The sequence below is a fragment of the Gossypium hirsutum genome, chromosome D12 (assembly GCF_007990345.1).
Source record: "Gossypium hirsutum isolate 1008001.06 chromosome D12, Gossypium_hirsutum_v2.1, whole genome shotgun sequence".
In the NCBI taxonomy this organism is placed as follows: Eukaryota; Viridiplantae; Streptophyta; class Magnoliopsida; order Malvales; family Malvaceae; genus Gossypium; species Gossypium hirsutum.
In genome coordinates, this window is record NC_053448.1 from 511,748 (window position 1) to 565,457 (window position 53,710).

Here is a 53,710-nt window from a genome sequence, read left to right on the forward strand (position 1 = left end):
ATGTACATTTTAAATAAATATATTTATTACATAATTTTTTTCACTTTTATTGTGGGCATGACATAAATCTAATATTATTAGTAGGTTTAAATTAATAAATATTGACATGAATTTCTTTTTTTGTTGCCAATAATTTTCTTAAAATAAAGATTCTAAAATAGCTATTTTTTAATATAAATCAACATTGTTACCAATTTAGATATACTAATAATACTATAAAAATACCAATAAATATTGAGTGTAATGGTAGAGCATATTACAGTATTAAAGAGATAACGGAAGTTCAAACATTGGAGACAATGTTGTCGGGAAACTCTGAATTTGGATTCTAAAAAAAACATGGAGAATGTCTCAAAAAACACTATAAAAAACCCAAACATAGACCATAGAAAGGATATGAAAAATACAAAAAATAATATCACTATAAAAATAAAGATGAAATCAGGTCAAATTAAGGTAAAGGCATTAACTCCTAAATTTCAGCAACATAACGGGGACTAAAACCACAAATAAACCTATATTAAATATTCGGTGGGCGCGCGTAAGCCAAACTCAATGTAGTGTAACGTAACGCGCCAATCAAACAGTCAAGCGTTACATCAATTCAAAGGACCCTACAAAAAGGACAACGGTAAAGCACGGCACGGTATTTTACCAATTTTCCATCCGCTTTAATTAAATTATATAAAAAGTCAACTATGCTCGACTTTTATTCGCTTTTTTTTAGTAAATAAAGAAAGGGTAAACCACAAAAATAGTCACTTTTATTTACCTTAAATTACATTTTAGTCATTTATGTTATCGTTTTGTTACGAAGCGGTCACACTACTGTTAAAGTCCGTTACCTCTCTAACGGAAGTCCTACGTGGCAGTCCAAATGGATTTTAAATGCCAAATTAGATGTCTAGTTGTTGGGATGAAAATAGATTTTTAATTAAATAAAATTCAATTTGGACTATCACGTAGGACACCCAAGCTGACAATTAAAACTCATTTGGACTGCCACGTAGGACCGCCGTTAGGAAGGTAACGGAGTTTAACGACAGAGTGATCACGCCGTAACAAAACGATAACGTAAGTGACTAAAACGTAATATTTCAAACATAAGTGACTAAAATATAATCTGAGATAAATAAAAGTGACTATTTTTACAGTTTATCCATAAAGAAAAGAAGAAGAGTAGTACAAATAATTATTATGGTTTTGACGTCAGTCGTGGTGGTGGAAGCTGTTTTGTGGAAAAAAGGGCGTTTCGTTGTTGATTTGTAATGGGAAAATGAAGATCCAGGTGTGAGGCTGGCTGTGGTCGTATTTAAATAAAATTCTAATCATTTTTTTCTTCCTAATCTTTAATGCTGGAATATGCTATAACGATGGAATTTCAATATTGAATCCATCATGTATGACCACACAAATTAAAATGCAATTAAGGTTTCTTAAATTCAATTACCACATTCACGAATATTTACTTTTTTCTAATTACAGTTAAATTTCAAATAAAAAATTTTAATTTATAAAATAATAATTGAGAGATTAAAGTAGAAAGAATAATTTAATGAGGTATGTATGGTTGAAAATCACTAACTTTGAATAAAATTCCTGTTCTTCTCCTTCTCTTTCATCTGATTACCTTTATACTTTATAATATATATACAGCCTTTATTTTTTCCAGCTTCGAAAGGAATGTTTTTTGATCAATTTTCGTTGATTTAGGTAGTTTTCCTTTGTTTTTTTTTTGGTACTTTGTGGGGTTTTTTTTTCTTTGTTTATCGTTATGGCGACAAACAAGGGTGAAGGGGCTAAAGCTGTAGCGAAAACAGAGACAAAACCTATAGAGGAAATGGCTTTGGGGTGTTCCATTGGGAACCTCAGCGACAAGAAGGACGTGTTTACAAGAGCTGATAAGATAGATTTTAAGAGCTGGGATTTGCAACTGGATAAGCACTTGAGCAAGGCTTGGTCTAGGGACAAAGATGTTTCGCTTGTGACTAAGAAGGAAGAGTGGGAAATCGATTTGGCTAAGCTTGATATAAGACATGTTATAGCTCATGGAACTTATGGCATAGTCTACCGAGGTGTTTATGATAACCAGGATGTTGCAGGTAACCTGTTTTATGTGTTTATATGTTGCTAAAATCCAGAATCCATCTTGGGTTTCTTGTTCATCATCGACTGCTATGCAGATGTTATTAGTTACTGTTTTTGATTTGTTGTGTTGGATTCAATTACAGTTTCTATGTTGTTCAAACATGACCCTGGGATGTGAATTCTTTAGGAGTAGAATATTTAGGGTTGGATTTTAGCCTAGGATCATATGCCTAATAAAGAATAGTTTGTGGAATAGTGGCGCTTGCAACTTGAGGTGAGTCACAGGATGTCTAGTGAATTATAGCATCAATTCTAGGTAAAAGCAACAGGGTGGATCGCATTTTGCCCTTTATTGATAAATTAGTTCCTATATATTAGATTAAAGCGCAAAATGATCATTCTAAAATTTCAATCCATTTTTACTATTACAAATTGGGTCTTTATAAGTCAGCATGAGGTACAAGTGGCTGGTTATTTTATCAACTACACCAATTTTTAATAGTAGAAAGGGATGAAAATTTTAACAAAAAAGACTAGTTTGCTCTTTGATCAACAAGGATTAATTTACCCATTTTTTGATTAAAAGGGGCAAAATGCAATTTGACTTTCAGTTCAGAGGCCTCCATGGTACTTTTATCTCAATTCTACTTGACCTTAAGTCAGTATCAATTTGTCTAGATGCTGCATACGAATGATGCATGCTTACTAGAACTGTCAATGAAGCTGCGTGATTTTACAAAAATGAGACTGCCTTGGCACCTCTTTTTCTTTTCACTTTGAAATTACAAAATTTTGATCTTGATTTCAATGAATACTTGCTTTGGTTATGGAACTTCCAATAAAAGGACAACTGCCTCATGCCCATTTCTGTTTTCTTGGTTTAAAGGGCTTAATTGGAGTTGCCATGGGGCTCCAAATCGCCTTGCTCTTGACCGAGTTCTTTAGATGGCTTTACTTAAATTTCTGAATAAACTTGGTCAATTTGAATTCCAGTTGTTTTGAATGCAAATATTTGTTTTCAAAGGTGCCCTTAATTTTTCTGATGCTTGATTCTAACATCTGTATAGGGGCAGTAATCGGTAATGTCAAGTCATGGACTCTATATGACTTGCTGCCCATATTCTGTCCCTATTTGATCCGAAAACATCTGTTTCGCTGCAATGATGAAGTTCTTAAGCAAACATTTGGCTTGCTGATATCTCTAATTACAAAGACTTCTTAATTTTGCAGTGAAAGTATTGGATTGGGGGGAAGATGGGATTGCTACAGCTGCTGAAGCTGCAGCTCTTCGGGCATCTTTCCGGCAAGAGGTTGCTGTTTGGCATAAGCTTGACCACCCAAATGTTACAAAGGTAATATTGATGATATTGTTTCTTTTATGTGGGCGAGACAGTTCATTATACATCTTATTTTGGTTGCAGTTAGCATGGGAGGATGGCACTGCCTTTTCTTTTCTTCCGGTTTTCATGAGTTCCTTCTAATGTCACAAGTTATGACTGTTGTTTTTCAGTTTATTGGAGCTTCAATGGGAACTTCCAACCTTAAGATTCCGTCCAAAGATTCAACAAGCGAGAGTAATAATTCTCTTCCATCGAGAGCATGTTGTGTTGTTGTAGAGTACCTGCCTGGCGGGACATTAAAGAATTTTTTGATCAGAAACAGGAGGAAGAAACTTGCCTTTAAGGTTGTGATTCAACTTGCTTTGGACCTCTCTAGAGGGTGAGCAACTTTTCTTGTTATGCATGCTAGGATTTCCAGTGTTCATTCTACGGAAAAGTAATGGATATTTTTTGTTCAACTTCTGCAGTTTGAGCTATCTTCACTCCAAAAAGATTGTACACCGCGATGTGAAGACAGAAAATATGTTGCTAGATACTCGTAGAAATTTGAAAATTGCTGATTTTGGTGTTGCTCGAGTCGAAGCTCAGAATCCAAAAGATATGACCGGGGAAACAGGCACTCTTGGTTACATGGCTCCAGAGGTATCCACTCCCTTGACATCCATTAATTGTATCATTTATTTATCCAGTAATTATTGTAACGATGCAAACTTTTTTCTGATCAACCGCAACAACAATTGGATCACTTAAATGCTTGAAGTTCCCTCCTTTTCCTTTTCTCTAAAGAGCGAGAATATAATGCAACCATTTGTGTAGGTCCTTGATGGGAAGCCTTACAATAGGAGATGCGATGTCTACAGTTTCGGTATATGCTTATGGGAAATATACTGCTGCGATATGCCTTACGCTGATCTTACTTTTGCTGAAGTTTCATCAGCAGTAGTACGACAGGTACGAGTTAAAATTGCCTCCGATACTTTTGGTCTTACTGTATGACGGTATACATGTTAACTGACAGAGGAGATTGTTGGTTGCAGAATTTACGACCTGAAATTCCAAGATGTTGCCCAGGTTCGTTGGCAAGCATCATGCGGAAATGTTGGGATGCACACCCCGACAGACGTCCAGACATGGATGAGGTGGTGAGGTTGCTAGAAGCAGTAGATACAAGCAAGGGAGGTGGCATGATACCTGATGACCAATCCCCTGGTTGTTTCTGTTTCACCCGGCGTGGCCCTTGATAAGACTTTATCTCGTTCATTTATTTTGTCGTACATATATATATATACATGTTTAGTTGACAGAGAACATGAAACAGATCATTGTTTGGCTCTAGCTGGTTTTTCAATAAGGTCATTGATTTCTATACTACACATGAATGTAACCATATAGTAGTATGTAAAGGTTAAAATTATTTATATATATACCCCTTTTGGTCGGTAAAGATGGGTGAAATGGAATATTGGGAAATATAATGTTCAGACTTCAGATATGCAGATACAAATGTTCCACTAGACCCGAGTGGCAAGAACAAATTATGTGTGTGTGTGTGTTTTTTTAAATATCTCATAAAATGTCCTCAACCAGCACCAATAATGTCGTTCAAGATCAGATTATGTCTATATCAAACAATAAAGATTATCCCTCTCAAAGCTCATACTAGCAAAGTCTAATTATGTGTTGTTTGAGCTGCACTTGGAGGGGTAAAAATGATAATTATTCCAATTCCAAAGCCAAGTTCTTACCTTTTTTGAACTTTTATACCTATTTCTTGTTCTTTTACACCAGTGGCACTCTCCCGCTCCTGCAATGATTCCAGTTTATGTTGGAATTTCTTTAAGAGTGATGAGCTCGAGTTAGGGGTGTGTGTTTTCTTTTTTTTTTTGAATAATTGAGGGAGAGGAATAGCATTGCTCGGGATAGAACTTAAGCTATCCCAAACTCTCATGCTTAACTCTCATGCTTATAACATGCTTTTACCACTAGGCCAAGAGATTGTTAACGGTGTGGTCTAATTTTCATTTAGATATTTGTACCATTTTTTTTATATATAATTCTTTGGTTTTTATTTTCAATTTATTGGAGCTTTTGTGCTCCTTCGCTAAAAGTTTTATTTATTTATTTATCTTGTTTACATGTAAAATTTAGTTTCTATATTTTTTGTAAATTTGAAATTTAATCTTTCTATTTTTATTTTTAGGAATTTATTCCCTTTACCTTTTAGATTGTAAAATTCAGGTTCAATTGTTACTTTGAATAAATTCTTTTGCTAAATTTGTTAGCGTGATATTTTGAAATAAAAAAATCGATAGTCATGTAACAAAATAAAGAATATTATAATAAACTTAAATTTAATAATTTCTTAAAAAATGTTAACAATTGAATTTATATTTTTAAATCCTAAAAGTTAAAGAATTGACTTTTAAAAAAAAATAAATTTAGAAGCACTATGTTCCGAATGTACAAATAGTACAAGAACTTTAAGGGAAAGGCTTGGACCTACCTATCCCGATAGGACCTCATCAAAGAACAGGAGCTGTTGAGAGGTTCCATAGGCAGCACTTTTGAATGTGATCGTAGTATGTCACGTCGTCTCGTCCCCGCTGCATTGAAGAGTACCTATGCACTATGTTCCGGTTCACTGATAAGGAAGATAGAGTTGGGGTGGGGGTCTACGATGTGATACTCAAGTATGACCCGGGGAGATACATGCTAACTATGGGTAGGAAGCAGGAACCATTATGTAAATAACTTCGGGGGGGTTAAAGATCTCTTATACTACCATCGATCGACAGAGCGTAACGACCAGAAAAAGAAGTGAAGTTAGGAGAAAATTTTAAATTTTTTAAAATTATCAAATTATTCTTTTGGGTTTTGAGGGCGGACCCATATTAATTTGTTATCCATTTTAGGGCCCAAAAAACTTAAACCCTAATAATAATTAAAAAACGTCAAATTCCTCAATCCCTCGCTACAGCCGCCTGGTAGTGCTCCAACTTATCAGGTAACTGAAGAATCTGTTGTTGTGTTTGATATCATAAACCTCTCCAATGGAGATTGACCCTAAACCTGATTCTGAAAATGACGCCCTCGTTCTCGTTAAGCAAGGAGCTGAAGCTGTAAGTAAAGAAAAAAAAAAACTCTCCCTTTTTCTTTCTAAGAAACCTAAAAAAGGAAAAAATGTTGCAAATTCTGTTTAATTCCATTGTTATTGTTGCCCTTTACAGAGAGTTTTCGAGTCCGTATTCGCTGGAAAAAGGTCCATCATCAAAGAACGCTTCTCCAAGAAATACAGGCACCCTGCTCTTGATTCTAAGCTCACTCTCAAGCGTTTAAACGCGGTTCGTGTTCCCCCCCCCCCTCTTGTTTTCTTTTCGTAGAAACCAATTGAATTAATTAGTGTTTTTTTTTGGTTCGGAGAAGGAAGCTAGGTGCATGACCAAGGCTCGACGGCTTGGCGTTTTAACTCCGGTTCTTTACGCCGTCGACCCTGTGATCCATACCCTGACTTTCGAGTACGTCGAAGGCCCTTCCGTTAAAGATGTTTTTCTCGGAATTGGGTCAACAGGCGTCTTTCAAGAGCGTTTAACTGATATCGCCACCCAAATTGGCGACGCGATTGGCAAATTACACGACGGTGGACTCGTCCATGGTGACCTCACCACTTCAAATATGTTGATCAGAAACGGAACTAATAAGCTCGTCAGTGGTTATTCTTTACTTCTATAATTAGCTTTGAGTATGCATTTAGTTAACGCTACTTACTTTTTGCATAATCTTTAAATAGCCTTTTCCTTGTTTAGGTCCTTATCGATTTTGGTCTTAGCTTTACATCAACCCTTCCAGAAGACAAAGCTGTTGACTTGTATGTACTGGAACGAGCCTTGATTTCAATGCATTCTTCCTGTGGGAATGTGGTAAGAAACACATCATGTTCTTGTGTTTGCTAATGAACATTATGTATGCAAAAACACAGTAGTGTTTTGGAAGATTAGCCTTCTTTTTGTTTATAATAGGTTCATTAAAATACCAACAAAATCTGGGTTTTACATATCAGTTTAACTAAGCAACTTTGGAATTGAATGAAGATCCTAAAATGGTCATTTTGAGTGAATTTTTATCATCATCTTACGGATGTGCTTAACTTGATGCGTAGATGGAGCTTATACTTGCTGCATACAAGAAATCATCAAAGCAGTGGTCTTCCACATTGAACAAGCTAGCTCAAGGTACTGCAGTCTCTGTTGTTTTAAGTTTAGCTCTCAAGTTTACCGCTTCATATGTTTGTACCGCCCTAATCTCATTTATTGTGTTCTTGTTGGTTGGCGATGAACTGCAGTGCGACAAAGGGGCCGCAAGCGAACAATGGTTGGATGAGCCTCCTTTTGAGAAATCTGTTAAAGATTTTGATTTAATGCAATGGAAGAAGGTGGTTAAGGATTTAGGGTCTTTATGTTGTGATGGTTTCTGTATATTGCAATTGTAATGCTCTCGTTTTGAACATTGGACTTGATCATGGTGTACAATTACAGGATTTATTTCAACTTGGGTGTATTCTGAATCCTGTATTCCAATTAGCTCTTACTTCATTCAAGTGATTAAAAGTAGTCGTTCTAATCATTTTGCCATTTCTGATGGTCAGCCGAGTTGTAAGGCTTAAACCTGAAATTGTAAAGCGTGGATCTTCCTGGTTCAGTTTCAACCTGGCCGCCATTGGAATATATGTGTGTGTATCAGCAAATAACAGTGAAAATGTTCTTGGAAGGAAACTTTTCTGGACCAGGTTTTAGTACATTTTGGACCATTCCTTCCCTCTCAAGTGTAGGTCTTGGGCTTGAATTGTTTACCTCATAGGCTAAGCAATAATGACTCATTTGGTTATTTATGTAATTACATAAATAAATTAAAAGTGTGGTATGTGTCTTATAATATATATGGTTAGTGATCCATTTATATTAGTGTAAAATTTAATGGTTTTACATTATCCCGTAATTTTTTAAAAAATTAATATTTTAATAATTCAACCGTTATATTTCATGCTCTATTAATGTAGATCATATATGTCAAGTTTGATATAAATTAAAAATTTCTAACTATTTGTTTTATGGAAAAAAATTTTATCCGTTAAACATATATTAATATAAAGGCTTAAGGGTGTAAAAACTCCTCAAAATTTTTCAAAAAATCAATTAAGACTATGCTCTTATTAAAAATTGGAAAAAATATATAAAAAATAAATTTTAAAAAATTATTAAATTTTAATAAAAATTTTCAAATTTATTAAAAAATAGAATATTTTTTATAAAAATCATAAGTAAAAATTGTAAAATTTTATAAAAATCATAAAAAATTAACGAGGGGCTTTTTGATATAAAATGATAAAAGAAATAAAAATTAATAAAAGTTATAGAAAAATTATAAAATGTTTCTTTTGGCACAATAATTTTTATAAATTATTTTATGAAATTTATATTTCTTTACATTGTATAATTTTCTTACGACTTTATAAAATTTTATATTTCTATATATTTTATAATTTTATACTATTTTAATAAAAGTTTACAAATTTTATATTTTTATGATTTTTATATTTTTTTAACTGTTAATAATTTTTTAATATTTGAGTTTTTTTATTAAGATTTAATAATATTTATAGATTTTAATTTTTTATAATTTTTTTTCTAATTTTTAATAAAAGCAAAGACTTAATTTCTTTTTCTTTTTTTTTGAAAAAGTTTGAAGGTCTTTTTTTATGCATTTTGAAAGTTCAAGTACCTAAATGAGTGCAAAAAAAGAGAGTAGGGGTTTAATTGCTTTTTTTTAAAAAGTTTGAGTGCTTTTTTTATGCATTTTGAAAGTTTAAGTACCAAAATGAGTGAAAAAAAAAAGCAGAGGCTTAAATACATTTTTTGAAAAAATTTGAGGGCTTCTTACATCCTTAAGACTAATATAAATAATATTTTAGATTGATACGATAGAGATATCGAGTCAATTAAAAAATTTACATACATGACAAGTACAAATATATTCATAAATCTAACGATTAGATTATTAAAATATAAATCGTATAAAAATTTACGAAATAGTCTAAACTAGGTTGAGTTGATTTAAAAAAAAAAAAAACAAACTCATATATTAGACTGAATAATGACAAATGAACTTATTCGTGACACTCTCAAAGTTTGGAAAACCTTAACCATAAGCTTCGATCTCTGCTTTATTGAAATCTGCCGAAAGCAACATCTTAACATCCATTGTATCTGCATATTTTGGCCTGTATCATTGCAAAGACATAAACTAGTCAAATTCTCTTTAACCAACCATTTGTTGTCAGCTATGGATTTTAGTGCCTATTGTGAAACCCACCCGAAAATTCCTTTCACAGAAATGGGTTTCATTTCTTGAGCTCTAAAAGGGATTTAGATTTCGCAGTAGCCATAAAAACCAATACCAACATGGTACTGCTATGTTAGTTAAATGATGTTGACTGCAACAAATGAAACTGTACATGTGGGGTGAACCCTTGATATAGGTACAAGGAAAAATTCCAGACCTAGACTATTAGGAGCCGAAAGTCTTTTTTAACATGTACAGGCAAGCATTGATTTCCATTTTTGTCTCTCTAAGCACTTACAATGGCAAGCATTTGGTCGAAGTTGAAATCAGACATTTCAATGTCAAAATAGCTTCTTGGAGTGTTGTTAGCAGGGCCAATGTGAGGATCAATTAAACCATGAAAGCTATGTGATACCAATACTCATTTATGCTCTTGTCTTCTTTTATTTATTTTAAAGTCCCATTAATCTTTTGCTTAAGCATACTGCTTTTGGGGATTTTGGTAGGACCAGTTTGCTTTAAGTTTCATTTTTAAAGTCTTGAACACCACTATTTTCTGTAAGTAGTTTATGCTTCATAAGTCAAAGAGGTTACCAGATGATCATTTTTAGCAAGATTTAGCATCACCATTACATTGCTAGCATCAATTTTAGGGTGACACCTATTACACATAAGAATCCAATTAATTAAGGAAAATAATAATAATAATAATAATAATAATAATAATAATAAGATTTCCATCCCAGGCACAGCTGGTGGATTTTGTTTTGGTGTTGAGGATATTAAAAATTTGTTTCTTTTTTTAACTTTTTTTTAATGTTTAAGGTGTGAGGATTCAAATTTGAAGGTATTATTTTTTAAGATTAATAAATAATTTTTTATTTAAAATGTGGTATTTGTGTTATTTTTTTTGTCTAAATCGATGCTTGTATTTGATATGAGTTCTAATTTTGGTACTTGAAGGTAACAATATTAACTTTTTATTGTTTAAATTGGGTTTTAAAACTGATTTCATAAAAGTTCATAATTAGCTAATATCAAATTAACCCTAAAACTTGAGTTAAATCACATCCATTAAATTGTATCTATTACAATTAATAGTAAATTTATTATATTAACAAAATCATGAAAAATTCAAACCTAATAATATTAACAATTAACTTCCCTCAAATCAACCTTAAAACTTAAATTAATCACTTTTAAGTTAACGTCATTACTTTTGAGTACAAAAATATATAACTTTTTTCGAATACAGGTATCGTATTGAAATAAAAAAAATCACATATCCAACATATTAAAAAAAGTGCCAAATTCGATTACCAAATGATAAATTAAACCTATATTTTAAAGATAATTACTCAAATAAAATTGTCAATAAACTTTGGTTCAATGGTAGTGTTGAGATCAAGAAAACATTGAGATCTCATGGTTTATTATTATTATTATTGCAAAAAGAATGAGCACAGATTACATGAACACTTAGCCGTAATGTTCCGACACCATTAGCGTCCTGTAACAGCAGACAAACAACATTTCGAGGAGGATCAATCGACATACTCAGACCAAGTTGCCTACTCAACGCTAACGTTGCCAAGCTATCCACTACTCGATTACCTTCCTGATAAACATGTACAACATGTTTCATTAGATAATCTTTGAGGCTTGAAGATGTGTGGGTAGGCCGAGCATCTGACCCTATTGATTAAAATTAATAATTCAATTTCATCCCTTTTAAACCTTTAATTAATTTTTTTAAATATTTTTGAACCCTTCCAAAAATTACAATTCAATATAAATAATTTGAATACAATACTTTTATTTGGACCATCAAAATTCGTCCAATTTTATCTTAATCTCAACACAAAGATAACACCCATATTCAACACGAGTATCCTTAAGAAGGATTCAAGAACTAATCCAAATGAACTCTTCCCATACTTTTAAAACTATATAATTACATGATAACGTATAGAAGAAGAAGAAGAAGAAGACAAGCTTGAAAACAACGTGGAATAATAATAATAATTTAAAAGCTGGACATATGAACGTGTAAGAATGACAGGTGGAAGGGGTTTGGTTCACAAGTGATGAAATGGAGGTGGCCCCTTTGTGATGTGATGGGTGCAACATCAAATTCAGGGTTGGGGAAGGCCATGTAAAAATAATGAAAAGACAGTGACAAGATTTTTGCCCTAGGTCAATGAAGGTTGATGAGCTCCTAAATTATTTGGTGAACTGAAACCTACTTCTTTTTATAATTACCTTCAAGTGAAAAGTTTCACATCAATACGAAACTAAAAACACAATATTTATATTTTGTATTTTTTTTAGTCTAACCAAAAGTGTTTTTTCTCGTTTTATATGATGAGATTAATTTTGTTCGATTAGGGTGATATTGAGGTAATTTTTTTTATAACAATAGGGATTTTAGAATAAAAAATATACTTTCAATTTTCTAAATCGTAAAGTTCAATCACTATAAAGTTTTAATTAAAAAATAATTAAATGACTTAAATTGTAATTAATATAAGGTTAAAAATATCAAATATACCATGTTTAACATTAGGAAGTGTATTTCATGAGCATCTTATCATTAAATTAATTAAACTAGGTATTATATATATATTAAATTAAGGTTAGTTACCTAATTGACTAAACTAATTACATTATATATATAAGCATTCGGTCGGAAGTGAGAGAAGACTTCATCTTTTCCACCGAATTGAAAGAAAAATTAAAGAAGAACTCCATGGCCATATCTTCAAGGTTTTATGCAATAAATTGGTTAGTGCAATTAAGTCATTTTCTTGTAATTTTTATATTTTTGAGGTCATAATAGCTCCAATATTGTTTGTGAAAAAGAAAGATGAAACTCTGAGATTGTGTATTGACTACCGACAATTGAATAAAGTCACCATAAAGAACAAGTACCCGCTTCCTCGCATTGATGATTTATTTGATCAGTTGAAAGGAGCAACTTTGTTTTCTAAGATTGATCTTTAGTCAAGATATTATCAGCTTAGAGTCAAAGAGTTAGATGTACCGAAAACTACTTTTCAAACTTGATATGGACACTATGAGTTTTTGCTAGTGTTGTTTGGGCTTACTAATGCTCCTGCTGCTTTTATGAATTTGATGAACAAAATTTTTCAGCCGTATCTAGATCGGTTTATTGTTGTGTTCATAGATGATATCATGATTTACTCAATGAATAAAAATGATCACGACCAACATTTAAGGGATGTATTACAAACTTTACGAGAAAGTAGTTGTATGCCAATTTCAGCAAATGTGAGCTCTAGTTACGAGAAGTGAGATTTCTAGGCCACGTTATATCAGTTAAAAGTATTCGTGTTGATCCAAGTAAAATATCAACAATCGTTAATTGGAAACCTCTAAAGAATGTCATCGAAGTAAGAAGTTTTTTAGGATTGACAAGATACTATCAGCGATTCGTAAAAGGATTCTCGATGACATCCCTCTCGTTAACAAAGTTTCTATAAAAGAATGTTAGTTTTGTTTGGTTTGAAAAATGCCAACAGAATTTCAAATAGTTGAAAACAATGTTGACTGAAGCTCAGATTTTAACTCAGCTTGAATTTGGAAAAGAATTTATTGTGTTCAGCGACACGTCACTCAACGAATTAGGTTGTCTACTAAATAAGACGGAAAAGTGTTTGCTTATACTTCTCGACAACTTAAACCACACGAGAAAAATTACCCTACCTATGACTTGGAACTTGCAACAGTTATTTTCACTCTAAAGATTTGGAGACATTACTTGTACAGAGAAAAATGACACATTTTCATAGATCATAAAATTCTAAAATACTTGTTGACGCATAAAAAATTAAATTCGAGATATCGTAGGCGGCTCGAATTGCTTAAAGATTATGATTTGATCATTGACTATCATCCGGGAAAAAACCAATGTTGTGGCAGATGCTTTAAGTCAGAAATCTCTGTTTGCTTTAAAAATAATGAATACTTGTCCAAATTTAGAGCAAGATGGATCTATTTTAGCCAAGTTGAGAGCTAAACTTGTATTTCTGTAAAAGATCCAAGAGTTGCAAAAAGATAACACCGAGTTGCAAGTGAAACAAAAACTTGTTGAAGACAATTAGACCACTGAGTTCAGTATTGATGATAACATGAGTCTCTACTTTCGGAACCATTTGTGTTTATTGAAGAATTCAAAATTGAAATAAGACATTCTTCACGAAGCTCACAGTAGTGCTTACACTAAACATCTAGACAATAATAAGATGTATAATGACTTGAAATCGTTGTACTGGTGGCCAGGAATGAAAAGAGAGATCTCTAAGTACGTGGTAAAATGTTTAGTATATCAGCAGGTTAAAGTAAAACATCAGGTTTTGTCAAGTTTATTGCAGCCTATAATGATTTTTGAGCGGAAATGGGAATGAATCACCATGGATTTCGTATCAGGTTTTCCATTAACGTCGAGAAATAAAGATGCAGTTTGGGTGATAGTTGACAGGTTGACTAAATCGACTCATTTCATTCCTGTGAAAATTGACTATTCACTTAATAAATTGAATGAAATTTATATCTCTAAGATTGTGAGATTGAATGGTGTGCCTTTATCTATCATTTCAAATCGAGATACGAGATTTACCTCTAAATTTTGGGGTAAGTTACACAAAGCCTTGGGCACTAAGTTAAATTTTAGCACGGTGTTTACCCTCAAACTTATGGGAAACCGAAACGAGTGATTTAAATACTCGAGGGTATGTTGCATTGTTGCGTGGTTGAGTTTGAAGGCAACTAGGAAAGATTTCTACCGTTAACTAAATTTGTTTACAATAATAACTATCATCCGAGTATCAAAATGGCACTTTACGAAGTTTTGTATGATCGTAAATGTCGAACTCCTCTATGTCGGTTAGAGTTGAGTAAAAGAAAGTTAGCAGGAACCGATTTGATATGTGAAACAGAAGAGAAAGTCTAGGTTATTCAAGACTACTTGAAAGTTGCTTCTGACCGTTAGAAATCTTATGCTGATTTGAAAAAAAAAAGACATTGAATTTAAGATTTTCGATAAAGTCTTCCTAAAAGTTTTACCTTTGAAAAAGTTTCTACATTTCGGCAGGAAAGGGAAACTCAGTCCGAGGTTTATTGGGCCGTATGAAATTCTCGAAAGAATTGGGCTTGTAGCTTACCTGCTAGCACTACCTTTAGAACTTGATAAGATTCATAATGTCTTTCATGTATTAATGCTAAGAAGATACAAATCCAACCCCTATTATATGTTAACTATTGGAAAAAATTTGGTTTAGAAACAGTTTTCTTGCACAGCAGAAAATAAAATTTTAAAAACCGACCCAGTTTGTGATATTTATAGCAATAAACTTTAGACCGAAGTCGTAGTTGTGTTTTCGGATAGGTGGATCCTTGTCATTCCCGACTTTCTACCAAACAATCTTCTCATCTATTCTTGTACTATGAACTGCTTCGAGTGTGAGCTCGAACAAATCGAATCAAACATAGAGCCAAAAGTATTTTCTTTACTTTCAGTGAGAAAGTAAATCTTTCTTAAATAGAAATTGGTAGAATTGCAATTCGCAGAAAATAGAATTTATTCTTAAAATAAATTCTCTTTACTTTCAGCCAAAATAGCAATATTGAAAACTTTGGAGAAACTTATGTTTTTCTCTTTTGGTTGGTGTGCTTTGAAACCTACCACTGCCATCTATTTATAGGGAGAGTTGGTGGAATCCTGATTGAAGTGGTAGAATACAAATAATATTATTTTGATAGAAAAAAATCTCCAACTCCCTATTATTGTAACACCCCAAACCCGGTCTAAATGTTATGATCGAATATGGCGATGTCACATTGTAACACCCCTTACATGTATTCGTCGCCAGAATAGGGTACGAGGCATTACTAGAAGACAAACATTTGCATACGTATTAAACCTAGTTACAAAATTTCATCCAAATTAAAACTTTTAAATTATTAACGTGCTTTTATAATTCTTTACAACATATCCTCGAAATATTATATTCATAACAAATAGGGCCTACGAGACCCGATATTTACTCATGTAATTCAAAGCTTCATTTCCATTTCATTCAATTCACAATTTCTCATGTTCACAATTCAAATCAATTTCTCAATCCAAAATATATATATTTCAATCACCTAAGAATATAATTCAAGTTACACGAACTTACCAGGCTAAATTGCAGAAATACCAAAATTTAGGGACATTTTGGTAATTTATTATTTTCCTCAAATTTCTACCCAATCTTGATATAAATTAATATTTCATTCAATTTATTAATTTAATTAATAAAAAAATTCATTTCATACAATTTGGTCACTTTTTGATATTTTTACCAATTTACCCTTAAAATATTACTTTTATTCAATTTAGTCATTAAACCTAAAACATGCAAATTGCTCATTTTTAATGAGAACTACAGAATTTGGATGATGTTTCTGTTTGTTTCTATTGAAAATAGACTCATTCAGGATTTTAAACATATAAATTTAAGCCTCTAATTATTCGAACTCAGACTTTTACTTAAATCAAAGTGTACAAGTCACACATGCATAGTCCGTCATCCATTCAGGATTTAGGTATGTCACACTATGAATGTCACAAGTGAATAAACCCATGAATGGATTCAAGATCTATTCTTCTTGGGTCTAGTCTGATGTACTGTTAGTCCAGTCAATCACATCTATGCATCTATCTTCTGGGAGTCATTTGCTCCGATGCCCAAGACAAGGCATCTCCCTAATTGGAATTTGATAGATGACATATTAGTCTTTCAATCGGTTTGCTCATTACATGTTTAGGTTTGTCTACTAATATAAGTTGTCTTTTCGAATTATGATCCAACCACGTAATACCGTTTAGTATCAGTTAAACATTAGACAACCAATGAGTAACATTTGCTTCCATTTTGCTTTGCATGTAAAACCCATATGAGGACAATTATAAAAAGTACATCAATGAATTTGTTTTATTAATATATTTGTTCAAAAAAATTACAAGTTTACAAACAAGTATACTACATTTAGGGCACCAGATCCAACAGTCACCCATTTGCCCTAGTGAAATAGATGAGCTGTATTTCGCATTCTCATGCTCTCCACATGTTTCTCAAAACTCCTAACTAGTAGAGTCGAACTAATACTAATACTATACGAGGCTCACCTTAACACTTCATACAGAACTTTTCTTTCGGAGTTTGTCGTACACATGCTTTCCTACAGAGTGTGTCATAACTATTGTACTCTCGGAATGCCCTATAAATCATTTTATCAAAATTCGTCATGGGTTCTTTTCATTCATTTAGGATCCATCACACAGTCGTTCCCTTATATGATTGCCATAGGGGTCATTCTTTAGACCACGCCACACGTGCGTTCCTTTTTAAAGATAGCCATAAAGGCTTCCGTGTCCAAAGATTTTCCACAGAGGCATTTCCTTTCAGAGGTTCTCCACATAGGCTTACATTTCTTGAGTTTTGCCACAAAGGCATTCCTTAACATTTAGTACTCACCACAAAGGCTTTCATGTCTAAATTTTTGTCACGAAGGCATTCCTTAACATTAAGTACTTACCATAAAAGCTTTCCTTTTTTAGGTGTTTTAAATGATAAGGATTTGCTTAAACTCACACTTAGTGAGTTTTTCCCTCATCGTCCTAAGACGTACAAAGAACCACATTAGGTAATAACTTTCTTTAAATTTTTTTATATGATGTCACAACCCGTCAGTTACGATCTTACATGATATGGTCTTCTTTTAGTGCCATGCCTATGGACTTGTACTTTCAGAGATTAGTGTTTTTAGTCTCGACGGACTCCTTTGACAACTTCGAAGACAAACACAGATTTATCATGCATCAACTTATCATACAATGACTTGCTCGTGACAAACATATTCATGCTTTTAGACACACATGCACTTCTTATTAGACTTGTTCTTATTTTTAGACATAAGCACACCGTAGTCATTCAGATTTATAAGTTTTACTTTTCTAATTAGAATCATCACATTATACTTTACTAATTTCAGTCTCATGCTTTGGCCACTTAGCATAGAAGTTCCTAGAAGGCGTATTATGCATGCATGAATCAGTTTAATGACTCACCTGACTTCTCTCTTTCTTAGTTCCAAAGCTCCAGATCTAGACTTCCTTTGGAAGATCGACAACAACCACTTGACATGGAGCACTCATAGGTAGGGATCTAGATTAGCACCTCTATTTTTTTTTGTAAATGAATGAAACACTTTTGATTGTTTTAGATCTAGACCAAGGAAATACTTCCTGAAGAAGGTGGAAGAAAAACTCTCATTTTTCAATTTCTGACTATCTAGATATACAACCTTTAAACCTTTAAGAACTTGGCTCACGTCAAAATCCTATTCTATTTGCTATATGGATGGTTTATAGCTTTACGAAAATATGTACGACAATCCATGGTTATAAATATAAATTAATATTTTTAGATCAAGCCCATCATTCGTTCTTAACCATTTCATTAAAATATAATCAACACTTTAACTAGCCAAACCTGGCTTATAACACCTTTTGGCGATATCTTGATTTTCTTGAAATTTCTCAACATTTAACTTCTAGAGATGCCTCACTTTCTAAGACATTTTTCACTCGTTACCCCAACCTTTTAGTTAGGTCCAACGCTTAACTTATTCAAAACCTATTCCGAAAATTCTTACTTCTAAAATAGCACTCGAGCACTAGGGCTTCGTCGGTCTGGATGTTACATTGAAATTTAGGAAATGCAAAAGATTCCCTATGCATCAGCTGTTGGGAGTCTAATGTATACTCAAATATGTATGCATACGGATATTGTGTACATTGTTAGGATGTTAGGAAGATAATTAAGTAACCCTAGTATGGGCCATTGGATAGCAGCCAAGAGGGTTATGAGGTATCTTCAGAGAACAAAAGCTTACATGTTCACTTATAAGAGATCAAATCATTTGGAGGTCGTAAGGTATTCAGATTCAGATTTCGTTGGGTGACAAGATAGCAAGAAATCTATATCAGGCTATATTTACATGTTAGCTGAAGGAGCTATATCCTGGAAAAGTGTCAAACAGACACTTGTAGCTTCTTCTACTATGGAAGCAGAGTTTGTAGCATACTACGAGGCATCAAACCATGGAATATGGTTGTGGAACTTTGTCATTGGGTTGCACAGTTTTGAGAATGTAGAAAGACCACGCAAATTATTTTGTGACAAGAAGTCAGCGGTGTTGTATTCCAACAACAACATGAGCTCATCTAAGTCAAAGCATATTGACATAAATTTTCTAGTTGTGAAAGAGAGTGCAAAGTAGACAAATATCCATAAAGCACATTGGGACAAACTCCATGATAGCGGATCTGCTCACAAAAGGTTTACCACCCAAGGTCTTTCATGAGCACACTACTCATATGGGTGTTATATCATTTGAGGACATCATAATTTAGTGGGAGTTTGTATTTTATTTGCTTTATGTTTGTTTTCAATCATTTATGTATTTGGTTATTTTCTGATCAGAAATGAAGTATTCAATTTATTCACTATGTTTGATACTAACCTCATTTAAGTTTAAGGAAGACCAGTTGGAAATAGGTATGTTTGGTTCACATTGCATATAATTTCCATGCTACACATCCATACTTGATCTATGTCATTTGGTTATGTTAATATATGTGATCGGAGGTGGATTTAGTTACGATCTATGTAGCGAAAGTCGTCTTAGTTCTATGTTAACATCATTAATGGACGAGATTGTTCGGAATACCTTTTGGATATGATAGTAAAGTTTTGAGCTCATAAGGTTATATAATGACATGTAATTATAGAACAATTAATATATCTGTGGTCCAAGTGGGAGATTGTTGAAAAATATGGACATCACATATATAATAATAGTAATTACATGTTATTATTTACTATCATAAAATATTAGCCCAAATTGAAAAAGATCTGATTTGGTTAAGGCTTATTGGGCTTTAGATATTAAATAAAATATAAGACAAATATGTGTAGATACTCTAGTAACTAATTTCTAATTAATGGTGGGTTGATTAGAAATCAGGGTTAATGTGCAAAAGTTATATATTAGGGTTATGGTCTACAAATTGCGCATACATAACTTTTCTAATATCTCATCTTTAGGGAAAAAAGAGAGCCACTTTATCTGAATTACTTGTGTGCTAATTTGGAAGATCAAAACCACAAGACAGAAGATTTCAGGAAATCAATGGATTCAGGTACGCTTCCACATTTAATTTTTTTCTTGATGATTTTACATGACAGATTCTGATTTATTAAGTTTTATATGAGAATTTTACGGTTCTAACATCGTATTTATGAAGTAATAATTATGAAGAATGTTCTTTATTAAATTAGATCTCTATAACAACATATGATCTAAAACTTTTAAGTGAAATCATAGCTATTTCATATAAGTAAGCCTATTAATTATCATTTATTAAATAAAAATGATTTTAATTAAAATATTATTTCAATAAAATGATTAATTTTCACATGAAAAAAATATTAATCATATTTTACTAAATGAAACTAATCTTCAATGAGTAGAATTAAAGATATTAATTCAATAAACTATTAAGTTCCCTATTTAATATGCTACCGTAAATTTGGAAAATCATAAACTTATAAATTGAATACTTGAATTTAGCAACTCGTGATAAATTAATTTAATTTAATAATTCATTGATTACTTGAACTTGTTAGATTTATGAGCTTTATAATTAATCATGTGAAAGAATGTAAAACAAAATATGCATAAAAGCAATAATACATGCACCTATTATATGTTTTTTTTTATTGATTTGGTTCTAACTTCCTTTTTGTTTTGAACATAATTTCATTTTCTTTATTTGATTGAAACTCATGATATGAATTCTGTAGTAAACTTACAACGATTATCTCTTTATAATAGCATGATATAAATTCTATAATAAGCGAAATCTAGGCAGATAAATGGAACTGCTATAGAGAAGGTTAATTGTATATAAAAAAAATATTAATTGGCTCAGTTTCATCTCCCTTATATGTTAATGATTTTAGTTTTTATTTTAGAGATTTGATACCCGTATAAAATCTGAAGTTAAATCTAAAACTTTAAATAAAATATAATTCTCTTAATATTATTTTTATTTACTCACAATATTTCAACTCAAAACTTTATTTAATAGTAATGAAAGAGATTTTTGTAAATCACATTATCAAAATGGGCTCCATGCCAAATATTCTTTCCCCTCAAAGGATCTAAGGCATTAAACAATTATGATTCACACGACTTTTGAGATCAAAAGCTCAAGTAAATCATTCTTGATATAATCTCCTAGTAAATTGAGAAAATCTTCAAAAAGAACAAACCAAATTGCAATGATAATATGTATACAATGTAGAACATACAGATTCAATTTACCTTTTTAAAACATCAACATGTATTGTTCTTACATGTCGTGTATGACGGTGATGATAATAAAAGCATGATGACATATACATGATTAAATCTACGTATCAAATACGTATAATGATGCATGCAAAGCCATGCAGGAGAAATCAGAGACAAAGTACACAGAATAAGTTAAATAAAATGAAGGTGAGACTGAGAGAGATGTACGCACGAAGTTTCTTTTGTTTGAAAAGAAAATGGCAAAAAGAAGCAAAGTTTTCAACCTTCAAAGATGTAAAAGCAAGTTCGTACAGAATTGGCCATTGTAATAAAAACGGTTTGATTACCAAAAACCGTGTCGTGTGAAAGAGAGATGACTTAAGAGATCGATTGCCCAGTCAAAGTAGGCCTGTACGAAGCTTTTGCCCCATAGAATAAATTGAAATATATTTATGTTATTACACCTGCATAAACATTTGTGGAGAAACTTGCCCTAAAAAGATTCCATTTCGCCTTCCTCCTACTTAGATGGTTGTGGCTCCAGCAATGATCCCCATCCGTAAGACCACTTCGCCAAGGCCAATCAAAGGGTCACCTACATTGAGGATCTTCAAACCCATACCCACCAAATCCTAAAGAAATCTTTTGGGAATCAAAATATCTATTTTTCCACCACTTTTTTAATATCAATTTCTAACTCAATTATAACTAGTTACATCATATTAACTCATACATATCTTAAACTTGACTATCTGTCACTCTGTCCAAAAATATTTATGCGATAACTAGACAATTATTTTGTAAATTTACCTTAAATTCTTCTTCTATACAAGTCTCTCAAAAAAAAACACTAATAAACCCACTTTTTCACAACATTTTTCTACCACGTTTTCAAAAAAAAAAAATCAGTACTCTTCAAACGCAACCGCAATGAAGAACCAATATGGCTCCCTTTCAACTCTAGCACCAAGATTCCCGGCATGTCTTTTCGCAACAACCTCTAGCTATCCGCAAAAACAAACTCTTGGGAGATTATCCCCAAGATTCGATCATAGAAGGTGCTTTTGCACTTACTAATCAACAAGCTCAAAATAAGTTCCTTGGAGCCCAGCGTTATGGCATTCCCACCCCCAAATGAAGACTATTCTTATTAAGCTAGTACATATTATAACATATATAATATTAGATTACCCAATATATTTCCTTCGATTTTTTCCCCTTAATTAATTTAAGCTATTCGTTTGAGGTATCCCAAACATATCATAGTACACCAATTAACCATAATGATATTGCTTGGTCCACTTAGACTTTCACACGTTGGTTTCCTTATATAAATTAATGTGTATCTACATTTTTTTGTGTTTGTCTCGTGAAAAATAATTTGATCAATAAAAAATGACTTACAGTTCAACAGAAAATAAATTCATAGTACTATAAAATGACTTACATTTATTAAAATAAGTAAGTCATTTATCAAAAAATAGTCAATTTTATTTTTATATAAAAATTAATTTAAATCAAACCTAATATTGTTATATTAATAATATTTTTTATTTTAAAATATTTAAAATATTAAGATCAAATATGACCATTTCAATATTATTGAATATACATATTTAATAATATAACAAATAATTAATATTATTTATTATTTTAACAAATTATCTAATATTAAAACTTTATTTTAATAATAAATTTTAAAAATAATACTTTAAAATTTTAAACAATATTCTTCATATATTATTGAAAATATTTATATTAATAATTTAATAATAAATATATTAATAATAAAATTTTTAGTAATATAAAGGTTAAAAAATGTCATAAGTCCATGTACTCTTCACAAATTTAGAATTTAATCCTTGTACTTTTATTTTCAGGAATTTAGTCCCTCTACATTTCAGATTTGAAAATACAGGTCCGATTGTTAACACTGTTTTTTTTTACCAATTTTGTTGATGTGACATTTTTAAATAAAAAAACTCACTATTACAAAATATTATCTTATTATAAAATAAATTTCGATTATTGTACTATAATATTTTGTAACAAAGATATTTATGTTGGGTTCATTTCATTAAGAACAACTTTTAAAAAATAATTTCAGAAAAATTTGTGAATAATTTTGTTTTATTTTTCGATAATATATTCTTAGCACTAAATTTTAGTATCGAGGCATATTCCGAAACCAAACTCTGTCTTGTATATCTTTGCATATTAGCCCTCAACAACCCTCCTAAATCTACCCCTATTCTCTCTTTCTCTTTTAAAAAATTTCTAATTGAGTCCGATCTTAAATAATTTCTACTTTTATCTTTAATAAAAATAATTGGCATTGTTATAGGGAAGCTTGTACAAAGTTGAATAAAATCGAAAGGGACCAGCCAACTGTCCATAAAACTCCATTAATTTTTTTTATTCAATTTAATTTGAGGACATGGTAGTTGGTTTCTTACGAAAGATTCAAAAGAGAGGCAAACAAAATGGATCATATATAGACTTGGCTTTGATTAGATGTCAATCATGAATAACAAAAACTGGGTGCCACGTCGAGACAAAAGCCTGTGACATGGACAAGTTTCTCGACAACTTATAATTGAGACCAAATGGCTTCAACCTTGTCTATGGTGGAAACTTCAGTATTAGTGGGGTTTCTGTGTTGTTTTTTTGGTATGGTGTTTGTTAAGGATTCCCATTTTGAGAGAGTAAGGTAAGTGGTTTTTGCTTGCCGTCTTAATCCTTTTGCTATTACTTTATTAAGTAAAAAGGAAAACATAAAAAAAAAAAAAGAAAACAAGGAGATTTGCTGTGAGCCTTGAAAAATGGAAAATGTAGGGGGCTTTTGCTTGAGGAACCAGACACAGTTTCCTACATGTACACAGCATGTCTTTTTTAAGATTTATTCAAAATTAAAGAAAGCATGCACGGGGAAGCCTTGGACCATCAATATTACTCTTTGTTTAAGGATTAGTTTGATGTTCGTGTTAGAAAAAGATAAAAAGGACACTTGAATAAGAACAAAGTTTAACAAAACGTGGTTTTATTTATGAAATAATAAATATCAGAAAGAAACAAAATTATTTACATTAAAAAAAAAATCCTAAAAGACCGCATGGCTGGTCACTCTCATTGTATATGACTTGAGTTATCATTTAGACCTTTAATTTAAAATTTTCTTTATTTTAGTACTTAAATAATTTTTTTTGTTCTTTTTTAATATGTAAATTATTGTTTTCGTTATAGTTTACCGAAAAATAAAATAAAAAGTTGACAATAAAAAACGTTACACTTTCATCCCTACTTAAAAATAAAAAAGCTGGCAAGAACAACGTGACACATGATATATATTTTTATTTATTGGATGCTAGTAATTTGTATGGATGAAATGAAACAAAAATAGTTTAAATATTAAAACGAGTCGAATAGTTCAAACTAGTCACCTTTAGGTCTTAACTAAATTCAGAGTCAAGTTAGATTGGACCTATAAACAAAGGAGATAAGCTTTTTTAGTATTATTTTCTTCATTCACAAAACTCAAACCCAAAACTTTATTTAAGAGATATCAAACTTTTTATCACTTACCATCGAGCAAGTTGAATTAGGTTTTAGGAACCACTTAAACAAGAGGCTATTTACATATAGATGAAGTTATATATGTGTATGTATGTATATATTTTTGGGAAGAGGAGCTCTCCAAGTACCAAGAATTCATCTAATGCTTGAAACCGGAATTTATGTTTTTATGGCAGAATGAAAATAACAAAGCAGCTAAAAAATGAGCACCCAAATATGAGAACTGCTTAGTTTAAGATGGACAGGAGTCTAGAAGGAGTCAAAAAGAGCCTCCAAAATGGATAGCAGGCTTAACACAGTGTGGCTGCTAAAAAGCAACAAAGCTGAAGGTTTCGAGGAGATTGAATATGGGGTTTTGTAGAGTTCAAAGGCAAAGCAAAGCATCCCCCCAGTCCCACACCACATTGGAGACGCAGCCATTGCTTTGGCACAAATATTCTGTCCTATCGAAACCCCCTAATCTTATAGATGTTTGAGAGCCCAAAAACCCACGCTTCCCCTACACTACTCTCTTTGCGTCGAGTCCCTCACTAATTTCCCCCTTTAAACTTCCCCCATATGGCTCATGGTTCTTAAGAAACCATGTTATGTTAAGCTCAAATTAGAATTTTGGTCTATAATTTCTATAATTTAATATCATTCATTTATTTTTATAATGTTTCGTTGTTGGTATAAATAATTTAATCTCTATTTTTAGATTATTAATTATTTTAGTTAAAATGTTGATATGATTTTTTTTAAAAACAACCATTTCAACTAGGAATGATAAAAAAAATCCAAATTTAACGGGTTTTGATCAACCCGACTAAAAAAAGGTAAGTTTTTTATTTTGAAAATTTAATTTCGGGATGGGGTGTGCAGATCTTTTCATTAATATTTTCAACTTTTGAGTTTAGAAAAGATTCACCTGTCTTAGTATATTTAAAAAATACGTTTTTTTCTCAATTTTATAACTAATTTTATGATTTTTAATTATAATTTCATAGGCTTATAAGAATTTATGACATGTTTTTTTAATTTCTTAATTTTAAAGCAGGGTAGGGTGGGAGATAAAAAAAAGATTCAGTGAAGGTGAAGGTGAAGGTGAGAGAAAAATGTTACCATCCCGCCTTGTTGCTTTCTCAATTTCCTACTCGTTATATGGTTAAGTGGTATATTAACTATTTAAACTAAATAATAATATTATAAAAATAAAAATTAAATTATAGCACAAGACACGAAATTTGACCTTATATTAATACCTCAATAGTTGTGAAATGAGTTGGAAATTCAATGGTAAACCAAATTTAAAATTTTTGAATTAGGGGAAGTCAGAAAACGGAAGCAGCGTCTACATTGATTTTTAATCCTTCAATTGCTTCTTTAACCTCTTTTTCGGCCCTTACGGGGTGAATGGGCACAGCTCGGGGGAATTAGACTAAGATCAAGCCTAACTTTGCTGACCCTCGGCGGTGGTAAACAACAACAATGACTAATTCTTTTAAACTATGTTTGCAACTACAAATGGTTAGAAGTATGTGATAAAAATTTCAATTAAGGTTGATTGCGGATGGGTTACCCATTGCCCATTTCCCCTTAAAGCTTTTGCCTCAATGCCTTTGTGTTAGGTAGTAGGCCTCGGATTTTGGGGTGAAAAAAAAGCTCCATTCAATAGAAGAGAGAGAAAGAGGGAGAGAGCAGAGGAAACCCATGCTCTCTTGCACTTTATTCTCTTCAAATTCGATACTTTTCCTGTTACCTGATCGAGGTTTTTGTTCCAATAGATAGCTAAGCTAACTCACAGAAAAAAGGCTTAATATATAGATTGGTCCCTGAATTTGGTAATTTTTTTCATATTGACTCCTAAATTTTTTTATCATATTGATCCCTAAAGTTGACATGTGTTACACAGATTGATCCCTACAATAACACCGTTTTTTTTTTAATTTTGTTGATGTGGACAAGCATAGCACCAACATGTGAAGAAATAAGAGAACGACACGTAGATTTATCTTTAATCATTTTTTAAAAAATTTAACAAAAACTTAAAAATTAAAAAAGAAGTTAAAAAATATAAAAGTATATAAATTATAAAACTTCAAATATATATAAATTGAAAATAAATAAATTAAATATGTTTAAAAAATAAATAAATTTGGTTAACTTTTTAGAGAATTACAAGAAAATGTAAAAATATAAAATTAAAAAATTAAAAAATATATTGTAAACATTAAAGAAACAAAAATTAACTAGTTGACATTGATCAATTTCTTGTCAGTGGGTTAATGTCCAATCAATTTTTATTATTTTTTGTAAATTTCTAAAGAAAATTGACTTTTTTATATATATATTTTAATTTTGTTTATTATTTTTTTAGATTTTAAATTTTTTTCAAAGTTAAATATTTAAAGAGTAAGTTTTAAAATGTTAAATTTTAACTTAACTTTTTTTTCTTATTTTTTACTTTTTATATATTCAAGCTTTTTGTATTTTTATAATTTATAATATCTCTTAAAAATTAAAAGAAAATTTAATTTCTTTTCAAATTTTAAGTTTTTTCTATTTTTTTTAAATGATTAAATATAAATTCACGTGTCATCCCCTTAATTCTTCTCGGGTCTCACCCATACTTATCCACATTAACAAATTCTTCAAAAATAAATTGTGTTAGTGTAGGGACTAATTAATGTAACGAAGACTAACTTTAAAGACTAATATGATCCCCAAAAAAAAAATAGGGGCCAATCTATATATTAAGCATTAAAAAAACTAATGGTGTTCACCATAGAAACCGATTAAAAAAACTAATGGTGTTCACCATAGAAACCGATATGCGTAATGGATGCCAACCTAAGGACCAATTTGATCAAAAAAAAACTTTAAGGCTAATTTGAGAAAAAATTCCATGTTTAGGGGCTAATCTATATATATTAATCCCCAAAAAAACCATCTTTTCTATTTCTTCTTTATCTCTCCTTTTATATGTTCCTACATTGTCTTGTTCTAAGCTCAGAATCTCTTATTTTCATTTCCTAGCTTCAGTTGTTGTCCCTCTCTGTTCGTTTCACTTTCAATTCTCCTTCAGTTTTCTTCTTCTTCTTCTTTTTTCCCTCTCTGTTTCTGTCTTAGTCTTCTCCAGCTGAGCTGAAAAGACTTGCAAGTGAATTTCAGTGTACTTTTGGTTTTTCACCTTGTTGAAAAATGAAATAGTAATGCTGATGATTTAAGAACTTGTTTTCTCTTCATTTCCTGAGGGAACAGAGGTTTACCCTTGTTTTCTCCTCAGCTGTCATTCAAAATTAGCCCACTTTTCTTCCCATTATTTTCCTGAAAAGACCTGTTTTCAAGGTGGTTGTTTTTTTCCCCAACTTTTGTATTAGTCTGTTGGTTGTAGCTGAGAATATCAAGAAAATAGTTGAACCAATAGAAGCAACTTCATAAAACCACATTCATTGCTTAGAAATTTGGATAGGCTATATGAAAGCTGTGAAACAATGAGAGATGGAAACTCCAAGAAGAGCAAGGTTTATTTCTTCTTTTTTGTCTGAGACAAGCCAGAAACTCATTTGATTTCATTTTATGTTAAAGACTTAAAGTACAAGATTGATGTTGACAGTATATTTCCCTGATGAAGCTTTCATGGCCCAAGACATTGGTCAAGAAGTGGTTCAATATCAAGAATAAAGCTGAGGACTTTCATGCAGATGAAGTTGATTATGGAGGTGATTTGATTGGATTTTAAGCCTTTTTAGTATTTAAGATTATACATTTGGATCTTGGATTTGGAATCTTTAGCCTTTTAATTTATATACCAAGAACAAAGATAACTTTTTGCATTATTCTAACTCTATGATTTTTACCCTTGGTTTTATACAAAAAAAAAAGTTTGGTTTTGAATTTCAGTGAGGGGTTTGATGCTTGACCTTTGCAGTTCAAGATCCCGTCGTTGTTTTGTTCCTGTTTCAAAAATTCATATTATTTGTTTTTTATGGTGTTTGGATATTAGAAATTGATACTCTACTAAGACAGTAGAGAAGAGAGAGAGAGACAGATAGCAGCTTTAACAGCTTTGTAGTTCATCTTTTTCAGGTGTTGATGAAGATTGGGAGCACAACTTCTCAGATAGGGAGGCATGCACTATCAAGAAAAGCAAAACAGGTTTGGATTTGGAAATCAGACTCCACTATAGTCATTGTTTTTGGACCACATCTTTCTCATTTTATCTAATGTTCAATTAACCAATACTAAAATGCTAATATTGTTTCAATCATTACCAAATTTTATGTTTTACATGGATGGTAGAGAGATTGAGCAAGAGGCATTCGGACCGAGTTCGACAAAGTAAAATTGATCCCGACGTCTCTCAGTTTACGGATGTGCATAATTATAAGTATGTTGTTGCATTCTTGAATCTTAATTGCTTTCTGGTGTTGAGTTGTTTCTCAATAGGATTTGGTTTACAGTGTGTTTCTTTGTTTCCATATTGGCATAGGATTTTTGTAGCTACATGGAATGTGGCTGGAAAGTCTCCTCCTAGTTATTTGAATCTTGAGGATTGGCTTCCTACCTCTCCTCCTGCTGACATTTATGTTCTCGGGTATGCGAAACCGGTCTGGATTTATTCTTACATCTCAATGTGCCTATTCTTATGAACAAACAAGCTTTATGGAATTGACAGAAGCCTTTTTTTGATCCCATTAATTGGCCTTCTAGGTTTCAAGAGATTGTTCCTTTAAATGCTGGTAATGTTTTGGGCACTGAAGACAATGAACCGGCCAGGAAATGGTTAGCTCTCATTAGGAAGACTCTGAATAGCCTTCCTGGTACCAGTGGTGGCTTCCACACACCTTCACCAATCCCTGATCCACTTGTTGAACTGGATGCGGACTTTGAAGGATCAACAAGACAGGAAGCTTCATCTTTCTTTCACCGCCGATCATTTCAATCCTTGAGTCGTAGCATGAGAATGGTTAACGACATGGCAATGCCTCAACCAAGGCTTGACCGTCGCTTCAGTGTTTGTGATCGGGTTATTTTTGGTCATAGACCGAGTGATTATGACCCTAACTTCAGATGGGGTTCCTCTGATGATGAGAATGGACCTGGAGATTCACCAAGCAACGCTCAGTATACCGAATATTCTCCAATGTCCTATGGTGGATCTTTTGCCTTAGAGGGAAGCAATAGACACATGGCGCATTCAAGGTACTGTCTGGTTGCCAGCAAGCAAATGGTAGGGATATTTCTAACGGTATGGGTAAAGAGTGATCTTAGAGACTATGTTCGCAACTTGAAAGTGTCCTGTGTTGGCAGAGGATTGATGGGTTATCTTGGAAACAAGGTACACCTTTGCTTGTTAAAAACTTTTTGATTCGAGAGATTTTGTTAAACTAGGAATAAGGAAGCATGCTCATTTCTTTGGTTTTGCAGGGTTCTATTTCTATTAGCATGTTTTTGCATCGAACCAGCTTTTGCTTCGTCTGTAGTCATTTAACCTCAGGGCAAAAGGAGGGTGATGAGCTGCGAAGAAACTCTGATGTTATGGAGATCCTCAGAAAGACAAGGTTTCCCAGGGTTCATGGAATGAGATATGATAATTCTCCCCAAACGATTCTAGAGCACGAGTAAACCTTCATATGTTAAATTTGGACCATATTAATGATCGTCAAATTCATGTCATAACTTTGGTATAAACTTTAAGTTTTGAATATCTTGGCACAGTCGTATTATATGGCTCGGGGATTTGAATTATCGGATCGCTTTGTCCTACCGTTGTGCAAAGGCTCTAGTTGAGATGCGCAATTGGAAATCACTATTAGAGAATGACCAGGCGTGTCCTTATCCTTTTTAATTGATCCTATATATTCATTTTCATTTTTCATGGAGCTTTGTGCTGCTCTTATTTCCTATGAGAATTCAATTGCTGAGTCTGAAAAACTGTTGTATTCCAGCTTCGAATAGAGCAGAGGCATGGCCGTGTATTCGAGGGATGGAATGAAGGCAAAATACATTTCCCTCCTACATACAAGTTCTCGAATAATTCAGACAGATATGCCGGGGAGGATAGGCGTCCAAAGAAGAAGCGAAGAACTCCGGCATGGTAATCAGAATCATGTAATTTATGTTCAATATTCTAAAATAATATATGTTAATATAGGAAATTGTGACATGATTTTGCTTTCATAATGAACTATTTGATCTTATAATAATCATAAAACGAGCAAGTAATCAACCTGATATCTGTGAAGGTGTGATCGTATACTGTGGTATGGAAGAGGCCTCTATCAGATATCTTACGTTCGTGGAGAGTCCAAGTTCTCGGACCATAGGCCCGTTTATAGTGTATTTTCAGCAGAGGTCGAGTCTACTAGCCGTAATCGAATCAGGAAAAGCATGAGTTGTTCCAGTGCCAGGGTTGAGGTTGAAGAGCTGTTGCAAGTGTCACATGGATATACAGAACTCAGTTTCTTTTGAGAGTTTTTTGACAGTCCTCATTCCATGCTACACTTCTCGGAAGACTTGACTCAGTATTAACTGCATGGTTGTACAAGGTAATCCATCCGTACAAAAAAACTAAATAAATACTTGGACTAAAGAAAATCTATTGCTTGTTCTTAAATGGTCCCATCTTACAGGTGAGTAAATGCCTTGTGGAAACTATACCATGGTGGCGATGAACACGTACCATGCATCGACAGCAATCTGAAAGAAGGTTGGTCTTTACTTTTGACAGTTTCGATGTAACTTCATATCCTAAATTCATTCGTCTAATTCACTACATTGCAACAGGTTCTAATCTGTATATTGTCAATAAATGCCCGAACTCCAGAAGATCGTGGCATGTCATTGATTCACTACCATTGGAAACTGATTTAACATATGACTTTATTTTTTTAAAGATTCTTTTCAATGGAAAAAACAAAAACAAAAAAAAAAAGGAGAGAAATAATGTAATGAATTGGCACTTACTTTTTGCACTAGTGATGGAAGATAAAAAAGTCTGGAAGCTGAAGATATGATGGATGCTCATTACTAGTGGATAAAAAAGAACAAGTTTTGATTTATGTAAACCTTCTTTTACTGTTGCTGCTAATCATTTTACTGATATAAAAAGAGAAACTAGTTTTGTTTCTACTTTGAATTTGATTATTTCTATCATTACTTTTTATTTTCTTTTAGTTTACAAACTGTGAGCTGAACTCAAAAAGTAAAAGGGAAAAAAAGGCCAGGAAGAAAGGGAAAAGATAATACTTTGCTGAGATAAATAAATTTGAGATATATTGAATAAATTAGATTAAACTTTTGGTTCATTTGGTTTATTTATTTAATGCATGAAAGACCTTGACTTTTGCAAAAGACAAATGAATCCCAACAAAGCCTGAAATCTACTTCATTCAAGGAAACAGAAAAGAAATGAAAAAGAAGAGAAAAAGAGGCAAGTTTATAATGCCTCTGTTGTTTCAGATTTCAATAGCCCCACCTATTGGCCCTGCTTCAGCTATTATTCTAACGATGCATTGAAGCTTTTTTCAACTCTATTGATACCCAATAAGGATCATGATGGTTGGTAATGGTTCACTCGGTGAATGGGGAGTTGTACGAAATGTTACGAGTATTTAGGCGGAAGAAAGGTGGTTAGAAAGAGAGAAGACCACAAATCTTGATTTTAGGAGTCTTATAAAGGGCGCTGCTGGCCCTTCTCAAAGTCTCACGTGTGTTGGATTTTTTTTTATGAAGGATTGAAACAGAAGCAAAAAGAAAAAAAAATTGATGAAAGATCAACTTGTGATAACTATTTCATTAAAAAATTGATTACAATGTCTACAGGAACAAGAAAGATTAAATAAGCTAAAAATAATAATAATATAATTACAACTTGGTTTAGTCTTGCAAATAGATTCAATTAACTTGATTTCTTATTGGTTGATTTCAGCCTAATCAGAATCCAAAACGTCTAAGAAAAAATCATCACTGTTTCAGTGCAAATTAGTAAGTTGGCAACTTGCAGGGTAAGGAGCTTGCAGTGTTGATGAGCTCCCAGATATGGTAAGCTCGCAGTGTTGAAGTTTGGGTTTGTATGGATGACCATTTTACAACACTCATCGTTTGCCTCCATGTTGTGAACCCCAATATCATAACACAACTTTTCAAACCTCATTTTCCAATAAGTTTTGTCAGAATATCAGCTAACTGATCTTGTGAACTGTAGTGAACCAATGTGACTTCCTTGGCTTGTTCCACTTCTCTCACAATATGATATTTGATTTTGAAGTGTTTTGTTCTTCCATAGAACATTGGATATTTTGCAATTGCAACAGCAAATTGATTAACACACTTAATTTTCGTTTCTTCTTCTTGTTTTAAATTCAAATCATTCAACAGTTTCCTTAACCAGATAATTTGATTCACAGCTGCTGCTGCTGCAACATACTATACTTCAACAGTTGACTGTGCTACTGTTTCTTACTTCTTTGAGCTCCAAAAAAACACACTCGATCCTAGAGTAAAGAAATAGCATAAAGTACTCTTCATGTCTTCAGTAGATCCAGCCCAATCACTATCTGAATAACCAAGTAACTTGAGTTTTTTTTTCCTTCATAAACTTCACTCCATAACTTAGAGTTCCTTTCACATATCGCAGGACTCTTTTGGCTGCCTTGAAATGGTTCACATTACAACAATGCATGTATTTGGATAACAGCAGTGAACAATATGTCAGGTCTGGATGTTGTCAAGTAAAGCAGACATCCTACCCGGCTTCTGTAGCTTGTTTCATCAACCTTATCAACATCTTCATTGTTGGTGAGCTTCTCACCTTGAGCAATAGGAGTGCTCGTAGGTTTACAATTTTCTATGTTATATCTTCACAAGATTTTTATCGCGAACCCTTTCTAGTTTATGAAGATTGCATCACTAGCTTGATTTACCTCCAGACCGAGGAAGTATGTCATTTTACCTAAGTCTGACATTTCAAACTTGTCTTGTATTTGATACTTTAATATAATCACCAGTTTGTTGTTGCTGCCAATCACAAGTAAATCATCAATATATAATGAAATAATGATAAGTATTTCATTACCAATTTTGTTTATATATAAAATGGGTTCATTGATCCTTCTTTCAAAACTCATTTCTGTCAGATGATTGTCAATTCTTTCATATCACACCCTTGGTGCTTGTTTCAAACCATACAATGCTTTGTGCAGTTTGTATACTTTGGCCTCATATCTAGGTACTGTGCATCATTGTGGCTGCTCGACATAAATTTCTTCCTTCAAAAACCCATTTAGGAAGGCTAGCTTTACATCCATTTGATGTATCTTCCAGCCATTTTGAGCTGCAAGAGTTATTAGCAGTCTTATGGTTATGGTGTCTAACCTTGCAATAGAGCCAAAAGTTTCAGTAAAGTCCATTCCATATTGCTAGCTAAACCCTTTTGCAACCAACCTTACTTTATATTTGTTGACTCATCTATTAGGATTCATCTTGGTTTTGAACATTCATTTAACACCAATTACTTTCTTGTGAACCGGTCTATTTGTTGGGGAATGTGCACATATTGTAGTATACATGTAATTTTTTTCTATTTATTTGAACAATAAATAAATAAAGAAAGTTAATTTCACATTTCACTATTATGTCTTTTGTATTCATTTCTTTTATATTTTGCATGCATAGCGAAATTGTGACAAGTAAATATTAGCTCATTGATTGTCTAAGTTCAAACTGAAGATAAGTGGCATTGTAGGAATATTTACATTGCGAGGAAGGCAACTTACTTCAGCAGATAGTCTAAATGAGTCCAAAATCCTGTAAAAGAATCAAAGTGAGCATTTGATTCAAACACTTAGAAGGATTATTATGTCGTCTACAATTCCAATTGGGGATATAACTAGTCTTGGTTATCGGAGCAGTTGACTCCATAGGTAGAGGCATAGATGTATTCATTGGTAGAATAATACATTGGACAGGACCCAAGATGAATTAATTCTAAATCCGTTTGTGAATTAATTCACTTGTAACATTCATCGTATGATTTACCTAAATCCTAAGTTAGTCACTGACCATGCATATGTAACTCATGTGCTCTAAAGATGATCGAGCCCATAGCAGGTATGTTGGGTACATGACTTGTGTATGGCATGGCTTTACTAGCAATAATGGAATTCATAGCTCAATTAAAGAATTAATGATATCCTCTCATTGGCATTTTGTCGATTGATAAATATGGAACGTGGCCATTGGTTGCTTATTCTCGAATGAGCAATTTATCACAGTCATTTGTTGACAGTGATCATATTAAATCATTAAGAAGACACAATGGTGACAATGAAATAAAATAGGATTGTATTGAGTGAACGAATTTAACTCAAAGGAATAAATGATATCATATGAGGGTAACACACACATGACGAGGTCATTGGCCAAAATAGTTGGATGAATTATTTTCGTAAAGAGTATACAATAAGCAGTTTTCAATTATGGTACTTCTTGTGGATTGACTCCATTATTAAGTAATTGCGAATTATCAGAACGATAATTTTGGACATAATTGCAATTACTAGAGCCTAATTGTATATGTCTGATTAGTCTTTCCGCTAGCTCAACAAGAGCGCAACCGAACTACATTTAAATAAGAAGAAAATTCTACGACTTTGGAAATAATTTAATTGAGTCGATTTATTTTATGTGGAATTAAATTTGGTGTTCGTAAGAATTGTTCAACTAGATTAAAGATTTTTCTTGAAAAATTAATTTAGAAAATCTAAGCGATTTTTAAAAAATTAATTTTGATAAAGTAAAATTAAATTAATTAAACTTAATATGATATTTTTTAAAATTAATGTTCAAGTTAGATAATTGGCTCAATAGGTAATTGAACTTGAAAATTGGACCTGGGATCGTAAATTGAGCCGAAGAGCCTAGACCCGATACTAAGACCCAAAAAACTGGTCTAATCGGGCCCAATATGTGAAACCAGGCCGACGGTCCAACCGGTGGCTAAACCAAACCGGTTGGATCGTCACTAACCCGGATCAAACAGACAGTAACCGAACCGAATCGGGTGTCGTAAAGGTACCGCACCTGCATCACCGAAGACGGCACTGCCGATGGCTGCGGCAGTGGTGTTCCAATGGCCGACAATGGTTGGTCTTCGATGGTTAAACAGTGGAAGAGTTACCTTCTTACTTAGATTCTACCAGAGAATTTGATTTCAGATTAACTATTCAAAAATAATATTATTTAATATTAAATATAAATAATATTAAATTAAATTTAATACTTATCTTAATAGTATTTTATTTATTTAATATTAAAGTGGTTATCTTAATATTAAATATTCTATTATTTTCATTTAATGTTTATAAACAATCTATTATTTTAATAAGATTTAATATTAAATTTAATCGAATATTTATAAATATTATATTAATTTAATATTAAAATGATTAAGTTTAATTATAGTTGAACTCTCTAAACTCTCCCTATATAAAGAGAGCATTGGGTAATTATTTTTACACACACTTGAATTCAAGAGAAAGTTGTAGAGAAAAAAAATCCTTTAAAGAGATTATTTCAGAAAATTTCTAGAGATATTTTTTTATTTACAACTTGACCCAAAAAGTTTAGAGAAATTATGAAATTATCCCACTAGTAATTTTTGTGAAAATTTTTCTGATTCGAAGCAAGCCTACACTCGACAGACGTGAGCTTGAGGATAGTGGAGAAGACTACTCGGTCAAAGTGCTCATCCTAAACAAATCGAAAAGGTATAATTTTGATTTAAGTGTTTATTGCTTTAGATATCACAACCAATATCTTGTTTTGGAAAAATTTTTAAAACTCTGATTTTTCTCTAAATTTATTTTCCACTGCGTTTTTCAAACCCGTTTTTTCCAACACTATCCACAAGCTTTCAAGTTTCATTTTTATTTATCATGGTGATTTCATTTTTCATAGTTGTTCGCCATTCAATTTCTTGAGCAGCTTTTTCAAAAGTGACTGGTTTTAGCTTCGCCAGATTAACTGTTGATAGATTTCAATTATGGGTCTAGTTCCTCATATTGGTTGCTCATCAACTATATCATTTTCAGTTTGGTCGCCAGTGGCTCGCAAGTCAGGTTTTGAACCCCCTTGTTCACACATATCTTCCTCTGTTGTAGTCCAATTCTAGATTTTTCTTTCATCAAACTTCACATCTCTGCTTATGATCACTTTCTTGGTGAAAGGATTATAGATTCTGTATCTTTCTTAACACTGGAATATCCAATAAATATCCCTGGCTGTAATCTACTGTCCAGCTTGCTTCTTTTCTATTCTAGAACATAAACAAAACAGGTGCAACCAAATACTTTTAAATGTGAAACTAGAGGTTTAGAACCATACCAGACCTCAAATGGTGTCTTCCCTTCAACCGCTTTAGTAGATAGTCTGTTTAGCAGGTAAACAGCAGTGTTTACTGCTTCTACTTAGAAATCATTTGGCAGTTTACTTTCAAACAGCAAGTAACGAGCCATGTCCATTATAGTTCTATTTTTTCTTTCATTTACTCCATTCTGTTGTGGAGTGTATATATTGCTAAATTGATTATGAATATCAGACTCTTCGTAAAATTTTTCAAACTTTTCTGAAGTGTATACTGCCTCATTGTCTAGTCTTACCATTTTGAGCTTACGGTCACTTTGGTTAACCATGGCTTTAAACTTGAAGAAGATTTCAGTCACCTCGAACTTGTTCTTCATGAAGTACACCTAACAGAACCTTGTACTATCATCTATAAACAACACAAAGTACCTACTTCCATTTAGCGAACTTGTTTTCATAAGTCCGCAAATGTCAATATGTACTAAGTGCAATTTTTTAATGGCTTGCCATGCTGTGTTTGCAGGAAATAGAGACCTCACCTATTTCCTAAGCTGACACACTTCACATACATCTTCATGATCAGCCATATTTGATAAATTTTCAACCAGGTTATTCTTGGACATTTGACTTAAAGATTTGTAATCAACATGTCTCATTCTTTTGTACCATAGTTTTGTTTCATTCAGCGAGCTGATATATGCTACTGAAGTTGCTAAGTTCCAATTGACTGTAAAACTTCTATCTGCAATATTTATTTATATGAGTTCGTATCCACTTGGATCAAGGATTAGACATTTGTTATCCTTAGATACTACAAAGTAATTTTTCTCGAGTAGCTACCCTACATTTAGTAGGTTTTGATCTATGTTAGGAACTAAAAGAACATCTGTGACAAGTTTAGTACCTAATGAAGTTTTGATCAAAATATCCCCATTTCCAACTGCCTCAATATACTGGCTATTTCCAAATTTTACCTTGGAATGAAACCTTTTGTCAACATTCTTGAAGATGCTCATATTTGTTGTTATGTGAGTCGTACAACCACTATCTACAAGCCAATTCTTTTTTACTCTGCTGGAGAGTTCTTATGGTATGGCGAGTTGGGCTTCATAAGAAACTGTGAACATCAGTTCTTCTGCTTCTGCTATCTATGCCTCGGCATTTTGTTATTGAATATGCCCTTTGTTTTTGCATACTTTCTCTACATGGCCAAACTGCTTGCAATTTTTGCATTGAGCATTAGGCCTGAACCAACAGAACTTCTCAGGATGCCCCAACTTTTTGCAGTATAAGCACAATGGATAATTTTTCTTTCCACTGTCTTTATTTGATTTCTCCTTCTTGTCTGACTAGCTTTTTTTTTCTTTCTAACTTGAGGAGCTCGCAGCATTTATTTTTCTGTCTTGAAAAGCTCCTTCAACATGTTCTTCTTCTCTGCTTACCCTTCTTTGTTCTAAAGCATACAGAGCATTGATTAGCTTTGAGAGTGAGATGGTTGTTAGATCCTTTGAGTCTTCTAGTGAGGATATCTTTGATTCGTATCTCTCAAGAAGCGAGGTAATCACATTCTCAACTACTTGACTATCCGCAAATTGGTCACCTAGTAGTCTTATTTGGTTCATAACTATCATGATTTGATCTGAATATTGCTTCACAATCTCAGTTTCCTTCATCTTGAGATTTTCAAAATCTCGTTTGAGATTTCTCATCTGTTGTTGCCTTGTCTTCTGTGAACCCTACAACTCTTCCTTGAGCTTATCCCAAGCTTGTTTGGGAGTATCGCATGCCATGATTCTTGTAAAGATCATGTCTGAAAGACCATTTTGTATGTAAGACATCGCCTTGTGCTTTTTGGTGCATTCCCCACTGTGTTGTTTCATTTGAGCAAGTGTGAGATTTGGCCTCAACGTTGGTGGTTTTATTTCAGCATTTACAATTTTCCAAAGATCAAAAGCTTAAAGATAGGTTTTCATTTTCACTACCCAAATGTGGTAGTTTTCTCTTGTAAAAATAGGGGGTGGTGGTGGTGTAAAGTTTGCAGAAAACATTTTTTATGAAAATACGCCATCAAAGAGAAATGGCTCTAGATACCAATTGTTGCATTTTTTATGAAGAAAGGATTGAAACAGAAGCAAAAAGAATAAAAATTTTGGTGAAAGATCAACTTGTGATCAACTGTTTCATTAAAAAACTGATTACAATGTTTATAGGAACAAGAAATATTAAATAAGCTAAAAATAATAATAAAATAATTACAACTTGGCTTAGTCTTGCAAATAGATTCAGTTAACTTGCTTCCTTATTGGCTGGTTTCAGTCTAATCAGCAAGCAAAACGACTAATAAAAAATTATCACTGTTTCAGTACAACTTGACAACTTGCAGGAGAAAGAGCTCGCACTATTGGAGAGCTCACAGTCTCGGTGAGCTCGAAGTGTTGATGAGCTCGCAGATATGGTGAGCTTGGGGCTCGCAGTGTTGAAGCCTGGGTTTGCATAAATGGCCATTTTACAACAACGTGTTGGTCTTTAATTAGCTCCATATTCTTTAGAGTTGAGCAAATCTACTTCTTCTTATGTATGGGGTAGTTAATATGGTATATAGATATGTCACCTTTGTTAGAGGTGTAATCCCTACAATGTGTGCTCGTCTTATTATGAGTCTGGGAGGGTTTTTGAATCTTGATCGGTATGATTTGATTCTCGCAGTTCTTTAGTTCATAAGGTACTCTGCAAAGTTGGTAAACTCAAGGGTTTTTTACAGAAATAATATAAAAAAATAAAAAATTACCAAAATGTTATAACTTTTTTTTACCAAAAAATATATAATTTTTTTATTTACCAAAATATATAAAAAAGAAAAAAAACCTGAACTGATTTGACAACTCCCTGGGTGGAGGGAAGCAGGTTGGCGGCACCAGTGGAGGGAACCAGGTTGGCGGCACCACCCTTGAATTTAAGGGTGGTTGGTTGGTGGGGGGAAGAATGAGAGGGGAAGAAGAAGAAAGAAAGGAAGAAAGAAAAAGAAGGAAAAAGAAAGGAGAGGAAAGAAAGAAAAAGAAGGAAAGAAAAGGAAAGGGGAGGAAAGAAAGAAAAATAAGGAAAGAAAATGAAATGAGAAGAGAAAAAAAGAAAGAAGAAGAAGAGGGAAGGAAGGAAAAAAAGAAAATAAGGTAATTTTTATTATTAATTTAAGATTTTGTAATATTTGTGTGTTAAAAAATAATGTTAAGTACATTTTACGTATTTTATTAATTTATTTAGGATATATAATTTTTGAGATATATTTAGCATGAAAAAATTCATGGTATGTACATTATATGTTGATTAGCAATTTTTTTTATGAAATTGACTTAGGATGTTGAAATTAGTTTTGTTAGGAAAATAACATTAAAAGTAAAATGATAAAGAAATATATTTAAGAAAACATAAAATACGAAAAGAAAAAATGAAAAATTATATATTCACCGAAAGTAAGAAAATTGGAAAAAAATTATATCTTTAATAAATTTTAAACATAATGCACTGAAAAAGTATAAAATTATAAAATTTAAAATGACAATATTTTTTAAAATAATAAAATGCGGAGAGAAAAATACGAACAAATGGCCAAAATAATAGTGTATTACTAACTTTTTAAAAAATTGAGAAATAGTTAATACAAATATTTTTAAAAAATGTAATGAAATAATATAAAGTAATAAAATAAAAAAATAAAATATTTTTATTGAAAGTAATAAAAATCGGGAAAAAAATACGAGCAAATGGCAGGGATAAGGATTTTTTTCTTACACCAAATAAAAAACCCGTTTTTAGTAAATAAAAAATATATAATATTTTGGTATTTTTTTAATGTTTTATTATGGGTTTTATAAAAAAATAATATAAAAAAATAAAAAATTACCAAAATATTATAACTTTTTTTATTTACCAAAATATATATAATTTTTTTATTTACCAAAATATATCAAAAAAAAGTAAAAAATAAAAAAAATAAAAAAAAGGAAAAAAACACACTAAATTAATAAATTAATTTTACACTAAATACACTAAATAATACGAGTAAATGGCATGGATAATGGTTTTTACACTAAATTAATTTTAAAAACACACTAAATTAATAAATTTAAAACATTATGTAAAATTATAAAATTAGAAATGAAGATATTTTTTAAAGTAATAAAATGCGGAGAAAAAAATACGAACAAATGGCCGAAGTAAGAGTTTTTTACTAACTTTTTTTTCAACTTGCAGGCATCGCAATAGCTTCATTGATTAGCACCAAAAGCCACATATCTGATGTGGCTAATAACGCGGTATGATTTATTATTTATTAATCACAGGTTCTATTTATTTAAAAAGGATAGACGTACAAAGAAATAATGTTATCGTAAAAATTTTTCTGTAATTTAACACCATCAGGACTCGTACCGAGTTTTAAGGGGCCGTGTGAGTGTTTTGAAGAATACTCCGGATGCACGGTTGATGGCGTACTTAGAGCTAGCCGGATTTGGGTCCGTAGCACAGATCTGGTACACCGTCTTGCGCTTTGATTTATTATCTGCGCTAGTGGAGCGGTGGCGCCCAGAGACCCACACTTTTCATTTTCCGTGCGGGGAGTGCACGGTGACCTTGGAGGATGTAGCGTTGCAGCTTAGGCTCCCAATTGACGGGAGTCCCGTAACGTGATTATCTGCATTTACCGATCCGGATGCACTTTGCTATCAGCTTCTAGGAGACTCACAAGGGGACGGTGAGTCATATTTTTCGGGCTTACAATTTACATGGCTGAAAACCAAGTATGGACAATTATCAGTGACAGCCACTGAAGGCGAGTTGATGTGCGCTGCTCAAGCGTACATCATGCATATCATAGGGGGAGAAATCATGCCTGATGCAAGCAACGACAAGGTGCATTTGATGTACTTGCCCCTGTTAGTTGACTTGTCCAGTGTTAGCTCCTATAGTTGGGGCTCAGCCGTGCTAGCAGTCTTGTATCGAGAGCTTTATCGGGTGACAGATCCGAAAGTTCGCGACATTGGCAGATGCCTCTCACTGCTGCAGTCCTGGGCGCTGTATCGGATGCCATTTTTGGCATCGATTAGACACCAACCGTATGTTTATCCACTGCTGAACAAGTGATAAAATATAACTTCTTATTATTTATAGTCATAATATATTGACTAATGTTACCAACTACAAACGCTATATTTGTTTTTTGTAGGTAGAGTGCTCGTCCGGGTATCGGGAAGTCGTACAATGTCCCGCTATACCGCCTCATGATTGAACAGTATGCCCAGGATGGGGTAAGATGCTATTCTAATATTCATGCTATTCTAATATTCATGACATCTTACTGTCTATATCTTACGCACACGTTATGGCTAATTATAACCATGTTATTAATCATGCAGTTTATATGGACGCCGTACCGAACGCCAGAAATTACCGCCGTGGTACCCTCGTTTGCATACGTGCATTCATACATATGGTGCACTAATGCACCAATTATAAATTTCAACATGGTCGAGTGGTATCACGGGGATCGGGTGCTACGGCAGTTTAGCTTCATCCAACCTATCCCGGATCCGCCGTGTGAGGTGGGAGAAGTTCACGGCAAGAATAAGAGAGGAAAATCGATGATAGATTGGGGAATTAAGCACCGAAAATTTGTGGCGCTGTGGAACGATCAATTTCGTCGAAGACTCAGATGGTTATGGCTATCGACTCGCAACCATCAGTAGAGTATATGCAATGGTACTATAGTTGTGGGAAGCCATATTTATACGGAGGCCAGTCGATTGTAATCCCCCCGCACATGCAGCGACATGGGGGATCGGCCCCAGCGGCCCAGCATGATCTGGATCCCATGGCATATTATTCTCCGGAACCACCGGAGCCCGAGCAGGAGCCCCAGCCAGATCCGGAACAATCTGGATTTGTCGGTTCAGATAGCTATCATCCGGATTTGTCAGGCACTGACAATTTGCTGAGCTTCTCAGGCCAGAATATGCATACGACTTTAAACTATTCGGATCCTACTCGCCCGGCCCATATCCGCAGCATTATGGGACTCCCTCAGTTGCATCAAGTTCATCACTGCCGAACGAGGGACCTGCTCAAAATGATTTCCTCCCTATTTTTACTACACCACCACCTGCGCCAAATGATAATGTCGGTCGTCGCGGGCACCTAGAATGTGACCGTCGACCTCTGAATAGGTATACCCCTAGGACTACACCATCGAACCATCAATTTTAGAGGTGTATGGCACATGTTTGTACATTAACACGTTTGTACTTTTTTGTATCAATTTAATTATTCTAATTTAATTATTCTAGTTTTAGTTATTGTGCATATTGTTCAATTTCTTTTTACCAATTTAATTATTTTAAAGTTGCATTATATTAAAGCTTAATTTAAGGTTATATGCCTCCATTTTCGATATAATATTAATAATTCCAAACGCCATATACTATTTTATAACTTAATTTGGATACAATATAATCATAATCATTTGTATACTTTTTTATCATTACACATAAAAATTTTACAATATTAGGTCAATTACGACCCGATCTGGACGACTATCCAACATGAAAGTTTCGGTTAGGACATTTATTCCGACTATGACTACTTAACCTGCATATTCCACAACGCTTTCTGTCAGACTTCTCCCTGATGTCCATTTCATTACGGATTCTGCTTGACTGCGGACGACCTCTCGGATTCCTCCGCAGCCCTCTGTCTGGGAGAAGCTCGAAAGTCGTCAGAAGCACCTCCCACGTTGATAGGTCAGGCAAGACGGGGAACTCATTTTCCCAGACACGCAATGTGCGCTCCAATGTGTACACATCATCGACATATTGTTCAACATTGACGTTAACTTTAGCACACGCTGCCACGACATGCGCACAGGGATAATGAAGTGTTTCAAACCTTCTGCACTCGCACCGTCGGTTCCGGAGATCAACTCCGTAGGACCTAGTTGGTATACCAGGTCGACGACTGATGCTCTCAGTAACTCGAAATGTTTCTAGTCGTCGTGAATATATTTCTACATTCATTGACCTCGCTAACCGACAGTTTGCGACCATTGTATCCCTGACATGTTCGACAAACACGTATCCCGCCTCAATCTGGTCGACTTGCTGCTGACCCATTCTTGGCATCAAAGTAGCCAGCCTGTAGAAAGTAGCAGAAAATACAGATGCAATCGGAAGATGATGTGTTTTTAACAAAACAGTGTTGATCCCCTCGACTAAGTTTGTGGTCATTTGGCCATAACGAAAGCCCTCGTCAAAACTTTGAGCCCATTGCCACGGCTCCATTGTGCCCAACCATTGTCGGAAAGATGTGTTTGTCTGCCCCTCCATGTCACTCTCAAGTCGGATCATTTTTTGCCAGAACATATGTGGCTCTAACTCGTACGCTGCATACGTATTAAGAAAAATAAGTTCTAGTAACTCGATAACATGAAACATTACAACTTATATTGAAAATATAAGGTTATCATTTACCCATTGCCACGACTTGTCTCTTCAAGTCTGCATTCTTGTAATCTTTGTGGAAGTTAGCCGCAATGTGACGGATGCAGTAAACGGATCTCCACGGCACACCGAAACGCCTGATTGCTGCAATTAAACCCTTCCCTCTATCGGAGATGATGCAAATGTTATCGTTGCTAATAACATACCTCTGCAGGTTTGTGAGGAAGAATTCCCAAGACTCCATGTTCTCTTTATCTACGATAGCAAATGCTATCGGGAGCACGTTTCTGTTGCTGTCTTGAGCAACCGTAATAAGTAGGATCTGTGTATATTTTCCATACAGCCAGGTCTCATCTACCTGCACAAGTGGCTTGCAGTGGGGAAATGCCTGCACACATGGATCGAACGTCCAGAACATCCGATGGAAAATCTTTTTTACTGACTGTAACTGGCCGTCCGGGCTGTAATATGGTCTTGTTTGCAACTCAATCACAGTCCTCAGTACATACTCCCGCATAGCAGCTATCCAACATTGAAGCTCGTTATACGATGAATCGTAATCCCCATATAATTGCACCATCGCCATCTGTTTAGCAATCTATGCCTTCCGATATGAGACTCGATACTGGAATCGTGCTTGCATTTCGGCAATCAGTACCGAAACTTTAATGGTCGGCATGTCCTTGACCATTGGCATGATACACGTACAGATTGTTTTTGAATCAAGTTTTCCATGATCTTCTGTCATACGTGTTGATGTGCATGTATGAGGACCAACAAATTTTCGTATCTCCCACATCCGAGAACTTTTAACGAATGCAGCTCGCACCCGCCAATTGCAGCCTTCCGCTGCCTTCCAACACTCCCCAACATATATTGTCGGAGTAAACACTGCGACTTTATAATCAACCGATATATCATGCTGTACCGTTTGATGGCATATACGCACTCTTCTTTACAGCTGGATCTCTGGCCTATGAATAACTCCTCATCATCAAATGTTACGGCCAGCCCATGACGATGAACTATTTCAGGGTACTCTGGGAACTCAGCTACATACGCTGCGTCGGGGTCTATGAGCGACATGTGTGGTCCAGGATTATTGTGTATCAAAATATGCCGCATCTGCTCCCCGATCGAAGAAGCGTTAATGTCTTCATCGTCGATATCATCAGGTACATCGTCCACATCGGGATCACCGTCACTATCGACCTCTTCATCCCAATGATCGCCACCACCTTCTTCTTCGCAACCACATTCTTCTTCACCACCAACCATATCAACATCGGGTGTAATATTCAGGTCGATACCAATCCCACCCATAGTTGATTCACTATCAACGTATGATATTGGAGCCACCATCCGCGGTTCTTCAGCCCCGTCTTCTTCATCAGATGCATTTTGCTCCATACCGACTAACTCAGCAAATAAGTAAGTCGGTGCATTCTTGTCACTCCCATTCCCACAGTAGAGATCGACCATTGTCTCAACGTCTTCGTCGTCTGCAAGTTCCATTTCGACGAATTTGACTGGATTTGTCGAAACTGGAAACTTGTAGAAAATTTTTACTATCCTTCTCCCACAACGTCTTAAAATTTTTGCATTAATCCTTGCCTTCATTTCATCAAACGAGGCATTTCTATTAAATCTCATTGCTATTTGTTGCTGACATTCAAATACACATCCAACACTTGTTGTCAAGATGACTCCGTCGAAATAAACGCATACAAAAAACTTAGCATCCATCTTCAATGTTTAATCTGTCAAAAAATAAACAAAATCTCGTAAAACATCTTGCACGGATAATAAATAACTTAAATAAAAAAATTAATGTTTCAATATTCAATTTTGTACATGAAAGCCATTTAACCACTAATCCTAATAACTAACACTAATAATATTAATAATTTTATATACAAAATAATACTAACTAAAATTATTAATAACTAACTATAAAAATAATACTAGTTTTTTACTAACAATAATACTAAGTAACATCTTAATAATAATAATACTATAAAATTTTTATTTTTTTGTAATATTTTGATAATAAAACCCTAACTAAAACTATCAATTTGAGTTTTATTGATTTTAATCTTAATAACTAAACTAAAACAAAAAAAATACAAATTATACAAAACAATAACAATAACATAATCAATTATTTTTCAAAAAATACCTTATTTTTCTCTTCTCTTTCTCTCTTTTTCTCTTTTTTTCCGCACCACCTCTTCTTTCTTTTCTTTTTCTTCTGATTTTTCTTGTTTCAGTTGGACAGAGTTCGTGTTTATAACACGAGTAGTGCCGCCAATCTGGTTGGCAGGACTGGTGCCGCCAACCTGGTTCCCTCCACTGGTGCCGCCAACCTGCTTCCCTTGTTTGGTGCCGCCAACCTGCTTCCCTCCACCCAGGGAGTTGTCAAATCAGTTCAGGTTTTTTTTCTGTTTTTTCTATTTTTTTGTTTTTTTTATATATTTTGGTAAATAAAAAATTATATATTTTTTGATAAATAAAAAAAAGTTATAACATTTTAGTAATTTTTTATTTTTTTATATTATTTTTTTAAAAAACCTTAAACTCAATTTTAGCTATGATATTTAAAACCAAAAAAACAAAAAAAAAACCCTTAAAGCCTGCAGTTGAAATGGTGATTCTCTCTGCTATTGGTATCTCAACCTGCTTGCTGCCATTTTGTGCTGTATTTGGCTTGGACTAAACCAAACCTTTGGCAGCTGTCAGAGATCAGAACCAACAAATTTATGAAACTGAAGGTCTATTTTTTTTTAACCCATCAAGGTTACAATAAAGAGTCAACTGGTTAAAAGATTTATATTCTTACTGATATTAATACAATTTGTATTTTTTCACACAGTGAATAATAAATAATCTTGAAAGTTATATAAACAACGTGAAGACATGAAACAGAAGATTCTTTATGAATAAAATCATTTTCAAGATATGATAAAGAGGGCCCATTTTGGATAGGGTGTGGGGTTAAGTCCTGAGGAAAAATAGCTTTCCATTGCCCAGAATCTGAGGATTTTTACAGATTTTCAAACCTGGATTTTTTATCTGATACCAACACAACATTACACTTTCTTTTTCAGCTGTGGGAATTTTCAGGCTTCAAATTTGGGTGATATTATAAGATTTAAAACCACATGTTTGGACGGTTTTTACGATTGAAACTTGAAAGAGAATCCCATAAAGCCTGATCAATTCATTCAACCCAGAGAGACAAACAACAATACATATGAAGTACCCCGTTTTTATGCATGGGGAACGGGCCCCTCTTTCTTTTTCTTTTCTAGTTTTAGTATTCTTTTTTGCTCCTTAATTTCCAGCATGAAAGTGTCTTACTGCTACTATATATTTTGATTTTGACGATGATTTATCAATACTTTATCACTTTAATTCACCAACATGTCTGAATTAATGTGTTATGTGAAGTAGCTATCTAAGGCAGAGGACAGCTACTGAAAGTAAGCGCCAAAGAGAGCTCTTTCTTTGTCAATATCCTTCAACACACCTTAGGCTTTATATAAAAGCTATATAGTTACCATCATTTCATTTTCCCAACATTTGGCTTTCCCTTTCAACATTTGGGTCACTAAATTTGAAATTGATAGGGTCACACTCCTAAACTGGTGAAGAACTTTTTCAATATTGTTTTCTTTTTCTTAATTACAAGACTCGAAATCAAAACCTTATTTAAGAGATATTAAACTTGACCTAACAGATACTGGGTTAGATGTGCCATTGCTGCTTTGTCTACCAGCTTTCTGGTACTAAAGATGAATAGTTTTGGGTTACAATTCTTCAAACACCCTAACAAAACACCAAGATTTGGTGCACATGCACTTCACAGTTTCCCAAATTTATGCTTTTAAGCGTTCACCATCAGCAGATTTACAATTAAGATTTCAGGAGAAAGGTTTATTAGTAGGGTGATTTAGATCAAAGTATACTAGTAAGGTTGCAATATAGAAATAAAATTACATAAATTAATGGCTAAATTAAATTTAAATCACCACTTTTACTTGTTGATTTGTGAAAAATGACACACTAAACAATTCTGAGAAAGCTTTTAGAATTGCATAATCAATCTTTTGGGTTGATTTCTAGTTCATGACTAATAGTAAATTCATCCTATTACAACTACACAAACATCTCAAAAGCAAACTCCACGAATTTATTTTCTTTAAATACCAAATATCATAACCTTTTTTGGGTAAATTTTGATAGACTGTGGAACATATTAAGGCCCAGGGATCATGCAGCCCTCAAAGCCTGACAGCCTTTGAGGGGGTACCCCACGTTTCAGAATGCCATTGATATCGTCATCCTTGGAGGAACACAAAGCAAAATGCAAAGGCCAAAAAAGCACGCCTCTGCCTCTGACTCGTACCGCACCCGTTGCTTAAGCATGCTAACTTAGCTTGCTTCATATATCTCTGAGGCCGCCAGGGGAGGTGGGATGGGTTCCCCTCTGCCACGTGATCCACACTTGACGTCATCCACTGAGAGGGACCGTACAATTTGGGTGTTTTTCGACATTGAATTATTGAATGATGCAAAATTGATTTTTTTTGGGCATGAAAATTAACGTGGGGGCAGATGCTGCATGTGGGATACGCATAATCATGCTATGCGTGAAAGCTTGTGTGCATGGGGAAAATTGCCCTTCACTAAAATGCAGCAAACAGGCCAACTTAATGGTCGTTTAACTAAGTAAAAATGTCTGTCTATGTCCGAGCAATAGGGCCACCAGTGCATGAGTGTACGACCAACATGGTTCAATGGTCCCAAACTATCAATGTGCAAAAGCTACTTTTGATGATAGAGCATAACCCAAGTGCATGCTGCAATTGAGATTGCAGCAAGGGGAATGTTATATGTATATTTTTTTTTTACCTGAAAGATCGAACCCAAAGTGAAAACTGCAATGGAGGTTCTTTTGAGACCTGACAAAACTGCATTCCCCCACGCTTGACAACAACATAACACCTTGTGACTCGGTCTTTTATTATTGTCCTAGGGAGACGCCATTCTCATGCAGCAAACCAACCCCTTCCATTACTCAATTGATGCAATCCCACAAATTTAAAGTACCAAAAAAAACAGATTAGAATGAGGTGATGTCATATTAAGCTTGTATTTGTTGCTTGTTAAACAAGTAGTGTCAGTGTTACCAGTGAGCAGTGATGATGCTTGGGGCGTACACCTGGTGTCATGCTTCGTTTATATATATAATGTCCACTTGCAGATCTCTTACACTAACCTTGTTTTTGGCTGTCAATAATAATAATTTGGGGTTTCTGTTTTGAGGGTATAGTCAAACCAACCCTCGTTGTCCACAATGTCCTTAATATACTCGACTCCGGGTTTTAGGTGGCATCTGGGATTTTCACTCGGCCTATGGAAGAAAGGGAAAGGGCATCTTTACAGAAATGTGAGCAGGCAACCGACGAGACGCCTGGTCTTCTTGGGGTCTTACGATGGCCTACTCCAATCACATCTGAGGGAGTAATTTTTTTCATTGGCTAACATCTGGTTGTTGAGAGGGGCAGTCTACATCATCGATGGGGTCTTACGATGGCCTACTCCAATCACATCTGAGGGAGTAATTTTTTTCATTGGCTAACATCTGGTTGTTGAGAGGGGCAGTCTGCATCATCGATTGAATACATGTTTCTGTTTGATGTGATGTGATGTCTATTTGGGTTTCTATGGACCTTACGGTGAGAATCTTAGTTAAATTGAACCGAACATTCTTGGCCCGTATGCAGTGCAGTGCAGTGTTTATTTAAAATCATCTTAGCAGAGCTGGGCTCGTTGGAAGGCTGGAGTTTTTATTTAAACATGGGCCCAAACTCGTAAAACCAAAGATAATTTACATATTAGCTAGGAGGAGGAGGCTTCTTATTCGGGTTTCATCCTCCCTCAAAAACTTACAAACATCTCTAATTACATCATTCTCGCATTAGTTTTTTCCCATTTCACAACATTCACAACTTCAGCATTTACAAAAACTACTCGGTAGCTAAGCTCTCAGCCATGGAGCTCCTCATCTTAACACACACACATAACCCCCTCAAAGCTTAAACCCCACATTTCTCAATCTTTATTCATAATCTCGGCCTCTTTGTTGCCTTGGTCCAGGGAAAAAGAACTCCTCATCTTGGTTACCAAAGATCCTATCCACCTCTTCTTCCTTGCTCTTGAATGCCAGCTCCTTTGCTTCCTTCTCGAATTGCTGAACATAATTCCCCTCCCCTATAGAAAGAAATACCACAATTAGATGAAAAGAAAAACTAAAGGAAGACTGTTGGGGATCACGTGTATTTGTTTTACCTGCAAGAAGGTACCTAACGTTGTTTTCTATGTTGACCTCAAAGCATAGAATCTCTAGATTATTGTTTCTTGAAGCAACTGTGACGAAAGGATGCCCTGCTGGAACAACGAACACCGTGTCGGATCTCAAACGTGAGCTTATCTTTTGATAACGAGACCCACTCTTTCTTCCTCCTGAATCCTCCTGACTGGACTTGGGGGAAACAGGAGGTGATACCATTTCAAAGTATCCTTCACCTTTCACAACAATGGCTATCTTTATTGCCCTTGAGTTGTAGAATGGGGCTGACATACATCCCTGAACATAAAATAACATCATGGTTGGGCCATCCATTACCTGTTACAAATAGTTAAAAGAAGGGGGAATAATTATAAATAACCTTGGTGATGTTGGCATAGGAGACCCTGAGATCGAAGTCTTTAAGGCGCTTGAATTCATCTTCTTCAACTTCAAAGAGCTGACCATATCTGTTACAATGTGAAGGCTCACGCTTTCTGAAGAGGTTGAATGCACTCTTTGATTTTGACTCACTTCCAAATGGCCACAAACCACCGCCTTTGCTGCCTTCCTCATGGCTACTCATGGCCTCGATTTGTTCTCTGGAAGCTTCGAGGAAGGGTCCTTTGCCTTGTTTATCGAAGAACCTCTCCAACTTATCTCTTGAAGTCTGGTTAATTATGGTTTTTAACAATTTTAAGAAATAAGCAAAACTTGGCCACATTCAAACTCAATACATAACGTTAAATACAATACTTTTACCTTGAGAGCAGCTTCAAGGATTTCAGTGCTAAATGTTTCGTAGAACGATTCTGGTTTTGCACCACCAGCACCATAAAATACCTACAGAAAGGAAAGTAAAGCTTAGGGACTATGATTTATGTTTTATAATTGTGGGAAAGAGTGGATTTTTCACCTCGTAATGATCTGGTTGATTGATGGGTTGCAATAACTTGACGATAAACAGTTTCTCGTTGTCATCTCTGTTGATCAAATATAGAGGAGTCCCAGCACGAACATGGATGATGTCTCCAGTTTCAATGTTAAAGCTCTCTCTCTTATCTTCATGGATCAGCGTGAGTGTTCCACGTCCTGTTATGCACAAAATGAAGTACTCAGTCAAAATTTCAAGTTTTCTTCTTTTAATATATAACATTAATATTTGAGAGAAATTAAGATCATATAACCTTGAGTGACAACAAATATGGCGTTAGCATCGAAATGATTTGGGACTACGAATGACTTTGGACTGGCAACAAGGAGGGCCAGTCGATAATTCTCAATGCCACGAAGAATATCCGAGTCGTGTGTGAATTTGGTGAGAAGATCAACTCTTCCTTTCCCTGTCTTGATTGCAGTAGAGAAATGTTTATCTTCAAATACGTAAGGGTTATGCTTTTCCTCTTCTCCTTCGTCTTCTGCATCTTCTTTACTCTGTTTCTTGCCTTCTTCCTCCCACCGGCTCGCATGATCTCTCCGCCATTTCTGTTGGCACCGGAAGAGGCACAGCTGCCGCACCTCTCCCGCTAGTCCCACGCACCGGCTCTGGCACTCACTCAATTCCCCGCCAGGGTGAAATTCGACATCAGGGTCTTGCCCAACTTCTTTAAGAGACTCTCTATCCTTTTTCTCACGGTGGTACTCTTCACATGTCCTCACACACTCTTCCTTTTGTTTTTCATCGTATTGTTGCTGGACTCTGCATTGGTGGGTGCATTGTTTTAGCTCAGGGTCTTGCTTAGCAAAGGCTAAGCAGCCGGCATAGAGAAACACAAGAGACAGGATTAAAATAAGTGTAGAAAGCTTTGATTCGGCAGACATTTTAAAAAGTGTAACTTGGTGCAGAGATTTCAGAGATGGAGATTGGGATTATATATGGTGAATGGATGGGAAAGAGTGGCAAAATGCGTGCATGCATGGAGACGGGTGTCCAGTGTACGTGTCAAGGCCAGTAAATGCTGAAAGGCCGCGTGGTGTCGGCTTGCATGGGATGAAAAAAATGAAGGGACCATTTTGTTTGATGACGCTTTGAGTTCGGAATGGAGCGAGAGATCGCGTTCGCGTGGCATCATAAGGCCTTGAGAACGGAGCCTTCACGTGGGCGCACGGTTATGGCAAAGTACTACCATGTTGGACATGGTAGGAGGCTGCATATCTGGACTTTGATGTTGTCGTTTTATGGATTATAATTTTGTTGATGCAAGATCGAAGTGGTGATTCACGGTGGATCACTCGAAAGGCAGAGAGTTACAGAATCGGAGTATCGGTTGGTAAAGGGAAGATAGCAAAAAGTATCAGAGGAAAGAATGAAATGTCGTGGTTCCGTAAACTTAATTAATCTACTGATAAGTATGTGTTGTCGTGTCAATACAACAAATATATTTTATGTATACGTAGCAGGTATTCTATTTATGTCAAGGGCCTCATGCTCGTGAGATTATAAGCTCGCAAGGTTTTGGCCTCGTTGGCTCACAAAATGATCTTTTTTAATCTAGAGTATTAACCTCGAAAATCAGCTAGATGCAAAGTAGGCTTATGGTAAATTTATTTTGATGTTTTCAAGTTAATTTAGAGTCAATAGGCTTGAGTTTTACAAGCCAACCATTACAAGTACTAATTTTTTCGAGTTCGAACTATTTCAAATTTAGGGTCTGTTTGATTCCCAGTAAAATATTTTCCGTAAAATGATTTCTGGAAAATGTTTTACTTTTCTGTAAAATGATTTACTGGAAAATATTTTCTGGTGTTTGATTGAATCTGTG

At 34.0% G+C, this 53,710-nt stretch overlaps 5 protein-coding genes across 6 annotated transcripts; 4 read left to right on the plus strand and 1 right to left on the minus strand.

Moving 5' to 3' along the window:
- Positions 1 to 1,349: 1,349 nt before the first annotated feature.
- LOC107930586 (serine/threonine-protein kinase STY13) lies at positions 1,350 to 4,872 on the plus strand. Its single transcript, XM_016862255.2, has 6 exons — positions 1,350 to 2,102; positions 3,319 to 3,440; positions 3,599 to 3,807; positions 3,896 to 4,070; positions 4,245 to 4,379; positions 4,466 to 4,872. Exons 1-6 carry the CDS (start codon positions 1,775 to 1,777, stop codon positions 4,667 to 4,669), a joined length of 1,173 nt encoding a protein of 390 aa, XP_016717744.1. The 5' UTR covers positions 1,350 to 1,774; the 3' UTR covers positions 4,670 to 4,872.
- A 1,493-nt stretch (positions 4,873 to 6,365) lies between these two features.
- LOC107930577 (EKC/KEOPS complex subunit TP53RK) lies at positions 6,366 to 7,989 on the plus strand. Its single transcript, XM_041108108.1, has 6 exons — positions 6,366 to 6,547; positions 6,656 to 6,769; positions 6,852 to 7,130; positions 7,232 to 7,345; positions 7,585 to 7,657; positions 7,768 to 7,989. The coding sequence occupies exons 1-6, from the start codon at positions 6,479 to 6,481 to the stop codon at positions 7,803 to 7,805; spliced, it is 687 nt and encodes a 228-aa protein (XP_040964042.1). The 5' UTR covers positions 6,366 to 6,478; the 3' UTR covers positions 7,806 to 7,989.
- Positions 7,990 to 27,741: 19,752 nt separating this feature from the next.
- On the plus strand, positions 27,742 to 31,877 carry LOC107930559 (type I inositol polyphosphate 5-phosphatase 4). 2 transcript variants are annotated; one of them, XM_016862227.2, is made up of 12 exons: positions 27,742 to 28,267; positions 28,360 to 28,465; positions 28,833 to 28,901; positions 29,046 to 29,133; positions 29,236 to 29,340; positions 29,457 to 30,084; positions 30,174 to 30,367; positions 30,465 to 30,573; positions 30,695 to 30,843; positions 30,992 to 31,294; positions 31,379 to 31,455; positions 31,533 to 31,877. In XM_016862227.2, the coding sequence occupies exons 1-10, from the start codon at positions 28,238 to 28,240 to the stop codon at positions 31,215 to 31,217; spliced, it is 1,704 nt and encodes a 567-aa protein (XP_016717716.2). In that variant the 5' UTR covers positions 27,742 to 28,237; the 3' UTR covers positions 31,218 to 31,294; positions 31,379 to 31,455; positions 31,533 to 31,877. The 2 variants fall into 2 exon arrangements, with proteins under 2 accessions (XP_016717716.2, XP_016717723.2); XM_016862234.2 differs by having other exon boundaries at positions 28,378 to 28,465.
- A 9,714-nt stretch (positions 31,878 to 41,591) lies between these two features.
- Positions 41,592 to 42,248, plus strand: LOC107920996 (protein MAIN-LIKE 1-like). The gene is made up of 2 exons (XM_016850844.2): positions 41,592 to 41,786; positions 41,835 to 42,248. Exons 1-2 carry the CDS (start codon positions 41,592 to 41,594, stop codon positions 42,246 to 42,248), a joined length of 609 nt encoding a protein of 202 aa, XP_016706333.2.
- Positions 42,249 to 50,428: 8,180 nt separating this feature from the next.
- Positions 50,429 to 52,803, minus strand: LOC107930549 (vicilin Pis v 3.0101). The gene is made up of 6 exons (XM_016862219.2): positions 52,136 to 52,803; positions 51,865 to 52,040; positions 51,711 to 51,791; positions 51,331 to 51,618; positions 50,951 to 51,248; positions 50,429 to 50,872 (listed from the first exon to the last, which is right to left on the minus strand). The coding sequence occupies exons 1-6, from the start codon at positions 52,767 to 52,769 to the stop codon at positions 50,721 to 50,723; spliced, it is 1,629 nt and encodes a 542-aa protein (XP_016717708.1). The 5' UTR covers positions 52,770 to 52,803; the 3' UTR covers positions 50,429 to 50,720.
- Between the last annotated feature and the right edge of the window lie 907 nt (positions 52,804 to 53,710).

Excerpts from the sequence above, each read along its gene's own strand:
- LOC107930559 (XM_016862227.2), top strand. The coding sequence starts at position 28,238 with ATGAGAGATGGAAACTCCAAGAAGAGCAAG. Across the intron at positions 28,268-28,359 it reads GAAACTCCAAGAAGAGCAAG|TATATTTCCCTGATGAAGCT; the intron begins GTTTATTTCTTC and ends TGATGTTGACAG. Across the intron at positions 28,466-28,832 it reads AGATGAAGTTGATTATGGAG|GTGTTGATGAAGATTGGGAG; the intron begins GTGATTTGATTG and ends CATCTTTTTCAG.
- LOC107930577 (XM_041108108.1), top strand. The coding sequence starts at position 6,479 with ATGGAGATTGACCCTAAACCTGATTCTGAAAATGACGCCCTCGTTCTC. Across the intron at positions 6,770-6,851 it reads CTCTCAAGCGTTTAAACGCG|GAAGCTAGGTGCATGACCAA; the intron begins GTTCGTGTTCCC and ends GGTTCGGAGAAG. Across the intron at positions 7,658-7,767 it reads ATTGAACAAGCTAGCTCAAG|TGCGACAAAGGGGCCGCAAG; the intron begins GTACTGCAGTCT and ends GATGAACTGCAG.
- LOC107930549 (XM_016862219.2), bottom strand. The coding sequence starts at position 52,769 with ATGTCTGCCGAATCAAAGCTTTCTACACTTATTTTAATCCTGTCTCTT. Across the intron at positions 52,041-52,135 it reads CATATTTGTTGTCACTCAAG|GACGTGGAACACTCACGCTG; the intron begins GTTATATGATCT and ends TGTGCATAACAG. Across the intron at positions 50,873-50,950 it reads CGTTAGGTACCTTCTTGCAG|GGGAGGGGAATTATGTTCAG; the intron begins GTAAAACAAATA and ends TTCTTTCTATAG.
- LOC107930586 (XM_016862255.2), top strand. The coding sequence starts at position 1,775 with ATGGCGACAAACAAGGGTGAAGGGGCTAAAGCTGTAGCGAAAACAGAG. Across the intron at positions 2,103-3,318 it reads TGATAACCAGGATGTTGCAG|TGAAAGTATTGGATTGGGGG; the intron begins GTAACCTGTTTT and ends TTAATTTTGCAG. Across the intron at positions 4,071-4,244 it reads TTGGTTACATGGCTCCAGAG|GTCCTTGATGGGAAGCCTTA; the intron begins GTATCCACTCCC and ends CCATTTGTGTAG.
- LOC107920996 (XM_016850844.2), top strand. The coding sequence starts at position 41,592 with ATGGCGTACTTAGAGCTAGCCGGATTTGGGTCCGTAGCACAGATCTGG. Across the intron at positions 41,787-41,834 it reads TCCCAATTGACGGGAGTCCC|CTTCTAGGAGACTCACAAGG; the intron begins GTAACGTGATTA and ends CTTTGCTATCAG.